Below are 72,089 nucleotides of genomic sequence, written 5' to 3' on the forward strand. Positions count from 1 at the left end.
CTCAGCAGCTCCATAGCAATCAAAAGAGCTGGGTTTTGGGGTGGAACGCACACGTATTAAATGTTTAAAAAAGCTCTGTATAGTTAAGATTCATGCCCATTTGCTGCAACTGTGCGCTTAAAGTCATGTTAGTGTAACCCAGCATTGGTAACCAGGATTGATGAGATGTTTCTTTCTTCTCTTCAGATGATGTCTACAGGAGAAAACGCTCTGAGAGGGATTACCAACAGAAAATTGAGGATGGAATAATTGTACTTCCTGAATCAGAACCAAAATAAACTTTTTTCTCGGGGGGTGTGATATGAGATGTGATAAGACCTTTGCCAAGTGGATTTAAGAGTTTTAAAAGTGACTTTATATTTAAACTGAAGTGTACCTTTTTCCCAAATGAAGGTAACAGATCAAGAAAGGCCAAGGGAATGAAAAGGGTTTTTTTTTCAATGTGTATTTATTAATTACAAAATCTGATTATTAGAACACATCACTTGTCATAATCACTTTTAACATTTTGCCATCTTTGTGATTAATAATTTCACCAAATTCATGAAATGAACATTTTGCCTTGCACTAATTTTTACCTGTGCTATTCTTACAGTTTATTTTTCCATGCACCACATGCTTTTAAAATATTATCTGATACATATGGTATCTATTTTGACATATGACTTAGTGCAGTTGTTCAAGGTTTCAGACATTGCCAATGTCTAAACGCAAAGCAAAGTCTGGACTAGGCCAAGCTTTGAAAGCTTTTTGGAGATACTAAGGGTGCTTGGAATAATAACCGAATGTGGTCATATTAGCCCCAGGTGCCAGTTAGACAACTGCAGAGGGAGTGTGTCCTCTCTCTACAGTCCCTCCACTTGATCTTCAGCTTACTTGTAGAGCCCGATTGGAAGAGCTCTCAGACAGATGAAGCTGTTTGGATGCTGGGCAAGCATCAGCGGATTCCCATCCAGTCGCACCTCCTGCATGTTGTACCTGATGTAGTATGTGTCGTTCCCCTTGCAGAACGTTTCATCCGTCAAGGTGGTTATGTTATTGTTCTGCATGGAGAAACAAAATACCATTCTTTACCAAAAACTTGGTTGTCTGATGCTGTATATTTTTCCTACCCATTGACATAATGATAGCAAAATACAATTTAATGTTTAACCATAAAGGCATGTTTTTTTCTGAGTTTCTGTAACTATGTGTGTTTCACTGATTACTTAATAACAAATTCTTTGCATCCAAAGTGTAATCTAATTTGAGTTCAATTTATTCTACTTTCATCAGCAGGTTTGTTATGGTATGTTCCATCTTTAATGGAATAGCAAATGCTTTTCACAGCACAGCACTAGTAAAGTCCTTACTTTTTTTTCCAAGTTTTAACTTTCACAGTATAAATTTGCATATGAATACTTTCCTGCACAGTATATGAAACTTTCATAGTAAAGAGTCAGCACTGTTGAATATAGAAAATGATCTACTAATGTCCTCCAACTAGGGCTATTTGTCTCTTAATGTCTTAATGACAAGGCTAGAAGATGGGAAAATCTCAGGACCAAAGGGATGGATTATTGCTGGTTTTATTCCGCTTGACCGATAACTGTCCGGTGTGTGTTTGTGAAAAAGTAAATTATAGGATCTCACAGAAATGCTGTTGATGTTATCCCACTCACTACTGCATGCCATAATCTTTGGCCCTCCTTTTATAATTGTAGTGCAGGGATGTCCAATCTTATCTACAAAGAGCCTGTGTGGGTGCAGGTTTTCATCCCAATCACACAGGAGCTACACCCAATACCACCTGTTTAATCAGTTGATCCTGGCTATCAATAGACTCGGGTGTGGCTTCTGCTTTGTTGGAATGAAAACTCACTCCCACACTAGCCCTTTCTGGATAAGATTAAACACTCCTGTTCTAGTGCATGCCGGAGATTCAGTTATCATTTACAGTGTTTGTATAAGTATTCACCCCCTTGAGCTTTTCTACATTTGTAGTGTTACAATCTGGAATTAAAATGGAGTTAATTTGGATTTTTTTTCCCCATTTGATTTAGACAATGTATAGAATTTCAAAGTGCAAAATATTTTGTTGTCTTACAAAGGTCGATTAAAAAAAAACAAATTTGTCAGTTGGGTCAGTACTGGTAGCAACCAGCTTCGGATGCAGCTGCAAGTCCTCAGGGATATGTCTGTCATCTTGGCACATCTGGACCCTGATATTTTTGCCAGTTTGTCTTGGCAAAATTGCTCAACCTTTCTTGGGTTGGGTGGAGACTATTGTCAACAACAATTTTCAAGTCTTGCCACAGATTCTCACTGGGAGTGAGGGGTCTGAGCTTTGACTGGACCATTCTAACACAGTGTAGTTACAGTGTAGCTTTGTGGTATGCTTAGAGTTGTTGTCCTGTTGGATGGTGAACTTCTGCCCCAGTCCTGCAGTTTCTTGTAGACTTGTAGACTGTTTTAGGATTGCCCATTATTTGACTCCATCCACTTTGCTCTCAAGCCAGACCAATTTCATAGTCCCTGCAGATAAAAAACATTCCCACCACATGATACTACCACCACCATATTTCACTGAGGGGATGGTGATGAACAGTGTTGGTGCAGGGTTTCTGCCAAATGTAGTACTTTGTGCCAAGGCCAAAAATACCAGCTTTGGATTCATCATCTTGGACTCAAAAGGAAAAAGAACCTTTTCCCACATGGTTGCTGAGTCTTCAGCATGCCTTTTGGCAAACTCCAAATGGCTTGCCATTCTTTCATAAAGCCCAGTTGTGTGGAGTGTCCAGGTTACACTTCTATCTACTGTAACTTGTGTCAACTTGTATTGAAGATTCTCTCCAGATTCTTCATTGTTGCACTTGGCCTATTGGTTCTCTGACTAATGCCCTCCTTAAGAGGTATATTTATATTGAGATCTCATAAGTTTTATTTCACACAGGAATTAATTGAAAATTGAACCAACCATTGTGTTTCACAGCAATGGGAATTATTATTATTATTTTTTTAATTTTTCAAACTGTGTTGATTTTTGTGTTATTGTATATAGTGTGTTGATTCATGGCATATAATCCCAATTAAGACCATTTCAGTTCTGAGTTGTGGCATTACAAAATATGGAAACATTCAAGGGAGTGCATACTTGTGCAAGACACTGTATGTCAAGTACTTCAAAAGAATGAACATTATCAGTGTGCTGTTTCAGTTTGCTCAAGGTCAATGTAATGTTCGTAGCGAGTTTTTTTCCTTGCCACTGTCACCTTGGGATTGGTCATGAGGTATTTACACCCTCGAAGCATTGTGACAATTTACATATATTAGAAATAAATCCAAATGGAATATTATTTAAATCCAAACAAGTAATCTTGTTTAGATGACATTACTGCTGAATACAGATTATGCATATTTATGTATGCTTATGTGATGAATAATGAACAGACATGCAGATGCACAACATGCAGACTCTCAGGAAGGGGTGGAATGGCCTCCAATTCATTGTCACCAAGGTAGAGGTATGCCAGTTTTCTGAGTTTCTGTAATTGCAAATGCATACATTAGATTATTTGTAAAATACATCATATAGATGATCTTTTCTTGTAGAATACTGGCACACATCAGACATGCATTACCTTTAAAACAGTTGATCTGATGCCTTTTGTTCTGAGTTGATTGTGATTGGCATTGAGTAAGATAAGCTTTGGGGGCAGCATTGGTAGTTTGATTAGTTTATTCTCAGCCAGTGTTAGTTCTTCTAGTTGGTCCAGTTTGGAGAAGGCTCCATCCTCAATTTCCGAAATTAGATTGCCTGTCAGATCGATCCTTTTCAATGTACCTACAATAAATGCACATATAAACGTGATAGTTTTAGAAAGCTATAGATTGTAAAATGTAATTCTAAAAATATGCTTAGCTTTCCAAGTTTCTGTCAGAATGGTGTAGTGACTTATTGCAGCACATAAGGAGTGAATTAGACATCTGGCTAAAGACTGCACACTTTAGGCTGTAAGCTTTCATAGCTCTACAAACTGTCTCCCTATCAAGAGCTGTGTGCTGACTTGAAATATCACCTTTTGGAAAAATTTCATTTATTATTCTGACTACACTGATTCAGGGCCAGATATTATACATTGCATTTACTTCAGCCACTCACAATAATTCTCCTTACCAACATCAGCAAAGTCCTTGTTGGTGATTCTGGTGATTTTGTTGAAGCGAGCATAAAGATATGTGGTTTCCTTTGGGAAAGGTGGTACTGTTGTCATCTCTGGGCTGACCTCTTCACAATACACAGATCCAGACAAACATACACACAGCAAGCAAGTGGGAAGATCTAGGGGGAAATCATTGACTTAATCTTAAATACTTTTCTAACTCGAATATTAACGTGTTTATATGTATGTATTTATATATAAATTAAACCACCTGCTTCTTTTTTCTCTACTGCTGAACCTTCATCATTTGCATTATCAACACTTTCATAGTCTGGGGCTGGAATGACCTTTTCCTTGGATGAGGTCCAACCAAGAAGTAAGAAGAGAATAAAGAGAAATTTTGGTATATATCCTTTATTAGGCATCTAAATTCAACCATTTAATTAGCTATTTGCTGAGTTCCAGCATGTTGAATTGCTTGTACAACAGAATGTTTGTTCCAACATGGATGTAGGTTACACTACTGTCTACTGCATACAGTACCATTGCTTAGATGCAGATTTATGATCTCTGGCATGATGCACTTTTTTCTGAAGCAGAGTATTTTTTTTCTAGTGTAGGAATTATTGAGAAAATTTTTAATGATATAAAATATTGCTACAAAGAATGGTTTCTTGTTAAGGTACAATCTGCAAGTAATTTTTCCTAAACATACCACCACAGAGTCAAATGCACCAATTAAAAAAAAAAACCTCTCCAAAATTCAGTTAGACTTTTTTTTTTTTAAGGATTTTTCCTTACCTTTTTCTTCTTCACCTCCATAAAAAAGCTATCATCTGACTGCCATTCATCCAAATCCACTCTCAGAAACCCACCGTTTTGAAGTTCCATTTGATCATTTTGTGCTGTTGCATATAACATCCATGGTACAAGCAGAAAGGAGAAAAACAACATCCTCAGGTCCATTTTCTACAGTTCAGAAGTGGTACTGAGAGAGACCATGAGTGTGCAGCTCTGTCTGAAATGAGAGCCTTTAAAGTCATTGTGTGGAGGCCCTGCCTTTGAGCTTCTGAGACAGACCTTAACTCAATGTGTGCTGTTGTATAACATGTCAGGTAGAAGCCTCCCCAAACATGTCCTTCTTTCACCCCTGTATTACTGTTTAATGTGATTAGTTGCACTGTTACAGAAGAATATGCTAGTTTTAAAATGTATTATTATGCCTTGGTATGAATGAAGCAAATGCCAGATCCTCTCAGGAAATTACAATAGACTGATTTATTTGTGAATGTGCTCAGGATTTAGCCACAGATTATCCAGCAATGCAACTGAAATGAAAGCCCATTGTTTATGCCATTATGAGAGGGAAATGTGAGGAAAAGGGAGAAAATTTCATAGACAGCAGATAAATATTTCCACAGTAAATAAATCAGGCTTTTTGTTTGTTTGTTTTGTAACGGGACGAGATTTGTTGAAAAGAAAGAAGAAAGCAGAAGAAACAGAAAAGGCAGTGGAAATAAAAGACTTGAGTCCATCAGGAAATTACTTTTAAATCAGGAATCTTGGCCTGGGCTCATTTAAATGCAGTGGATGTTGAAGCCCAGAAATCATTGCACTTGAAAATAGTGACTCTCTAGATTTTGTGCAGTGGCAATAATAAACTAATGGCTGTACAGTATGTGACTAAAAACACCTGGTTCCATTACCCAATAGTGCTTAATTTGTTTAGTAAATGTCACTGAATAGAGTAAGAAAAAAGTAATGGTTTTGCTTAAGGAAGAAAAGAAAACTTGATACAATATCCTATTGGATCAATAATATCTAATACCTAATATCCCTATAAACAGTTAATAAGCCACAAAATTTCTCACAACACAATGCTGATGGAGAAAGTCTACACTCAGAAAATTATTTTTCTGAGACGCATTCCCTTTCCCTCCTATGCTAGTCTGCCAAGGCTGCAGAATCCAAGGATCTGATAGATTTAACAGATCAAGCAGTCCTTTTGCTAAAAATCTATTTAGTTATGAAAGATTACTTGGTAAGAGAAAAATAAATTCAAGGACAACATCTAGTCAAATAGGCTTTGAAATGGCTCTTCCTTTTCTGCCCCTGGGTCCTTTTACATATTTTACATGGGAGGATCCAAGAAATCTCTTAGAGACCGAGAGAGAGAGCGAGAGAGAGAGAGAGACAGACAGAGAGAGAGAGACAGAGAGAGAGAGAGAGAGAAAATAAATGATACAAGCTGTGCCGGACCCAGAAAACTGCAAAGGAATAACAAAACTTTTGGTCCAGATATTTTTTCCCTTGCACTACCTGCATCATGGGAACTGTGAAATCATGAACAGATGTGAAAGTTATAAAAGAAAGCCTGGCTGACTAGCCTGCATCCTATTGCACCTATCAATCAACACATCATTGTAGGTTAAGTGGCTAGGTAGTTAAAAATCAAAATAATAAAAAGCAGATGATTTGTTTTGTAATTTTTTTAACTTCTTTGGGCAGTTAATCTTAAACCATTGCCCACTCTGCCAATATGATCACACATTTTCCTCACACTATGCGGTGTTGAGTAATCTCAAATACGCTCACATATGTGCAGAAAATGTCAGTGGCAGGAAATTTGAACTTTGAATCGTTTGATTTAAACACATACTAAACTCATTCTGCTGTTTTATTTACATTAATTTAATGACATTTTGACTCAGTTTTTGACACAGATTTTGACAAAAGTAGTCCATACACATTGTATATACAGTGGGGGAAATAAGTATTGAACACATCAACATTTTTTTTCTGTAAATATATTTCTAATGAGGTTATTTGCATGAAATTTTCACCACACATCAGTATTAACTCAAGAAATCTGGAAATATAAAGAATTCACAACATTAAAGTCCATAAATAAAGTTATGTGTAATAAAGTGGAATGAGACAGGAAAAAAGTATTGAACACGCTAAGAAAAAGCAGTTCTCCAAGGCAAAGTAAGGCACCAGCTGAAATCCATAAGTAATTATACCTCCTATCTGTGCAAATTAATATCAGCTGGGTTAGTAAATTGATGGTCTATAAAACAGCTTTTCGTTACTAAGGTGTCACACAAAAAACATCTCATGATGGGTAAAAGCAAGACCTTCGGAACCTTATTGCTGCGAAACCTATTGATGGAATCGGATACAAAACTTCTGAATCCCCCAGTAAGCACCGTTGGTGCCATTATCTGCAAGTGGAAGCAACATCACTCCGTCATCAACCGGTCACGCACAGGAGCTCCTCGCAGGATTTCTGACCAGGGAGTCAGAAGAATAGTCAGAATAGTAGCCCAAGAGCCAAGGACCACTCAGAAAGAGCTCCAAAAATACTTGGAGGCAGCAGGTACCATCGTCACAGAGAAAACAATAGGCACTGCACTCCACTGCTCACACTCACCCAGCAAGTCTCCATTACTGAAGAAAAGGCATGTCTAAGCTCGTTTAAAGTTTGCTACAACTCATTTGGACAAGTATATGCTAGTGGGGTGTGGCCATCCCACAGATGCTCAATTAGATTGACATCTGGGGAATTTAGGGGCCGATTCAGCACCTTGAACTCTTTGTCATGTTCCTCAAACCATTCCTGAACAATTTTTGCAGTTTGGCAGGGCATATTATCCTGCTGAAAGAGGCCACTGCCACTGGGCAACGCCGTTGCCATGAAGGGGTGTACTTGGTCTGCAGCAATGTTTAGGTAGGTGGTAACATCCACTTGAAGATCAGGACCCAAGGTTTCCCAGCAGAACATTGCCCAGAGCAACACACTGCCTCTGCCAACTTGGCTTCTTACCATAGTGTATCCTGGTACCATCTCTTCCCCGTATAAGCAAAGCACACATCATCCACATGATGTAAAATAAAATGTGATTCATTAGACCAGGCCACCTTCTTCTGTTGCTCCATGGTCCAGTTCTGATGCTCACGTGCCCATTGTAGGCAATGCACACCATCAGATGCATTGCCTAAGCTTTGCTTAGTCTTATGTGCAGTAATTATTATTTTTATTAAATAAACACAGTTATTATTATCCTCAATCAAGTCAAAGAGGTTTTAGTAGTTTTGACAATTAATACATTTATTATATTTCCATTTAAGTTCAAATTAAAAATCAGACGTGCTTCTTCTTTCTCCCCTTCTTATTCTTGTTCTTGGGTGGCAAACACTGAAAGAGGAAAAGTAGGCAGGCACTGATTAGTATATTGATATATATCATGATATTTGCCAACATTTTTTATCACAGTTTATGGTATTATTACAATAATGTACTATTTTATTGCACTAGTCAAAATAATTATTATGGCATTCAAAAAATATCGTCATTCCTCATGTGTTCTATTGAGCAGCGAGACACGTTCTGTCGAACAGGAAGACCTCGTAAGTTCTTAATTCTGGACATGTGTGATGGAGTGTAACCTAACACCATCTGACAGAGTGTGTAATATTCTGAATGGCCAGATAACGTCTTCTAAACAGATACGAATAGAGATAAGAATAGGACGTGAACTATTCTGAGTGGAGACTAGAGGTATGCATCAGGACATAGATGGCTCAGGATGCAACAAAAAGTCTTGTGAGTTGAAGGTTTTTACTTTCATGCAATAGCGAGAGAGTGGTTAGATATAAAGTTAACAGGAAACCAAGCCATTAATATAACGTGCAGCGCTCAGAATGCATCTACAATGTTCATTCATTCATCCTTGGATAAAATTCAGCTACTCATTTGTTTACATTTTTAAAAAATAGAACCAAATAAATTTGTTAAAAAATGAATTGAAAAGTGTTTATAATCAGTGCAGACTATATCTGTGTAACACCTGTGTAAGTATTATGCTATATCATGTACTCACCTCGTGCTGACCAGCTTCCCTTGCCCGAAGCAAAGCAACAATCTGCTCCACCTAAACAAACATTTACAGTATGTATATGATGGTAAATTAGTGTGTTTCATTTATGTGATATGCACATGATTATTGAACAAGCAAGTGATATATATTAATGCAAATATCTGTGTGTGTGTGTGTGTGTGTGTTTGTGTGTGTGTTTGTGTGTGGACCTGGGCGTGCAGAAGCTTGGAGTCCTATCATATTTAGCAGGTCATAGTTGTTCTTGCCTTGCATTATCATACAGGTGATGTCCTTAGGTCACGTCATGTGGATTTCCTCCACCAGTGGTAACGTGCTCATCTACAGAGAGACAGACAGAGACAGAGAGCGAGAGTAACTATACTAATGAGCTAGCAAGAATCTTTTGTGGTACTTTTAGCTAGCTGGAGTAGCTTAAGAGAAGAATAATGGGTCTGTGGTTAGAAGCTGATGATACTGAAACTAAAGGCTTTATAATAATTTTAGTTTGTACCTGAAGAATAGCATCCATGACTTTGCCAGGAGGTGGTGCAGGTTGGTGATGGATCAGCACAATCTTTTGGGCAGCCTATGCCCCCTGACTGGAGAGGGAAGCCTCTCTAGAGCAGCCATTGTCCCTCATCACCTGTAGAAGACAGTGGGGAGACTTATTAGGATAAACTACTAATGTGGCTAATCATGAGGAAAATCTGTGGACACAGGTTATTAGGAAATTAAATCATTTTAGGGATTATTTAATTGTCAGTGACCTTTGCGTTGATGATGGTTTCAAAAGGTAAGAGCGATTTATGCAGACACTCGACATCCACAGAGACATCCAGAACATTTACTCTATGTCTGTGTGTATGTGTATGTGTATGTGTGTGTGTGTGCGTCCGTGTGTGCGTGCGTACGTGCATGTGTGTGTGTGCGTGCGTGCATGTGTGTACCTGCTCTTGGCTCTCATGCACCTGCTTGCTGTTGACCTCCTTTGCAGTTTTCTTGTTTTCAGCCTTGTGCTCCTGGCGGGACTTGAAGTGTGTGATAAACCTGTAACACAATCGAGACACTGCTGTTAGAGCCTTTATCAGAACACGAATGTTAGAGACTTTATGCCTAATTTAGTTACCTTTGAGCCTGTCAGTCCCAATAAAGGAGGTGTAGAAGTGCTGAATCACACTACATCACACTGTCTCTTTTTAAAACAGCACTATATTATTATTATTATTATTATTATTATTATTATTATTATTATTATTAACATTTTAATGAGAGTTAAAATTGTTGGCTTTAATGTACATTTGGCACATTTAAGAATTTTCCTGTATTAAGATGTGTGATGTATGAGCAAATTATAACCTCATGTTAACAGAAATACCCTCAAATAACCAAACCAAACCTCTGCATCAACCATATAATGATTTCAACAACCATTAAATATGTTTAGTTAAACACATATCAAAAACTAATTCAAAAGAAATGTAATTAGGTGTGTTCATTTTAGTGATTTCCACATGACTTACACTTTGCAGTCATTAAACAGCATGCCATTCAGCCTCTTGATGGCAGCCTCGGCAGCATGTGCACTCTCAATGTACACATATCCATGTCCCCTGGAGCCATTTTCATTACACACCACCTTCAGGAGAACACAGAACTTATGTCAAAAAGACCTAATTGAAGACTTTAGTTTTAGGAAGTTATTCAGAGCCATGTAGCACAGAGCTCAAACCTTGCAGGAGAGGATGTTGCTAAAGGTGGAGAAGGTGTCATAAAGGGCCATGCTGTCGATGGACTTCTCCAGGCCCTTGATGAAGATATGTCCTTCGTTGCTGTGTCTGAGGGCTGAGTCCCTCTGGGACCACATGATGCGCATGGGCTGACCCAAAATGATGTCAAAATTGAGCAGCTCTAAAGCGTGCTCAGCTGAGGGAACAAAGTGAATTACAGCTTATTAACATCAAAGTTACAGAGGTCTATTACAAGAGTGCAGTATACACCATACACTTCAGTATTCTGTACAGTTGACCTTATTATTTTATTAATAAATCTAAAAAAAAAAAAATTAAATATTGAAGTACACTTGCTGGTTGTATATCAGTTATAATCTTGTATTATTGTTCTTTATTCACTTTTCCATCAAAAGTGTTCATGAGACTGCGCATGCTGTGATTTTGCTTTCAAATCCTTTTTTTTTTTAAAGTAGCAGCTTACAGTTTCACTTCTCTTATCATTTTAGTGTGGAAACTATAAAGGGACCACTTTTTAACTAGAGGAAACAACATAGTATTATATTAAATATCAACAAAACCTTGAAATCTACTTAATTGCAAATTATTTTCACTTAACACTGACCCAGTTTGGAAAAGAAATGTAGAAATTGTGAATTCAGGTAAATTGGGACAATTCAGAAAAATGACAAATGCTTCAGCTATTTTAATGTTTGAAAATTCCCATGAGTAATATATTCCACATATTTATGATGCATATAAAAATGAGCTTTTCTTTTACTTCAAATCAGGTACATATGTTTATATTTAAATTATTTTTTAGGATATTGATAAAATACTGAAGATTTTCTAAACCATGTTATTGCTGGTATAGCAGTAAGAAATTTAGAATTTTACTAGGCCAACGTCTTTACATGTAGTTATTCTTTTATGTGTTTTTATTAAACTACATGAAGTTTTCAAAACTCTTTTTGTGTGCATGTGAGTATGTGTGGGCGTGTCTAATTTACATACGCACAGATTTTTTTTATCTATACCTGCAGGCTCACTTCGCCTCCCAAAGGAGGGTTTTTCTATATTTTCTATTTTAATCTAATATAATTTTCCAATACTTTCACCCCTGTAAGTCTGGAAAGTAAGAAAAGCATAGACCTATAGTGCTTAAGCCTAGCAGTATGATAATAAACTTATCGTTTAACAACAAGCAATCTCATGATTAGTTTGTGTAGTGGGTGATTGTGGGTGATTACCATGCCATGTCTGTGCACTGTAATGCAAGTAATGTAACATTGTACCCTAATGTGGCCTTGTGTAAGGTTTCCAACATGAACTACAGTTCACTGGTGTTTGAGAAGCTGTCCTTCCATCCTCTTCTCTTTGATTCGTAGAATCCCAGAAGACTGCATTTGTGCTGCCCTGTGAATGTTTTACGCATGTACAGCACTGTGCAAAAGACTGACACCAGACTTTTGTTTCAATCAAATGACCATTCAGTGTTTATTGTTAATTATCTGGTGGCAAACAACAATGATGGGAAAATCCTATTTTCAGTCAAACAGTCTTGCAGTACTTATTTCTCCAGGTCAATATTAAACTTCCATTTTAGAAATACTTTTTTTTTTTTTTTTTTTACGGATATTTTACTGGTTTTACTGTTTTTTTTCTCAATAGTTCCCATGCTTATTGTTCTTCTTCATAAATCACACAAAGGTCTTATTGCATCTATTGCTTACCATTTTATATATACAGTACTGTATGCATCCAAATGCTGTAGAGCAAAGATGCCTTCAAACATAATGAAATTAAATGTTTCTACATTTAAAAAACTACAAAGAGCAGTAAACAGCAGTAATGAAACAAAGTCCATATTTGCTGTGATGACCCTTTGCTTAAAAAAAATTATTATAAAAATTAATAGTCTGAGGTACAATTTGTAAACTTTGTTTTTTGTTTGTTTTCTGAGCATCTTGCAAAACCAGCCGCAGTTTTTCTGGAGACTGTTGCACTTTCTTCTTAGTTTTGCAGCAAAAACCCAGCAGCCTTCATTATGTTTTTTGTCTAAAACGCGGTGTCTTATGTAATATGCTGCTTTCTTTACTGACATACAAAAATATTTCTGCAACATTTAATTTTGTACTGGAAAACTAATATTTGGAAATCTAAATTTTTTTGTACTGACTCGATAATGTAGACATCATAAAATAAAAATCTTGTGCTAAAAAATGTGCTCTCTGACACACACATGATAATACAATGAATGAACACTATAAAACTGCATTAAAAGTGCATTAAAATATTGTTATTTTATGAGATGGCTGCAGAGACACAATTTATCAAATGTTTTTGCTGCACCCTGAGTATTCCATGTATTAAAAAAGTTTTAAAATGCTTAAACTAACACACATTATGATTGTTTTGTATTAATAAATATTACTAGAGATATTGTCAGCAAGCACTTATCAACTAAACCTTTTAAAAATGTCATGTTCACACTGTCAAAAATACATTTTAAGGAATCAGACTGAAAAATGCAGCGGAAGCCCTAAAAAACTGCCTGCATCTTAAAGGTGATTTCTTTAACATACATTTCCTTATGAGAATGAATCCAGGGAAATGTTGCTCAGCATCTGGCAATGAACTCAGTCTTTCTTATAAGAAATGTCCTTGTATGACGTGTTGCAGCTGAAATGTTATTCATTGTAAAAAGGATTGTTATTCATAGAAGAACAAAAAAAATTGCAAAAGAGAGTTTATTAAGCTAAAGACCAGCTCAAAGGTGCTTTGACCTCAATACAAACAAGCATACTGTAAATTAACATCTACTAAAGACATAATGGAAGTCCAATGGGATCTTTACAGTATGAACTTGACCACCTCAGGGCCCTGACTTGAACATAACTAAATCTGGGTTGGATGGAGAAAGCTGTGTTGTCCATTACAAAGCTTCTAAGACTTTAGTATCATGCTATTTCAGTTGTACACTCTTAGGATGACCACATAAATACCTAAAAAGGCAAAAGAAAAGGTTTAAGGTATGATTTACAGGAAATAAACCATTGCTATCAGGAAAAATTGCTTTAAACATATTTTATTTGGCACAATTAGGTAGGGCTGCACAATTAATGGAATATCGATCGCGATTACGATTTTGACTGCCCACGATTACATGAACATGATCGACTGCGATATTGACGCATTGATATTGATATATTGATATTTAAAGTTCGTCCTCCGCTCATAGAAATCTCCGCTGCAGATCAAATCAAGCCCTTCCTAGACTTACAGCCAATCACCAGAGAGCGGCGCAGGGATGACGTCATTTTGTAGTGCTAAAACCCTGAAACAGTGTTAGCATTTTAGCCCTCAAGCTGCCAGCTTCGCTTCGAGCTCCAGCGCTTTGCGCAAGGGGAAATCATGACATTATCATGATGCTAAATGGCACTTCAGAGGTTGTCGGGGACATTAAACGTCATCACGCCAAACGGGAAAACACTTTGCAGATAAACTCAGGGCTCTACAGTGCGACCATTTCACTCGCATTTGTGACTGAAAAGTATTTTGTGAATACTGTGAATAAATATTTATTCCCACCAGTGCGAGCGACCTGTTCAGAGTTGTATAATACAATCGGGATAAAAACTACAACTCCAAAATGCATCTACACCGCGCACCAGTTATTTCCACACAGCTTTTCATCTCCTCAGTCAACCAAACAAGTGTGTAAATACTGAAGAAAAGCCATTATGATGACAAGTAACTCTGTACATCATCTGCTTCTCTCAATTTCCCAATCTCACAAACCGCCATCTTTTATTGATCACGCAAAATGCTCATGTAAACACAGTGGCTTCGCGCGGAGTAAATTAATAATAATGCTAATGCTACAAGGTGAGTTTAATTCAAACTTCTTTATTAAAAAATTCCCCACCAATCATAAACAAGAGTAAGACCTGTTCAGTCTGTAAACATACAGTACACCACGGCTCTCCTTCTACACCAACTCACAGCGCATTTACTTCATTTAAACTCACGGTTGCCAGATATCACTAGAACAGTAAACTCCAGTTTCCATGTTTTTATTTAATCCCCCAAGAGCGCTTTGCGCTCACCCAATCACATCCTATGTGAGATTATTCAGATATATACACAATATACGCAGAGCAGTTCGAGAATTGGCTCCAGCCCAGAACCATGACAGTGGAAATAATAGTGTAGCTTTAAATATGTTTAAGAGGACCAGACTTCAAAGACTGAACATTGAGGTTTATTATATTTGTTTACAAGGTGGAACAGGTTAACGGTTATTTTTGCATACAGCCTGTAAAATGAACTGAAAATATTACATTTAGTTTATCAGAAGCTTAAACTAATGTCTCATGGCTCACACTATGTTCCTAAATTATGTCATAATTGACCAGCTCAAGTTTTCTCATGCCCTTTTTGAAATAATTCAAAAGTCTATGTGAAAATCCTATTGTGTTTTTGTCAAGGGAACTTCCGGGTTTCGGTACAAAATGACATCATCCCTGCACCACTCTATTGGGTTATTTGGTTGCATCTCTCCTCCTGTAAACATTGTTATTGCCTTTTCTGCATGGGCCTGCATTGTTTTCATTTGGTTGCATATTGTTATATTTGATGCATATTTTCATTTGGTTGATGGCATTTTTATTTTTACTTATCTTATAATTTGGGTACTATTTTATTTATAATTTGCTTCTACTAGATGATGCACTTTAAGGATCAGTCTAATTTGATGCAAAGATTTGTACATTAGCAGGAATGTAGCAAAACATGGAGGTGAAAGCAGCAGTCTGTTTATTTAAATGTGAAAGTGCAATAAAAATATGTTGTCCCTAAAATCAATGAATAATCGTGATAAATAATCGGGATCTCAATATTGCTCAAAATAATCTGGATTATCATTTTGGCCATAATCGTGCAGCCCTACAATTTAGTACACAGACTGACTTAACCCTTACCCGTAGAAATGTTTTTTAGTGGAATAAAAAAAAATAAAATAAAAGCAGGTACAAACCATGATTAATTAAATGTTTCAGTGTTAGATTACAAGGTGCTGATAAACATAGAATCTAGCCACGCACACAAACCATTATATTTTACCATCATTTCCCCTGCAAAGTACTGCATAATAAAACATTATCAAGGTGTAAATAAGTCCTAATCTATATGCTAGAGAAGTCGATAGGATGCGTATAGGGAATATCAACTTGATTACAGTAAAGGACAGTCAGACTGTCCAAGAGAATACTGCCTGTAAGCACACATATATGCCAACACACACAAACACACACATACATCATAGGGCCTCTATTCCCTGTTTAACCTCTAACCTTTAGAAACTCATCATTTAGGATTAAAGGAATTTATTTGCCTGTGGATTAAAATGGCATATTCGTGAAATGTTTCACTTTTCAGGTTGTTGAGTTTTCTGTGGATAAAAAAACGGATGCAAATTCAGGCATTTCGTGGCAGCATTGTGAGCTACATTTGTAGCATGAGTTGAATGTTGAGGACAATTTAAAAAATTGCTACAAATTTGAAAATGTGTGCTCTGGGTCCATCTGTTGGTCATAGCTTACTGGTGTAGACCAACCTACAGTATTTATTTTGCAAACTGATTTTTAAGTATGTATATTTAAGTGTTGGCATGCATACTTAAAATTCTAGTATGCATACTTATTTTGTAAGTATTTATGTAAACTTAAAGAAGGGGAGGAGACAAAAGACACCCATCCCACCACCGACATAGACACACGAATGGCATATAGCGCAAACAGAAATACACTGGAGAACATAACACCCTGAGACTTACAGACGTAGGTCAAATGTTTCGAAATAAATATACAAATAAAGTATATTTATTTTGCAAAATTGTTTTTAAGTATGTATATTTACATTTTGGCATGCATACTTAAAATTCTAGCATGCATACTTATTTTTTAAGTATGGATACTTAAAATTCTAGTATGCATACTTATTTTTCAATTATGCATATAAACTTTGTGTCCAAACTTATTTTTTCTACAACTTTTTAAAAAGTATACATGTTTTGCATACTTATTTTTTACTATTTGTATATATTTTTACCGATTTGTACTTTCATATTCCTTTGCTTAGTAAAATAATCCTTAGGGTAAGCTTGTTAAACTTTAGCTGGCTCCTGTAACTCTAACCAGGATGAATAAATTGGATGAATTAAGTGTTTCAGCATGATTCAGATGCTGAATCATATTAAAGTAATATTAAAAGTAATGTTTGGTAGGAGAGCACATTTGCCTCACACCTCCAGGGTCCGGGGTTCAAGTCCCGCCGGGGCCATGTGTGTGCGGAGTTTGCATGTTCTCCCCGTGCTGCGGGGGTTTCCTCCGGGTACTCCGGTTTCCTCCCCCAGTCCAAAGACATGCATGCTAGGCTGATTGGCGTTTCTAAAGTGTCCGTAGTGAATGAATGGGTGTGTGAATGTGTATGTGATTGTGCCCTGCGATGGACTGGCACCCTGTCCAGGGTGTACCCCGCCTTGTGCCCAATGCTCCCTGGGATAGGCTCCAGGTTCCCCGTGACCCTGAAAAGGAGTAAGCAGTAGAAGATGGATGGATGGATGGATGGATGTTTGGTAGGAGAAAACCGGAGAACCTGTAGGAATCCACACAAGCCCAGAAGGAACTGTGAAACACTACAGAAGGGATCACAGTTCAGCACTGAACCTACAACCTTGGAACATGAAGTATTAACACTAACCATTATGCCAACTCACCACTGCAGTCATTCATCAAGCCTTAGGTGTTTACTATTCTTTATATATCAGTTTGAGCATCAGAATCATGCTGAAACAATTCATTCAATCATCAACATATTTGTCCTGGTCAGAGTCATGGTAGTCTCACAAGTCAGACTTTTAGCTAAACCATTACGTGGCATGTTTTCAAGAGGTGGGAGAAAACGGGAAAACCTGTAGGAAACCCATACAGGCCCAGGAGGAACCGTGAATCTCTGCAAAAGTGACCACAGTTCAGCACTGAACCAGCAACCCTTTTAACATGAACTCATAACACTATCCATTATGCCAACTCACCAGTGCAGCTGGAACAAGCTAAAGTTTAACTAGCTTACCCTATGGATTAAGTAACTATGCAACGTTTACCTAATTTACTGATACATAGAAGCCTTTAAGCAAACAAATGTGAAAGTACAAATAAGTAAAATATGTACAAATACTAAACAATAAATATGCTAAATAAATATGCTTTAAAAAAGGTTGTACACAAACTAAGTATATACACAATGTTTATATGCATACGTAAAAAATAAGTATGTATACTAAATTTTAGAAAGTTAGAGAACCTGTAGGAAATCCACACAAGCCCAGTAGGAACCGTGAAACACTACAGCAAGGACCACAGTTCAGCATTGAACCTATAACCCTTGGAACATGAAATATTAACACTAACCATTATGCCAACTCACCACTGCAGTCATTCATCAAGCCTTAGGTTTTTACTATTCCTTATATATCAGTCTGAGCATCTGAATCATGCTGAAATGCTTAATTCATCCAATGTATTCATCCTGGTTAGAGTAGCAGGAGCCAGCTAAAGTTTAACAAGCTTATCCTATGGATTAATTAAATAAGCAACGTTTACCTAATTTGCTAATACATAGAATTCTTTAAGTAAAGAAACATGAAAGTACAAATCAGTAAAAATATGTACAAATACTGAACAATAAGTATGCAAAATATGTATGCTTTTTTAAAAGTTGTACACAAATTAAGTATGGACACAAAGTTTATATGCATACTAGAATTTTAAGTATGCATGCCAAAAATTAAATATACATACTTAAAAATATGTTTGCAAAATAAATAAAAATATATGTTTGCATAGTAAACCTGCATGTTACCACTGCAATATACTAGCACACATACAAAACCTCTTTAACTTAAATACTATAGTACCTGTACTACGAGACTCAATCACACTCACATTATATTTTACATAATCTTGTAATTAGAAACTTGTTTAAATTAGGTTTATCATAAGTTCTGGTGAGAAACATAATATTTTTTATGTGAACCATTCAACCACACATTCCATTTTATTGTACTGGTTATTGTGTGAAGCACAACAAATGAATTTAAATTCTTAGAACCGTGCCTACAGTATACCGCGTGATCACAAGTGACGAATCGCGTGATACCGCGTGAAAAAACGTGCATTCTTAAAGGCCACATCTGTATTTCACTATTGTGCAATATACATTTTTAATGTTTATGTACATATATATATATATATATATATATATATATATATATATATATATATATATATATATATATGTATATGTATGTATATATATGAAAGAACTGTTTACTTTTGTTTTGATATGAAAATTGCATAACTGCATAATTGCATCTCACTACCCTATATTTCTTTACATTGCACAGTACTGTATAAATGAGGAATCAATTATTAAAGGGAAAACAACCTCTAAAATCTTCAGAAATTTTTTGGTGGCAATGTCAATGTAAATACAAATGATACAAATGACATTATAAAACATTTGCATAATTATACAAATACTGTATATAAACATATCCATACATATTTTATACAACTTTGAAATGTTTGAAGTTGAATGAAGTTCATTAGCCACTTTTTCTCCATCATCATTGGTTTCTCCTTCGCAGTGGGTCATTAGCAAAGTTTCATGTCTATGTGCATCTTTCATCTATGCAAATATATATATATATATATATATATATATATATATATATATATATATATATATAAATTTCCATTCTTAATATCAAGTTTGCTCAGGTATGCAAAAAAAGTTCCAATTTCTGTTCTGGAGACAGAGTCATAGTGCACAGTTAGGCTTTTTAAAAGCCTAAATTAACATTAAGATACAGGACATGTTTTGCAGTTGTCATACTGGAGCACTGCGTTGTGGCTCATTCTTCCTCTTCCCTCTGTAGTGCTGATGACTGGATGTAAGTAAGCTGCCTGTGGAGACGGAACAAACAGAACATTACCTGTGGTGAATTTTTAGGAATGATGAATGATAGCATGTGATAGCAAATCGATGAATGATAGCAAATGAAGTAATGAGAAATGTACTTTCTAAGCAGTTTGGTCCTATCCAGCCATTCAGACAAGTGCATTGTCCATTCCGTGGATTGCACTGTGCTCCATTTCCACACTTGCAGCTTTCTGAACATTTTGGTCCATAGTGATTCAGTGTACAGGCTTAGCATAAGAAAGAAAACACTTTTAATACCATAACAATGTCTTACAAAAAATTAAACAAAAGACATCAAAATCTTTCAGCCAAAAATAGCAAAATAGCCTTGTTACGCAGAGACTAATAGAAACAATTTTTCAAATACATGTCTACCAGAAATGTACAATGCAATTTCAGATCACAATTTTTTTTGTTTTTTATTCTTGGCCTGGTGTATTTTGCCCAGGAATGTTAATTTCAGTGATTTACTAATTTTATATTTAACTACTGATTGACAAGATCTTAGGCCTACTTGTATCACAGCGGCTCCCCATCTTTCCTGTTCCACACAGGCACTTGCCAGTCACAGGGTCACATGCTGTGTCTCCATCACAGTCACATACATCGGCACAGTCAGGCCCAAAACTGCCTTGTTCACACTCTGAAAGAAGAACAGTATGAAAAACGAGGGATCATGACTTCTACAGAGATTCAACCTATAAACTGTTCCTCACCTTTCTCACAGTGCTCCCCATAATAACCTGGAGGACAGAGACACTGGCCCGTCCTGGCATCACACTCGGCCTTGCCATGGCAGTTGCAAGCAAGCTTGCAGCGGTGGCCATGGAATCCAGGAGGACAAGCTTCAGATTTAAAAAAAAAATGGAGTCATGAAGGACATCCTGGGAAAAGATTATATTGGTGTGAAAATACACAACCATTCTGTACTTTTTAACCCTCACCATGTTGGCAGAGATGGCCATAGAATCCTGGACCACACTGGCACTCTCCTGTCACTCGGTTACAAGTGGCATTGTTCCTACAATCACACCGCTGGTGGCAGTTAGCACCATACCTGCCTCTTGGACACTCTAAGAGACACATACACAGCAGCATAAATGGGGGAGGTATTCATTTAAACTGCAGACATTTTCACTTTTATCCTGCAATATGGGTGCACAGTGGCGTAGTGGTTCGCACATTCGCCTGACACCTTCAGGGTTCAAACGGGAGTTCGTCTCCTGCCGTGGATCTGTGTGTGCGGAGTTTACATGTTCTCTCCGTGTTGTGGGGGAATCCTCTGGGTACTCCGGTCCTCCGCCAGTCCAAAGACATGCATGGTAGGCTGATTGGCATGTCCAAAGTATCCGTATTGTGTGAATGTGTGTGATTGTGGCCTGCAATGGATTGACACCCTGTCCAGGGTATACCCCGCCTTGTGCCCCATGCTCCCTGGGATAGGCTCCAGGTTCCCTGCGACCCAGTAGGATAAGCGGTATAGAAAATGGATCTCTGGACGGACCTGCAATACACTCACTAGCTGCATGCACAATTTATCTGCTATTCGTCCTCATTATTTGGGATCTCAGTAAATCATGACCATGGTTGGCAGAGCTGTGAAGAGAATTTAATGAGTTTTTGATCAGAAGAATGCACAATTAAACTGGGATTCACTTGAATGACCGTTAATTACATAATTCTTTTATTCTGTTATAATTTTGGTTCATTTTGTTTTAAAAGGGGAAAAGGCAGTAGCCACATGGAAGTTTTGCTTAGTACTTAATACTTAGTCTAAACACTAGATGTCACACACAAAGATGGTGATTTTTTAAAATTTTGTTTATACTGAATTTTGTTTAGTTTGCAGATAATAAAAAATACAATTAAATAAAATGAATTACATGAAACTAAATAAACTTAAGCAATTAATACTTTTAAGCGACCTTGTAAACAGCAGACACTATACACTCTCAGCAACTATTTATAACCTCTTTTGTGTAATTTACCTGCATCACAGTTATCCCCAGTCCAGCCTAGGCCGCAGGTGCAGTTTCCTGTTACAGGATCACACAGTGCACCATTACTGCAGTTACAGCGCTGAGTGCAGTCTTCTCCAAACCAGCCCTGTGCACAACCTGAAACACACACACACACACACACACACACACACACACACACACACACACACACACACACACAAATCAATAAATTTTTTAAATAAAGCTTTAAATAGATAGACGTGATAGTTGCACCACAAACTCTTATTTTTATCATTATCATTAAGAACACACTGTTGTAATAGCTCAGACCTTGTCCACAGTCTTCTCCTTGATGGCTGATCTTGCACACACACCGGCCTGTGACAGAATCACTAATGGCTCCTTCCCCACACAGAGCTACCTGCTCACAATCTTGTCCATACCAGCCAGCTGGACATGCTGATGAGAAGGAAATAAAAATATTAATCAATATTCTACCCCCTCTAATTTAACATCAAATATATTTTTCACTAGAACCCTTTTTGGATAGGATTAATTATACACGAGGGGCTGGTATTTCCATATTTTACTTGGGCTCCAGACTGTTTATTTTCCATCCATATTGGCAATAATTTTTTTCTCTCATCTTCCTTAAGAAAATTTATAGCCCAGATAAACTACTGTTACCGAGAAACTTGTTGGTGGTCCGCTTATTTTATTCTGCAGGCACACATCACCTCTTGCGTTAGATAATACTTCATTTAGTGGTTTTTGCTCACAGAGTAGGGAAAAGTAACTCTGTCAATCACAAAAAAGATAGATGCTTGAGAAAAGTTTCTAATAATGTACTTGCTATGGGTTGGACTATTTTGTTGACATACAGCAGAGCTGGTGATCACCAGAATACTGCCATACCAATAGTTCTACAGTGCTGTGAAAAAGTAATTACCCCATCCTGATTTCTTCTGTTTCTGTGTATATCTCCTGCCAAATTGTTTCAGAAATTGAAAGTAAATCTCAGATAAAACAAGGGCAACTTGTGTAAACAAAAAATAGTTTTTAAATGATAATGTTATTTATTGAAGCAAAAAAGTTATCCAATACTGGGCTTATGTGAAAATGTATTTTCCCCCATAGTTACTAATCTATGAACCCCAAATCTATGAAACTGCATTCATAATGAGGTTCAGATGGACTAGACACAACCAGGCCTGATTACTGCAAACCCTGTTCAATCAAATCAACACTTAAATAAAACTTTTTAAACAGTATGAAGTTGGTTATAATGTCTTACCCTGTAACACACTATGCCAAAGTTGAAAGAAATTCCATAAATGATGAAGAAGGTGATTGAAATACATCAGTCTGGGAAGGGTTACAAAGTTCTGGAACGCCAAAGGACCACAGTAATAGCCATTATCTCCAAATGGAAAAACTCAGCATTGTAGTGAACCTTCCCAGAAGTGTCAGACCTTCCAAAATTTCTCCAAGAGCACAGCAGCTACTCATAAATAAAGGGCACTGTGCATGACTCCACTATCAGAAAGACAGTGGTCAAAAATGTTATCCATGGAAGAGTGGCAAGGCAAAAACTACTGCTAACCCAGAAGAACATTAAGGCTCATCTGAATTTGGCCAAAACACACCTTGATGATCCTCAAACCTGTTCGGAGAATGTTCTGTGGATTGATAAGTCAAAAGTGGAATTGTTTGGAAGACAGGGATCCCTTTACATCTGGCATAAACCAAACACAGAATTCTATAAAAGGATCATCATACCTACGGTCAAGCATGGTGGTGGAAGTGTGATGGTGTGGGGATGCTTTTCTGCTTCAGGGCCTGGGCAACTTGCAATACTTGAGGAAAACCTGAATTCTGCTGTCTACCAGAAAATCCTAAAGGAGAATTTCCAGTCTTCAGTCCGTAAATTGAAACTAAAGCACAACTGGATTATGCAGCAAGACAATGATCCAAAGCAAAAGAGTAAATCCTAGTCCTAGAAGTAAGTGAAAGACTGATCTCCAGTTATTAGAAACGTATGGTTGCAGTTTTTGCTGCTAAAGGTGGCACAACCAGATTTTAAGTTTAAGGGGGCAATTAGTTTTTTACATTGGTGAAAATAAGTTGGGTAAGACATTGGATAACTTTTTTTGCTTCAATAAAAAAATAAAAAATTAAAACTGTATTGTGTGTGTACTCAGGTTGCCTTTGTTTTATGTTGTATTTCATTTGAAGATCTAAAACTATTTAGTGTGAGATATACACAAAAAGAGAAGAAATCAGGATATATAGGCAAATACTTTTTCACAGCACTGTACATTTCCTGTCAATTCCCTGATTTTAGCATTACATTACCCCAGCACATAATATGGAACAATGCAAAGTTTTGCCATTCCCTGTGTTTGTATGAGTTCTCAGCCTTGTATTCTGACTGCCATTTACATGGACATTTCCCTTTGGATCACCTTTACAGTCGGTTATATTGTCATACTGTGTTTGTGTTGTCTGCCTGAATTTTGTAAATAGACACCTCCTGCAAATGGACCATTAACCTTATCAGCAAAATAAAGAGTGTGATGCTGCAAACTGACTAGGCTGTCGATTACAAAAACAGCTACAGTGATATAAAGCTGTGTTATATAACCACAATACTGAGTCATCTGTACTTTTTATGTTCTAAGAAAAAAATGTGAACATATTACTATATACTGTATGAAGTGAAGATCCAGGTTCATAAGAAAAGAAGCTACTGGAATCTCATTCATTCAGGTATGAAATAGGGAGTAAGACTGAAAATGCTCATCTGTAATCTAATACATGAGTCATGTTAATCAATATCTTCAGTAGCATTTGAGTATTAGAAACAGGTGTGATGGAGCTACCTTCAGCTAATCAGATCCTTGATATATATTAAAGTCACTGAAACAGGTGTGTTAGAGGAGTTGTGTTTTTATGTAAAAAAAAAAAAAAAAAAAAAAAAAGATAACTTTGTCTCTGTCTCTTTGTCACTCACTGATATTGCAGTTAGCTCCGATGTATCCTGGAGGGCAGTCACAAGTGCCCGTGGTAGGTTGGCACACACCGTCATTCAGACACTGGCATTCACGCTCACAATTTGGACCATAATGACCATCGTCACATTCTGTGACAAATAGCCAAGCACAGACACTTGCAAAACTTACATATTGTACTACATATTTCTGATTTTCTAGAAGAAAATGTAAAGAATAACAGAATCTTGCCTATATTACACTTGTCACCATGGTAGCCCGGTGCACAGTAACAGACTCCAGTGACAGGATGACACAGGTGATTAGCCTCAGAACACTGGCACATATGCTTGCAGTTTAGTCCGTATGTACCAGGCTGACATTCTGCCAAAATAAAAAATAAAAATATGATTCTTTGAAAAAAGTAGGGTGAATTTTTTGAATTTCCACATTGTATAAGCTTTCTTGTGTTGACTATTTACATGTAAAGGAAAAACTTACATAAAAAGAAGCACAGCTCACCCTTTTCTCAAAACTGAACACCATTTTACTGATATTTTAACACGTTTTAATGCAGATACATTAATTTAACCATAGTTCTGAGTTTTTCATGCACCCATCATATCTTCACTCAACTTACTGTAAATGGTCTGCACTTATATAGCATTTTATTTTTAAACTTTAGGGGTTCTACAAAACGCTGTACACTCTCATTCACCCACACACAAATGGAAGCAGAGCATGCCATGGGGTTCAGTGTCTTGCCCAATGACACTTCAGCATGTGGAGGCATGTGGGCCAGGAACCACCAGTCCTCCGATTAGTGGCCACCAGTCCTGCGAACTCACTCTGCCACTCTCTGTCCCAGAACCATGCTGAACCATCTTGAAAATGATTAAGTTGTAACGATTACAGATGTTTCTTTTTTACAGTAACACATCATATGTGTATATATATACTGTACATCTGCATCATATTTGTAATATATTAGTCATGACAATTTTATAACCTTATTGGGGGGAAAAGCCTTATAACATTCTAGAGCATTTTTCCTACCTCAAACGTTTTGCAGTCAACTTCCTTTTTGATGCTAACCCCATGCCTTTATTTGATCTTGCATGAATTAAGCCATGTTACTTATATCAAGCAGTTTGATTGAAAGCGCTGAGTAACATGTTTTGACTTTCCTTATAGGCCAAAAAATAAACGCTGTTAAGGTAAACTGTCCTAAGTATCCTTATGTTCTAGTATATCCAAATTCACACAGGTCAGGTGTTTCTGTAATGCTTATTTGACCACTTAGCAAGTTGTATGTTCTTACTTTGCTCACAGCTCATTCCAGTGAAACCAGGAGGGCAGCTACACTCCCCTGTCACATGATTACAAGATGTTCCATGGGCACAGAGACATCGTTGAGAACATCTTTGCCCATAAAAGCCAGGTAAGCATGCTGTGAAAACAAAATGTTACCAGTGGAGGCCAAGAGAGCGCAACAATAAATTCGACAAAGTGCAACATAAATTCTAAGGAAGTAGGTGTCACCATGGATCGTGTTACAGAGAGCGGTGAAGGATAAATGAACTGACTTTTCTCACAGTGGAGCCCTCTCCAGCCTGGTGGGCACAGACAGACCCCGGTTATGTGCTCACATGGGGCTCCATGTTCACATCGGCACAGTTTCTGACAGCCAGGACCAAAATGCCCTGCTTCACAAGCTACACACACGGTCAAGATGAACAGCACAAAGCACAACATTGGTTTTCCATTGACTTTTCATTCAGGCAGTCATTAAGATGATCTCTTTGGCCATTTCTTACCCGCCTCACACTTCTGGCCCACCCAGCCTGATGGACATGTGCACTTTCCATCTTGGCGGTCACACACACCATCATTCTCACATTCACATGTATGCTGGCAGTCAGCACCAAAGAAACCTGGAGCACATTCTGTTAATGAAGCAAAAAGAAAAAAGGAAGAGGTACTTGATCACAATAATGTTAATAGCACATAAAATAAATTGGTAAGTACTATAACAGATCTTCTTACCTAGTTCACACTCTATCCCTGTCCATCCACTAGCACACAAGCAGTGCCCACTGGCCTTGTCACATGACCCACCATTCTGGCAAAGGCATACCTGGCGACAGTCCACTCCATAAAATCCAGCCATGCATTCTGGGAAAAATCAAACATCCATTAAACTCTAAACCACAATGGTGCCATGATTTATAATGTCAGCAAGAACCGTCTCTTTCACCAGGTCAGCATGTTCATTAACAGAGAATAGAACTTTGTGATGTGAATATATGTTCCCTGGAAATTGCAAAACACTCTTTATATCACTTGTTTGCATACATGAGCACATGCACAGGTGTAAGAATTATTACACTGTGCTTAATTTCTGCCACATGACTAAAACAGAAGCTCATACAATATATTTAGTGCAAAATTGTCGCTATTCAGCCAATTCTAAAGTGGCCTGGGATTGTTATTCATAGTTATACTATGTTTTCAGTGTGTGGATACCACCATACATACACTATTATCACTACACATATTGGCACCATTCATTAAATTTAAATGAATTTCACATGCAGGCCAATCAAAAGTGTATTCTCATCTTGTGCCCAGTTTTCCTAGGATAATCTTCAGTTGCAGACCCTGACCAGGATAAAGCTGTTAATGAGAATGAATGAATGAGTGTTTGCAAAGATATTTTTATAGTGCAAATACAGCTTTCAAACTATGTTACATTCATAGTCTTACTTAAGTGGACTGTCAGACTGCAGGTTCAGATATGGAAACAGATGTTTGTTGCAAAACATTTTTTTTTTGTCTTACAATCATTTCTGTGGTGGTTTTCACATATGTTTGGGGTCATTATCTTTGGGGTCATTATCAAAACATCTGCAGCCGAGTCTTAATCTCCTGGCAGAGGTAAAATATCCATATATTTGAATATCAGAATATGTGACACCATTATCCCCTGAACCATTAGCTCCAAAATCAGCCCAAATGCTCATATAGCAAACACTGATACAAGCATGTTGAAACATTTTATAGTATAGAATTTTAATATTGTTTTCCCATGCTTATGTGCTTTTTCATCTATTGACTGAGTTGTGCAGGTCAACAACCATCTCTAGGTTTTGTGTTAAAAGCTCCATTTTTTTCTGATTGTAATATATGTCATATCAATACTTTTGTAATGTTTTTCAGAGAAAATCAAATTATTAGAAGACTAGTATCTTTGACTCAGTTATTTTTGTAAATGAAAGGTACATTTCAATTTCTCCATTGGAGAATGCTCTACCTTCTTCACAGGTTGGCCCAGCCCAGCCCGGTTCGCAATGGCATTGCCCATTAACATGATCACAGCTGGCATTATTGTAGCAGTTACAGCTCAGATTACAGCCAGGGCCAAAGGTGCCATCCTGGCATTCTGTAACATAGCAAACAGTAATCAACAAAGTGCTACAAAAAGTCCTTGCACACGACAACCAACTTTCCACATCACAGCATAGTTGGAGTGAAGCCGTATGGCATGACTTACTTAACATGTTCAAATAATGAATGTCCTGAACATAGACCACTGGTTCCCACACAAACACTGAACATCTGGATTACCACTTTACTACAGAGAACAGATTGCTAAGAGAAATATTTTGTATATGCATCTTGTGTATTAGACTCACTGGAGGTGCAGTGGGGGCCAAGCCAGCCAGCTGGACACAAACACACTCCCGTCACATGGTGACACTGACCACCATTCAGGCATTCACACTTCTGTTGACACTCCAGACCGTGGAATCCCTGAGGACAGGCTGCAGAGACACACCCACACTTGCATCTGTTTGGTTCTGTTCATTACAGAGCTGTGACATTAATGATATCTTTTCCTCATACTTCCACAAGTCTATCCTCTCTTACATTTTTCACAATATGTTCCGATCCAGCCTGGCAGGCAGGTGCAGGCTCCACCCACATTCTCACACTCTGCACCATTCTCACATTGGCATTGGTGGCGACAGCCTGGCCCAAAATAACCTGTGGGACACTCTTCAAAAAAAAAAAAAAAGCACAGTTTGTGTGACACACACATGTTATTATGTGGTACATTATATTATATGGTACTAGAATAAGCTACATACTTTGCTCACAGTGGGTCCCGGTGTAACCTGCCTCACAGTGGCACTGCCCTGTCGCTGGGTCACAGTTCACTGAACTGCTTGTACAGTTACACACATTCAGACAGTTGGCTCCCCAGTCTCCAGGCTCACACACTGCCACAAAATATTAGCTAGTTATTCCCTATCCTAACCACATCTCCTCCACTCTGCTTGGAATTGATGTCTGAAGGAACATCTAAAGGCAGCAGCAAAGGGTCTTTACCCTTTTCACAGTTGGCTCCAGTCCAGCCGTCATTACATACACAGACGCCTGAGATGGGATCACAGCGGTTGCTGTTCTCACAAGGGCACTGAAACTGGCAGCCAAGACCAAACCAGCCATTTGGACAGACTGCATGGGATGAAGAGAAAAACTGTCATAAAAATTAATCACTGATGTGCAAATATACAGCTGTTGATGTGTCATAAAAAGGTGACCAGCAGGGTCAGATAAACTACAGCTGTGCCCTACCAGCCTGACAGAGGTTTCCAGCATAGCCTGGTGGACACACACAGGTTCCGTTCTGCTTGTCACACACCCCTCCATTCTCACAGTTGGGACATGATTCAGCACAAGCCAGGCCCCAGTGGCCCTTCTCACACTCTGGAATACAACACATTTGACATACAACAAGGTAGTTCATGACCTGAAACTAATTCTCCATTTAACCTAGTGAGATTACTATATTGAGGGAGGAATTCTGTTAAAGTACATTTTTCATGGCTGACAAACTGCTTTCCATTGCTTTGTGTTTTGGTTAAATCTTTATTAACTGATCGCAGAGCAGGTCTTAATGCTGTATGCTACTATATAAGTAAAGGTCTGTGAGACTGCCAGACATCTGAGCCAAGCTAAACAGCTCCTGCAGTTTAAACCTGGCATTTCTAAAACACCATTATTCTCTCAAACTACATCACACCGCACTCCCACATTTACTACTCTCCACAAAGAGTCCTGATTGTCTTAATGTCTGATCCTACACATACTGTAGTGTTGCTGCTACATTTCAGTGGGGAGCTACAACTCAGAAACACATATTTAAACTGTCTCATTAAGAATGATGAGCTGTGTGTTTGCCTGGTATTTGACAAAGAGCTCAGAAAGTAAAGAGGCCTTTGGGAAGACATACGTTTTATGATCTTTGGCCAGAGTTTAATAGCTGAAAACAGACATGTAGGCCCAAACATATTCTCTCTCTCTATGCTTATGTCTTTTAGACTTTTTCCTCAAATGTGTCTAGAGCTTAGACAACAAACAGGTCAAAGTGTGAAATGGGATTATTATAAGTGGTTGTTTCTGGAAATGTGCAATTCAATTTATCAAGCTATAAAGATTCAATATGACTGATCTGCTATACAAAGATCTTAACTGGTTATCCAGAGAGAACACTATGGTCTGCACATGTTCATCCAGTGTACCCCATTGCTGTTTACCTTCACCACAGTGTTTTCCCATCATGCCAGCTGGACAGTGGCAGCGTCCCGTAACAGAATCACACACTGCTCCATTACAGTCACAGTGCTCAGAGCAGCCTGCACCAAACCACCCTTCTGGACATTCTGGTAAAGAGACATAAACACACATTGTATTTGACACAGTGTCTTTGGACTAGAAACACAGGTGCAGACTTAATTCTGAGTAAACTGAAATCTCAGAAGTGCTAATACACTTTGATGTGGTCTTTCTTCTTTCCTGTAGTCTCGGTTGTTATGCTCGTGGCTAATTTTAAACAGGAACTATGCTTTCTTTCTACTGTCACCATCATAGTTTAAATAAATGCAATCCTTGAAATAGGGCATCATTTATAATAATGCAGCAGTTACAAACACAGGTGTGTTGAGGTGCTGCAGACCTCAGATACAGTTATTAATAGTGAGGTTACAACTTCAGGACCATATATCAGGGCAGCCATAAAGAGTCAGGGCCAGAAGTGATGGTGAAGGATAACGTTTGATTGAGTCTTTGTGCTAATTTTTAGTTAAGAGCTGCATGGTTATGGTTTCAGTCCATTCAGTAGAGGATCCAGGTTAACCCTTGTAGGACTGATGTTCTTTGTTGACAGAAGTGGGACTGAGGCTACGGATCAGGCATGCAAAGTTAAGAGAATTCACCCAGGACACATACACACATTCAAACACCCACTCACAGCTACTGAATAGGCAATTTAGTGCAGCTAAGCTGCCTACCCACATGTTTTTGGACAATATGAGGAAACCAGAGAACTAGGAGGAAACCCATACTAACATAGGAAGAACATGCAAAACTGTGCACAGACAGTAACTCGAGCTCGGGATCAAACCAGGGATCCTGGAGCTGTGAGGCAGCCATGCTATCCACTGCATCAACATGCCACTTAGTAGGACTAACTGTCTAGGTAAATTGCCTTTGAAATGTGGACCTGTCTAAATAAGTTAAGGAGTATGACTCTAGGCAAGGATTGGCAAGCGCAAAGCATGGGAAACTGTAAATATAGATTAACTGCAACACTTTGGGTTCACTTCAGTAGGACTGAGGCTCTGTGTTAAAGAAAGTAGAATAAGCCTCACATTAACTTCACTAGGACAGAGGGTCTGGATTAACTCCAGTAGGACAGAGGCTCTGGGTGATTTGCAGTACAGTAGGCAATCTTATATTCAGGCTTTTAAAACAGTAGTCAGTAAGGAAAGGAACACAGTGGAGATAACACAGATTAATCAACGAGCCAGTGGTTTGAGTCAGACTTCCATGCCCCTGTCCTTCTTTTGGCAGTAAGCAGACCACATGGTATCTAAAGCAACCTAACAAATCTTAGAAGCCAGAGAAAGTATCAGAAGCCAAATAACATATTAGAATAAGAAATAGTGAGAAGAGCTAATACTCCATATGCTGTCTTTCTGGGGGCTGTGGGTGAACTGGGAAGACAGCCTGGAGTGCCTCCTCTTACCGCCTGTTGTTCCTAATTAATAGCAGATGCAACACTCTGATTGTTTAACAACTTCCAGATCAAGGATATTTCCGTGACTACGTTGGCAGATCGTAGAGCTGAAACTGTTGTAGTTTGGAGATTTTCTTGATAGACTGAAGCCCACAGCATTAGAAGTTCGCATTTTCCACTTTTACAGACAACTTCTACAATGAAGAAAAATAGCCTCTACGCATATTGCCATATCCAGCTGCTTTGGTCTCTGCTTTGGCAGCTGTTATTTTGCAGTTGTGGTATTTTGGAGTTTTATAGTTCTTGTGAGAGCATGTGAGAGGATGAACAGTGATACATTTGAGCTGAGCAACAATCAAAACATAAGGCCGTATTTACAATTGATGTCTTAAGTCCAAAGGTTACATCAATACAGTGTTTATGTGGGGAAAGTTATGCATATTCAGAGATGGGTTATGCACAAGGTTGGCAGAATTTCCTTGAGTAGAAACTGAGACAGGGTTTTTTGTAGCATATAGGCCACCACCTTCAAACAGACACTCTTGTTTTTATCCCCCACCCCCCAAACCCCAAAATGGGGATAGAAAATGGAGAGAAGAAATAGGATTTTTTTTCTTCATTGTCAGTTGTAATATGGCTGAAAAGAGTATATGTTCTCTTCTGTGACAGGTTCTTTAACTCTGACACAAGGAAGCAGTATGAGATATATAATTAATTCACACTCTGTCAAAATACATTATTTCACTGCTGTGTTTAGGCATGTGATATATAGTGTCAGTAGTATAAGACTTAAGTATAAACGTTCACACCTTGGTCACAGTTCTTTCCATGCCACCCAGCTAGACACTGTTGCTGACACTCTCCAGTTATATGATGGCAGTTAGCTCCTGGTGGACACCCGCATTTTGTCTTGCATCCTGAGCCATAGTACCCACTATCGCACTCTGAGAACCAAAGATGAGAAAACAAAAAACAGTCTTTTCACCTTTATATTTTGGATTTGCGTTTGGATTTTATGCTGCCAGCAGCAACAAATCAGCTAACCGTCACTGCATGTCTTGCCCTGGTATCCAGGTTTACATGCACAGGTTCCATGGCGTCTGTGGCATTCGAGAGTGGTTTGTTGAACACACTGACACTCAGCTGAACAGCCAGGTCCATATGACCATCTAGGACATCCTAAACATGAAATAATATGACAAATACAAGAAGCATTAATCTTGCAAAAGGACACTTAAGCAAACTTTGCAAAGTTATTTAGGGACATTCAGAGTTCAAACTGTTGTGACATACTGAGATGGCAGAACCTCCCATACAGGCCTGGTTCACACAGACAGGCACCATAGATTTGATGGCATCGTCCATTATTTGCACAGTTGCACTTTTTATTGCAGTACTTGCCATAAAAACCTTTAGGACATCCTGAAAGACACAGACCACAGAGTTATAATCAGACTTTGCTTATTCTAATATCCATAGCTACTGCTAAGCCATGGGGTTGACGGAAAAGTAAGAATTACAGTGAATGATACAAATAAAGGCATTAACTTAGAAAATGTCCAGAGATGAAAAATTAACAAATATTCTATTTTCCATGAAACAGGGATGCATCAAACATCCGGAATGCTATATGACACGACACTCACCATTCTGACACATGTCTCCACTGACCCCTGGGGGGCAATGGCAAAATCCCTTCACAGGATCACATGTGGCTCCGTTCCTACATTTGCATATAAAGGAGCAGTTTCTCCCAAAAGTGCCCTCAGGACAGGCTGGTGGCCAAAAACATGAGACAGGTCATACATTGACAGTTTGTGCTTATAAAACAAGGATTTTTTTCACTATAGACTCACTCTGGTTGCAGATAATGCCGGCCCAGCCATCAGGGCAGATACAGCCATTGCTCTCAACATTACACACACCACCATTAGAACAGTCCTCACATGTCAGACTGCAGTCATGGCCAAATGTGTTGTTCAGACACACTGTGTAATTTTAGAATATGAAAAGTAATTTAAAAATAACAACACTGGGCTAAGAATCAATAAACCAACATTCATAGAATCATAATGGTCTGTGTTTGGTAAATATCTCATTGAGCATGCATAATGGCTTAAATTCTCAGAACAGATTGACTTATACTCCTAACTTTCGTAATTACATACATTTTCCTTTTCTTTTTTTTTTGTTTCGCTAGAGTTCCTGAATAACCCATGGTTACCCAGACTACTGAATATGATTTAAGATGAATATGGCTGTTAAATATATTACCATGAAAAGGATCATAGGCAAAAAGACAAGAGGCCTCTTTGAAACCTTCAGTGACTGACCAAATTTCTCAATGATGGTGCTCTCCGCCCGCAGTTCTCCAAAGGTGTACTCTTCGTAATCAGCATAACGCTCTAGAGGCTGAGGGTAGTCCTGCAGCAGAGTAAACTCTGAAAATGGGTTCTCCACAACTATATGGCGAGACAGTGCTTCAATAGACAGTGGTTCTAGTCCCTTCTTTAGAGCTGGACAAACATGGAAAGGAGGAGACATAGGCATGTTATATGTGTCATATGTGATTGTTTAAATATATATAGTATATAGTAGTATATTGTAACAGAGCTTTCTCAGATGCATTTCAGACCATTAACCTACGGATGCAGGAGTGCGTGTCGTCAGCCAGATGGTGTCCCAGATGACAGAAACACTGATAAGACCCGGCTGTGTTCTGACAGGTATGCTCACAGCCTCCATTATCAGACACACACTCATCTACATCTGTCAACATGTATTAAAACATACATACATGCATACATACACACAAAAACATTCATCTGTTCAACTCAACACAAAACAAGGCATGAAGATTCATGTATTTTGTATAGAAATGTCTGAGGTTTAGCAAAGAACAAAGCAGTTGTGTACCATCACATCCACATCCATCTGAGTTGAGTCTGTATCCTGCCCTGCAGTAGCATTCATAGCCACCAGGATAGTTGGTGCAGTCCTGTTCACAGCATGAGCTCTCCTCTAGACATTCATCCAAGTCTGGAAAACACAAAGAGCCCTGGTGAATCTGCTCGACACACCACATGAAGCAATACTATGTATCACTACTGCAGGTTTACCCTTCAGGGTGGGAAATTTTACTAAAGCATATTTCCAGTCAGAGAAAAGAGCAGCTTTTCTTTCTGACTGGAGAGAAAATCCTACACAACACTCACAGAGAAACTACCAATCGAAATAAATCATATTAGACTGTGGAATATAGTAATATAGACCACCATAGTCCAGCTGGCTGAGTAGACAGAGTCACTGTGTAAAAAATATGTATTTTCTAATGTATCACAATACAGTGGTGGCTGGTGTTTTTTTTTTTTGTTTTTTTAATAGGGGAAGCATAGGTGTCTTTTATTGAAGTATATTGACAGTATGTACAGTATATATCTGTGTGTGTTCTGTTCGTCTGGCCGCTAACTAAAGTTCACTGAAGACGGTGGTGAAAGCTAGCTAAATATTTTTTAAAAATTAGAAATTAACTCAAATAATCAAACATAACCTTATACTTACAAGTTTTACCATATTTACCAATTACAAAGATAAAATAGTGAGCTATACATCCATCCACTATATTCTTTTCAGGGTCACACTCACACTACAGACACACCAATCAACCTACCATGCATGTCTTTGGACTGGGGAGGAACCCCCATAGCACAGGGAGAATATGCAAACTCTGCACACACAGGGTTATGGTGGGAATCAAACCCCCGCCCTTGGAGGTGTGAAGCAAACATGCTAACCACTAAGCCACCATGCACCCTAGTGAGCAATACAAGTTGAGTAAAACTGTTATTTGGTAAGCCTACTAACCACTATTGCAGCTCTGAGCCCTCAGTCTGACTAGTGCCAGTATGTTTTGTTTTGAGATGCCAATCATGTTCATTAACATTTCAGTGACTGGCAGTTGGTTTCGAAGTTCCACCCCTTTGAGAGATCTCCCAATCATCACATGGAGAAGCTGTGCTTCCAGGCTGGACAAGCATAATTTTGGGGTTTTCTATATAAAACCCTCACTCCCATTCACCCCAAGAGATGCACAGAGCCTGGACGGGACCCAAAAAGCCCATAGATGCCAGGTCTCTATCAGCACTGTGTCAGGAGCTTCAAAGGAGTTTTTCATGTAGGCTGTGATGTCCACTGAAAACAGTTTGTGTTAAAAGAACAAACAATGTGGTACTGTAGGGGGACATTTTATCATCTGGTGTGCTAAAATATTGAATTTCACCAACAGTGATGACTAACATAGACACATTTCTACATTTAATATAAAAAGATTTCATTGCCACATTAAGTTTAGTGGACGCTGGGCTTCCCATGTAGTCTTAAAGCAATTGCCTGGGATTAAATATAAGCAAATATATCAGTATATTTCTGCTACAATGTCTGCTAAGATGTCCTTGTGACTGTGTTTTCAAACATGAAAATTTCACTTAAACTTAAACTTTACACTCAGGTTTATGCCCTTACAGGAAATTCACACAGAATTCCCATGAAGATTTCTCATGGGTATTTAATTGGAGTTCTTATTGAAATTGAACCAAATTATAAGAAAATAGCACAAGCATTGAAAATGCCCACTTCCACCATTGGGGCAATAATTAAGTATTTCCAGTCAACCGGAATTACTATGAATCACCCTAGAATTGTACGTGTGTCTATATCGTCTCAACACACTGTGAAGAGGATGGTTCGAGTGGCCAAAAAATCTCCAAGGATCACAGCTGGAGAATTGCAGAAGTTACTTGTGTCTTGGAGTCAGAAAGTCTCCAAAACTACAATACGAAGTCACCTACATCACCACAAGTTGGTTGGAAGGGTTTTAAGAAAAAAGCGTCTACTCTCATCCAAAAACAAACTCAAGCGTCTTCAGTTTGCCAGACACTACCGGAACGTCAAATGGGATCGGGTTCTATGGTCAGATGAAACCAAAAGAAACGCTTTTTGGCAGTAAACACCAGAGGTGGTTTTGGCACACACAGAGAGGTAGCCATATGGAAAAGTACCTCATGTCCACAGTTAAACATGGTGGTGGCTCTTTAATGTTTTGGGCTGTTTTTCTGCCAGAAGACCTGGACATTTTGTTAGGATGCATGACATCATGGACAGATATTAAATGAAAACCTGACTGCCTCTGCCAGAAAGCTTAAAATGGGCCATGGTTGAATCTTCCAGCAAGACAATGATCCAAAACATACATCAAAATCAACACAAAAATGGTGAACTGAAGAGGAAATTTGAAAGATCTGGAGAGATTCTGTTTGGAGGAATGGTCTCAGATCCCTTGCCATGTATTCTCCAACATCATCAGGTATTATAGGAGAAGACTCAGAGCTGTTATCTTGGCAAAGGGAGGTAGCACAACGTATTAACTAAAAGGGTGCCGGAAATTGTCACACACCTATATTAAACAAAGAGTGTTGAGTTTGCAATTGTTTGATATCCATGAGAGCAGAGCATTTTTGTGATTTTTTTAAACAAAAGATCAAAAGGTTAAACAATAAAGACAATTTTTCATAGCCTTCTTTGCTCATATTTACCAAGGGTGCCAATATTAGTGGAGGACACTGTACCCGACTGTTATAGTAAACCTGGTCTTACTATGGCATTATACATTAATGTAGGCAAAACAATTCTGTATTTAAAACATCTGTTCACCTGAACAAGTCCTGAGGTCCTCATCAAGTTTGTAACCATGGTTACAGCTACATACAGGTCCTAATGTTCCGTGTTGACAGTGATGAGAGCAGCCTCCATTCCCAGACTCACAACTGTTCACTATCTCCATTTCAATGCCTGTCAGACAGTGTACAAGAACCAAAAAGAATGTGAGAGCAGATAGCTCAAATCACCATACCTTATCTTCAAACATTCTAGGTTACTTACGATAGCACTTCCTGCCATCAGAGCCTAGTTCATATCCAGGGTTACATATGCAGGAGAAGGAACCTGGATTGTTTCTGCAATCATGAGCACATGCAGCCTGTCCAGTTTCACATTCATCAATGTCTGAAACACATAACATACAACTAATCTGAACTTTTTTCAAATTATGAGAATTGAGGGAATGGTGTAAATAGAGAAGATTTGAAATCCTGCATAGAATTATTTCAAATCTATTTCAAGTGTGGTTTCTTAATACCCTATGAATCACCCTCACTTTAAACAGCAATATCTTCTCCAATGTTTTACTGTATAAATAGGGTCCAGGGTCAGATCTCAGAGTATGGCCTTTTAACACCTGACTGGAGGGCTCAACATACCTTTAGGCCAAAAGTAATTCTGACACAGGATTTAAACCTCTAGCTGGTTTTGTTAATCCCTGGTGAGAAGATGAACCCATCTCACATTCATTCAATCTTGTTTTCCTTTCCCAAATAAAATGCTTTAAAACACTATTCCAGCTTTCCAAATGTTCCAAAACCACTGGAATTAAATTTTCCCAAAAGGATCCATTAAGGGGAGGATGTTCCTTATTAAAGAGCTTTCCACAGCAGAGTAAGTGAAGTGAGCTACAGGGCAGAAAAAGTTTTCAGCTTTCATGCCAGTGCCATTTACCTTTACAGCTCTTGTGATCCCGAGCCAGGCTGTAGCCTGTGTGGCAGGCACACTGGACACGAAGTCCTACATTATGACATGTGTGCATACAGCCACCATTCCTCTCAGCGCATGGGTTTCTCACTATAAGAGAAGCAGGCCACAATTAGAGCACATACTGTAACTTATAAGACATGGAAATACACTAATACTGTGATCTTAGCATATTTACACTGTAAACCTTTTTGACCTTTTTGAAGATATCCATACTCCATTCCAAACAACTGGTTAATTGGATACAGTAATAATTCAGGGCTAAATTAGAGAGTAGTTGCAATTCTTATGGCATAAATAGGATAATTACTAACAGTTCTGCACTGTGTGCCGGCTGCCTTTCATCCTCTTAAGGAATTTTACATGACTAATATCTGGAAGTAAAAAGAAGTTACTAAATGAAGAAGCTGGTGTTTATGATTACAGACAGGGTACACACAGAGACATCGTAAAAGTTCTTGATACAGTGAATCTCACTATTTTAACTCACAGGACCCATGTAAGCACAGTACATACTGTAGTTTCTGAGAAAAATATCTGAATAATAAACAGTATATTATATATAAAGAATGTCACTGAGAACTATTGATTGAGTTGTATTGTGTTGAGTCACAACTCAGCTGCTATAAAAAGTTCTAAAGTTTAAGGTTAGAGATAGGGTTAGCATTCATGCTTTTTCTATGCACAACTTCACATGTATTCTTATGATTGTATGAATTGTATAATATTTTTAAATGATTAAATCAGGTCATATAGTATGAATGCTTGTAATCTAATGAGAGCACACTGAACTGGACTGTTAAAAAATAATACACACTTTGTAGTTACAACATGCACTGCATTTTCTGTATACCTTTAAGATTTGAATATTAACAAACACAATGTTTCTGCTTAATAAAGACATTACAAGTACATCCGCAATGAAGATTTTACACTTTAGAGATCCCAGCTATTTAAATTTCCATTACCCTTCAAATACCAAATCAACAGTAGCATAATATTTATTTGTATCCTGCTGTATGTGTGCAATATCTATCAGGGTGCAATCCATTTCATTTCTGCAGCAATCTATCATTTATCTTCTAGATCATTTATAGATCATTTGTCCCTCTGGAGATCAATCATTATCAACTGTGTGTCTCCAACTGTTTCAAAATGGTAGTGTGTACTGGGGAACAAAGGAATCTAAAGTGGAAGCACAATTTGGCAGCCACATAGATGCAGACCCTTTGTTTGCCAAGAAGATAAAGCTGAGTAATGTGAGTGATTCTTGGAGGAAATTGCAACAATTTCAAAGCATGCCAAATCACACAGCAATTTAACACATTTAATATTTATGCACTTCATGCACATGCTAAGCTCTGTTTTCCATCCCAATAAATTACTTCAGCTGGAGTCTTAGCTTTGTTATTTGTTATTGCTGTGTCATTATCATCAGTAACTTTGATCCAAACAGCTAGTATGAATCAATTAAAGACAATACAGCAATATCAAGTCATGTGGTAAGAGCCTATAGGCAGACATCCAAATGGGCTTCCAGATATTAAGCCTTTAGCCTAGCGAGAAGCTCAGAGACTCCACATCTGAGTGCTTCAGCAGATATTTTAGCTGTCTTTCTCAAAAGACAGAAAGCCTTTCATCTATCCATACAACTAAATAGAAAGAGGCCATATTCACTGTTTTATTAGTCTGGATATATTTAAGCTTTTCTAATCCTTTTCTTTCTCTGGTTTTCCACACAGTAACTAAAGGTGTGCAACTTGTGCTGGCAGGAATTTTGAAAAACCTATCAAAGACTATGTGGTTCAATTACCATGGGATGCAGGAATCCTAGTCCATAGATTCTCCAATTTCCTCCAAGCTTCCAAAAACATGGCAGTGGGTGAACTGGCTAAGATCAATTGCCCCTAGGTATTGCATGAGTACGGGAATTTGTGGTGTGTGTGCTCATGGTGCCTTGTGATTGACTGGTGTCCCATTCCAGGTGTATTCCTGCCTCATGCCCAGTGTTCCCTGAATAGACTTGACACTGACCAGAATAAAGCGGTTACTAAAAGTGAATGAGTGAATGATATTTAATTTGTAAATTTTAACATGTATGTAATTATTTTTATATTTAATTATTCATTTTACTATTTATTTATCTCATGCCAAGCACTTTGCACATGCCACACTGGCACACACAGCCCTCCACACAGTGACATGATTTTTATTTGATATTTTATTCTACATTAAAAATCTGTTATTGTCTTGTCTGTTGCCTGTGTATTGCACAGCTGAGAATGACCTTTCCATGTATGCAGTAGGCAGTTCCCAAAAATTAGCTGTATGGGGAAAAAAACAAGCAAAGGTCACTTACATTTACAGTGTTTGCCGTCAGCAGTAAGCTGGTAGTTATGTCTGCAGCGACACTGGAAGTGGGCAGGAGAGAACTGTACACACTCCTGTTCACAGCCTCCATTACTAATAGCACAGGAGAGCACAGCTGAGAAGCAAAGAGAGTTGTGAGAGTTTCACACAGGAACCACAGAGTTAGAGATTATACACTAATGCAAAACTGTTTGCATAAGAATGATGTAAAATAGACACTGACAGGACTGTACTAATACAGTATGTGTCCTACAAATCTTGATGTTAATAATAAAAGGTTGTATTTGGCATTTTATCTTCACCCCAATTGGACAATAGTAAGGCTATGAAATATGTACTGTAGAAGCTGCTAAAAAGACATTGCATAGAAACTATTTCAGATGTAAATCTATTATTCAGATCATTGTTTGGACAGCTACAACTGTTACTGGATTTCTGTGGGACTATACAAATGCCATTCTGTTCACTTCTTTAAAGCCTAGTAAAAACAAATTGACTGGATTATTGTTTCCTTAGTAAAATACTAATAATGGTGTCATGGTGAACAAATTCAACATGTTTCTCATCTCCACTCAGCACTAAATGTGATATCTAATGACCCAGCTATTCAGTACTCTCAAAAAAGTTTGTCAACAGTACCACTGGGGTGGGACACTCTAATATAAGCTTGAAATCCATTAACTTTCCTACTGTAGGTAAAAGATAAATACATAAGGTAGAAGAGTTGTGCCCTTGACGTTCCCAACCCACATTCCCAGACAAAAACCAGTACTAAACTATATCTTTCCTTGTTGCTGGGATGGTACCCTCAAACATGCATCTTTTGTACCTTTAGTACTTATCTTTAACGTAGAAAGCTGCATATTATATATATATATATATATATATATATATATATATATATATATATATATATATATATATATACAGTACCTTTAAAGCCTTACTCTAGAAAGTAATTATGGTCCAAATATGTACCTTACATCTTTTTAAAGGTACATTATTTATAGGTGAAAGAAACATAATAAAGGTACAAAAGATAAAGGTACATCTACAGCACCAAAGATAGGTCGAGTTTAATACCTTTTTTGCTTGACAGTGCAGTGACATACAATGGTACACTTTAGTATGTTTTGCATGAGACTGAACTGAAACGTATAATAATAGGGTAAAACAATGCAGTAAATTGTCCTGCACTGCACCATTAAAACCCATTAAACAGAGGGCTGAACAGGGTTAAGTCAATGTGAGTAAAGAGCACTGTGTTTATACAGAGTGTGAACATTACTAGCTTGCCTCTTTGTCCACCCACGTGTCACCCACCCCTGTAATCACGACAGTTTGATGCTCAAATAGTGTGATTGCAAGGTTTTTACACACTGTCATTAGCGTTTTGTTAATGATGCTCTTCAGTTGGAGCTTATTCCTTTGGAGCTTATTTTAATTGCAGTATCCTGTTAGTCTTCTTGAGTCAGAAATCAGGAAAAAGATTTTCTAGAATCACTTGACCAGAAGCCATTACACAGGGCCAAAGAAGGGTTACAGCTTAAAGGTTGGTAAACAGACAAGACGTTAAGCACATATTTGAAAGCAATGGAAAGTGCTGAAAATGCAGAAAGTGTGACCTTAAAAGCAATACAACAGACTGTTCACATTTGTTGTGCACACAAGGTATGTGTGAGCTTTATATCTGTCATCATGCATCCAAATTTTATCCAAATGAGAAAGAGAAAATAATGACAGTGTTTTGAAGCTGGATGGAGATATACATTGTGGTATTCTAAATTAGAAACAGAAGCCTGGATAAGAAAATGCTTCCAAAGGTAAAAAGTGGTACCCCATTCAGCAGAAGAAAATATTTGGCTTGTAGCAGAGTTATTATGCACCTACCTGTTGGCTTTTAAAGCTTTATGGATATCTGATACAAGACATCAGGCTGATTGCCAGCTTTCTGAGGGAACATTAGGCACATCAAATGATCCAAATGTCTGTGATTAATTAACATATCCTTATGTGGTTTAACTGAACCCAGCTGGTTCCCTCACTCACTCAGCACCACTGACTTATGGAATGATTCTGGGCTTGCAGCCCTGGACTCCTCACATTTACTGAAATAGCTTAGGACCTCATCCCAGCGGAGGAGTCTGGAGCATCTACAGTGGATACGTTCAGTGCAGCTACTGCTTCAAACCCACAGCAGAGCAGCAGATGGATGAATTGCTATTATTTTAAAGTGCTTAAACACAAAGGCTTGTTTCCAGGACACAAAATTCATGAATGGCAAATGGAAACCAGTGGAACTGGATATATGAAGGCCACCTCTCAACTCTTCTGAATGCCCTCTTATTTCACTTAAACAAATGACAGCTGCTTTACAGTAATAGCAAACAACTTGGTGGGTCTTGAGAGAATGTCATGATTAAACCTATGAACCACATCCTCATTTTAAGGATGACATCAGAAAGTCATAAAAATCCTCCATAAGTTAATATGTCAAAGAAGGAAAGAGTTTTTACTGTGTGTAATTAAAAACACATGGATAAGAAATCCTCTTGGGTTCCGAAGAATGGCCTTTAAGCCACGTCGAGGAACATCTAAAGTGGAGTCATAATTCCCTGTGTGGCTCAATCTGGCCAAAATGGTGGCTGTCTAAATGTAAAGAGAAGGAAGATTAATCAGTTTTGGTCAATATGTTAACACGGAATGAGGTGTTGATCTGACACCTTCTTTATCAAAGGCAGAGCAGTAGTTGGCTGAAAAACAAATAAGATATATGAAATTAAACACTGCTCAACCTCAATGCTCACTGCCTCAAACAGACTATAACAAGGGTTGTACAGTACAGAACAGTAGGAAACATTCAGCTGGTATGAAAACAAATAGTGCTTTCATTTCTTCTCATACACATAGCTGAAAGTGGAGTCCTATATTGGCTTTGAAAGTAATCAGCCTTAGGATTGTGGATAGTGGTGGATAGTGGTGACAGAATCCAGAAGTTCAAGCCAAGGCCAGTTGCCAGTCTGTGAACTGTGAAACCTATGCCTCACTCACCAATACAAGTTCGGCCATCGATGTGTAGACGGAAGCCTGGGTTGCACTGACAATAGTAGGAACCTCTGGTGTTCACACATCTGTGCTGGCAACCTCCATTATGAACCTGGCACTCATTGACATCTGTAGATAAACAATTAGGAAAGCAATCAAAGACTACACTGCAAAAAATGCCTTTCGTGAAACAAGCAATACACACTTAAATCTAGCTAAAGTGTACTAAAATCAAACAAAAAAAAAAATCTGCCAATGGGGTAGGCAAAACTGACTTGGTAAGAATTCTTGAAAATAGCATAAATATGTAGTCACTATCTTAAAGCAAAAATGCCTTAATGTAAGCATGTTGTGCTTATTACAAGCAATGACTGAATTTAAGAATTTATCCCTTAATAATTAATAATTAGTAAAAAGAAAAGAAAAAAAAAACAATTTCTTCAAACAGCATAATAAAAATAAGTGACTTTGTCTTAAATTAAGGCACCAGAAGCATTGTTATTTTTAGCAGCTGTAGGACACATGATAACACATGAGCACAACAACAACAAAAGCTTGACAGTTAGGTGCTGAAAAGCTAGAATTTCTGTAGGGGTGCTTATGAAAATTGTGCGATGTGCATACAGTACGTGCGTACTCTGCTGATGATGAAATTTGCGTCATGCATACTCTACGCAAAAGTGAAGCATACTTTCTGCTTAAGGGGTAACAACGAACAGGTGTGAATGATCAGTGGGACATGTGACATGGTCATGTGATGTGCTGGGGCTGATGGGTAATGTAGTTCAGCGTGGCTTTCAGCATAATCATGACACATAGCAGCTTCATTGAAATATTTAAGTGTGCAAGTGGTCTTACTCTTAAAATAAGGAAAAGAATCTTGTTCCTCTGCTGGTATATTATGCAAACCATTGTTGTAGCTTGTTACTAGTTAAATCTTGCTTAATATTAGCTGGAATATCTTATTAAGACAAAGTTAGATATATTTTCAAAAATGAGATTACTTCTCCAATGCAAAACATGCTTGACAAGATTATTTTTCTTTTTACACAAAAAAATAAGACTAATTTCCCAGAAACAAGGCTTTTTTTACTTACTTGAAAGTACTTTTTTGCAGTGTAAATCATGTCTCTAAATATGTTTTGATGAGCTCAAACCATGTTATCTGAATAAATGTTGGTTATTTTCTATTTCAAATTCTACAAAAACAAAATAATAAATCTTTCAGAATTCTGACAGACAATTTGTATGACTCAAATTAATAAGTTCCAGGGCTGAAACACATGCATAACCATTCACAGCTAAATAGCTGCAGTCTATAACAGGCTCCAAAACTAACACTGCTCTAAGCCCCTGCTGAAATACTAAACTGTAAGCAAACATGTTAGTAGATTCCTTAATGCACCATTGGAAAACACTAAAAACTAGTGATTGAGCCCTAAGGCATATTTGCCTGGTTAGAGCATCACTAAAGCAAAATCTATAATTAGCTCATACTGTAATTCTATTTCTCCTCAATAGTTCTCTATATAATGCCAACACTACAGTCTATCCTGGCCCTTCCAGTTTACCACCAAATCTAAAACACCATCAGACTGTTGTTATTTAAGATCAGTGTTTTCACCACAACAGCACCATTACAACATACAACAATGATCAAAATGTTTTTTTCCCCCTGCATATAACTTACACCTCTGTCTGATGGAGAAAAAAAACTTGGATTACTTTGAGCTGCTTCTAGGCCAGTAGTACAAAAACCACAGAAGAGAATGACTTAAAGTAATGCTTGGGTAGCTGTTATAAACACATCATATTCCCTCTGAAGCTACTGCTGTAGTTTGTGTGTGTGCATGCGCTAGGTTCTGGATGTTGTTCAAAGAGGCCTGGTGAGCTCAACTCAAAAAGAAGCAGCAATGAAGCACACTCATAGAAAAAATACAGCTGGATAACCGTCAGAATTAGTCCTAGGAGCTAACTTTGTCCGACTGAGAGTTTTGTGCACCATACCAGAGCTAACATATCTACTGAAAAAAGATCATTAAATATACATAACATTCATTAAATCCTGAAGATTTCTTTGATTTGTTCCTCTAGGGGGAAACAAAGAAATGTAAAAGTAATATGTAGAACCATACAACAGTGTGTTTCCCTTCAGGAAGATAAGATCCCATCCTGTAACTAGAAAGAACTCTTTAGGGAACATTTTTGAAAATTGGAAAAGAGTGTAACAGATTTTTATAAAGGTTTACTTATAATGTATATGTAAATATTTAACATAATTGCACAACTTAGACAATTTAATGAGATCTTAATTGTAATAACTTGTACACAATAAATAAAATATTAAACTTGGTAAAATCTTCTGTATTTGCTCTCCCATGTAAGGAAGATGCAGTTTATTATAGTTAATGTATAAAGCCATAGTTTATATTTTGAATGATGCTGTTCTGAGACTGCAACCACCAAAAAGTGACTTGTAATACATTTGTAATACATACAGTACTCTCTGTTAACTAACTCCAGAGTAATCCTTGGAAGGCTCACATGAAAGTTTTTCAGGGAACAGTTTTTGATCATTATAAGTGTCCGTGCTTGGTATCTATTTTGCATTTTCCTCCTAGTGGAGGTCTGGACTGAACATTGCAGCACAGCTTACAAATATGTGTCAGTTAGAGGTTAAATGGTGTGACGGAAGGAAGGATAATTAAAAAAAAATATGTACTGGCAATCATTATCACATTAAACTGACATCAAATTATTTATTACAGTACACCACTTAGACCTGTTCTGTTTTTTCCAATGGAATAAGAAGTGATGTGCATTATATCCTGTGGGAGACTAATATGTAGACACAATTGCAGGACAGTTACAGGAAGTCTAAGAATTTTGTTCATCACAATGAGATAAAATGTGTCTATCAGTTCATCTACCATGTTCAATATCTGGTTTCCTATTCATGTTCCAGGCCTCCCTTCTAACATACATCTGTTTTAGAGGGAGGATCTCAACAAGATGAACCAAACAAAATGGTCAAGCAATTGTTCACTAGACATCGATGGGTCTCCTGATTTTAAACTGTCACTTTAAAGAGATGCACTCACTAGGCAAATTACTAGGCTTTCATTAGACAGCCTGCTGGCATTCAGAGTAAATTAAAAAGCTTTTAATGTCCAATTTATAGATCATTTAATAAAAAGAGATTACAGTAGTGTTTAAGCAGGATCACTAATGTGCTGTGCCATTCCATTGCATGCTAGGCCAATAAAAAGACATCAGGTAGAAAATAACATTAAAATAATTAACAAATCTAGTTGTCCTCGGTCACATTTAAATATTTGGCATACATCTTTGATCAAGTTTAATATATGTAGTTATTCATCTTCACCAGTGACTTTTTCTTAGTCAAACTTACAGTGAGTCTAGAGCCTATCCCAAGAACAACCAGCATGAGGAATTAATACACCCTGGATGAGACACAAGGCATCATACACACATGCATTTGCACACATATTCACACCTAGGTGAAATGTAAAGTAGCCAATCCACCCACCAGCATGTTTTTCGGAGGTGGGAAGAAACCGGGGAACCCAGAGAAAACCCAGACATACATGGGTAGAAAATGTGAATCTCCACACACACAGTAACCAGAGCTCTGGATCAAGCTGAAGAGCTGTGAGGTGGCAACGCATCATGCTGCCCTGTTTATTACATTGTGATGTCATTATTCATTTTAATTAAGAAATGTTTAGCCAAACTGAGGCTAATTGGAGCACATATCCCAAGGACTGCCTCAGATGATTAATTATACAAGGTATTACACTGTAGAATAACTTTAAACTGTATACAACATTTCTTTTCATGCAGCCAAGATTTACTTATTCATGCCAACAGAGCCAGAAAACAAAGTCATTCTGTTAAAAATGACAAATAGCAAAGTCTTTAAAATAAATCACATATACAAATTAATAATGTATTGTTTTTGTTATGAGGATAGCAAATCAAGCATATATTATTGTGCCATTTCAGGAAAATTGTTAAACAACCGTTGTGCCACTGTAAAGTACAGCTCACAATAGTAAATTAAAGATTTAAAATGTATTCTAACAGACTGATATTTGCAATGTGCTTTGTATGAGTTAAAGGATCTGGAGTCTCCACAGCACACTGTGATTCACACAAGCCCTGAGAAGACTATAATTGCTAAAGAGTAATGGAGACCACCTGTCCAGGAGATCCAAGAGGAATCTTAATTACAGTGGCTTAAAGCCAGAAGTCGACATGAGTCTGAAAAAGTCCACAGCAGTGTAGTGCATGCCGAGAGGAAAGACCCCAGTCCATTCACAACCCAGGAAGAAGTAAATAAATGCTGGTGTTTCTCCTGAGACTTGAAATGAATTAAGTGGCTGTGAGAAATAGGTTAGAGACTATATGTGGACTGGAAGTGTTTACTCCTGTATACTTGATTTGCAATTCATATGACACTAAGTAGGAACATGTCCATGGATGGGGAATTAACTGTGGCTAAAGTGTCATTTCTCAGAGAAAGGGTAAAGCATTATTGATGTTTTGTTGTTGCCTCCCATGACCATATTCAACAGATTGCATAATAGAGGAGGCTATTCATCATAAAATAATACTTATATTAGGTGAGGTGTAATAAATATTTAACTTAATCAAGCCCACACCCCTCCATCTAATAAAATGTTTCATCTTTATCTGGAATCAGGAGAGGCTCTGGAGGTTTAAAACTCACTCTTCTCAAAAGTACACTGCTTTTCACAAGCTAATATTATAGCATACTATCATTCTAGCTCAGAAAAAACATCAATGGCTACAGTCAGCACCAAGTCTCTAAGGTCTGGTGTATGGGAACACTTCGGCATCCTGGTAAGTTATGACACTGACAGTCAGTAAGTGGTAGACTGAAACATTACAGTGTGCCAAATCTGACAAATACGCTATGTGTACAATACACCTGCACTGATACTACAGATACATCCACCCAATATTACAACACATTGCACTTTCCATGATTATTTAACCCAAAACTACCCTTGAATTACCCATATGTATACAAAGTTTGATAAACAGCAAATAAGCGGGTGCATATCGAGCCAAAAACTATGAAAGCGCCCCAATCAAATCTAATATTTCTGTAATGGCTTCTGTTTGTCGTGCTTATTTGTCCTGGAAGTATGCGCAGCTGGAAAGAGGCTGGATTTTCTTTTGATTCTGGTTCCTCTCAGTGTTCCTCATGGATTGAAGGGAGTTCTCTTTGCCACTTTTACTCATGGTTTGCTTGTTAGGGATCAGTAACTAGACTCATATGCCTATAATTTGTTTTGTGATATTTTTTGTTCAAAGTTTAAGTGGATTTCATTTATTTCATGGTCCATTCTGAAAGAGGCAGGTGTTATCAAAAAAGTTTCTGTAGAGAAATAAGGATTAGAAAAATGTGATATTACAGACTGCCAAAATCATAGTCTGTCTAGCACATTTGTGGAGTAAAAATAAGGGCACATAACAAATCAAATACTGAGGATGCAGTTCAACTGCTGACAGATGAAAGGAAACTGCAACTGCTGCAAACTGTTCATGCCAGGCAGTCTTCTTTTAATCAAATACACATTTTCTTCAGTTTCTATCTCTGAGACATTTATCCCTTAAGGCCAAACACCTACACTGCCAAATCCCCTGTGTTAAATTGACACTTATCTAAAGTAATCAGTGGTAATCTGATGGATTTGTGGTAATTCAGCACCTGTTGTTACACCAATAGAGATGCCCGTTCTCACAGCTAAAATTCTGGCTTACAGTGCAATCTACAACCCAGAAACATCACAAAACTAAGGATTAAAAATAATTCTATTAAATAAGTTAATTTCTTTTTCATCAAGAAATCTAATTGAATACTTGGCTCACAGAAGTGAGCTCAGTTTGCAGTGCAGGCATATGCTTGTTTAACTGGCTTTGAATCAGAGCATCTGAGAGTTGGCTTAGGACATTTAAGCACTCAGGCAAACCATGCCATGTCTTTCTCCATATCTCAGGGTTCATCCATTATTCCAACATTACTTTTAAACCCTTAGGCATGATTAGAAATGCTAATCACATCTGTCACATTCTTCATGATTCTTTGATGTTATACAAGGCTACGTAATTAAAAGCATATTATCTAATTGGTTTAGTGCCTTCTTTTGTTACTGTCACAGATCAAAGAATTGTTTAGCATAATTTATGCATTTTTGCAATGTGGTCCAGGGAAACTTTTTTTACCCAAAAGTGGACTCCCATCCTGGGTATTTTAGGATCCTGGGTATTTTTAGAACCCTACTTACTTAATAAATAATACTTCTTTGTAAGTGTACTTTGTTTACTTCATCATCTTTCTAGCACTTATTTTCTAATGACAAAATGTAACATCCTATTATTGATCTAGGTCTTTTTGTAATTGTATAGGTTTTGGAATGCCATGAAATAAACAAAAAGAAAGTTGGTGTTACACTCTAAATCCATAAAATTTCCTTTGGTAATGTAACTTTCATAGCTACTGTATAACGGGTATGACCAGGAACAAATTAGCTATTGGATATATATATAGCTTCATAAATAACTTTCTAAAAGTCCACAATATTAAGACTAGAAATTGTGCAAAATTATTTAATTTATCTCAAACTAATTTATCCTTATTCACAACAACCCAGTGATTCCAATGCTATTATTTCTTACTTATAAAAGTATACTTTAAGTAAATGAAGTTACATTAAGTAACCATAGTTAGACTTTAAGTTTAAATACAAAATTTGTGTACAGCATGCAATGGGGCAGATACTGCCAAAGGTCTACAGTAAGTATATGGAGTCTGAATTACATTTTGTTACAATTTTGGTCATTTATAACTAAACAGTATACCTGAATAGTGTTTTGTTTAGTATTCCTAAAACATCTCTCATCTGTACTCAAACAAGACTTTTCTAGCCCTCCATGGATAATTAAGTGATAAGTGACAGATGTTTTCACTACCACAGCCAAGACATTACCAAATCATACAGGCAGTTTGGCAATTTCATGTATTATTATTCACCCAACAAGGCAACAATTAACAAAAAAAAAAGATTATTATGATACACTTATTCATATGTAATACTATAGATAACACTCACCTGTCCCCACATAGTCTGTGTGGTATCCACTGAAGCAGGTGTAGCAGTTCCTATGAAAGTAGCGATAATGTGTATTCCCAGCACCCAAATTGAGAGCTACCTGAGCCCAAAGAGTCACAAAAAGTAAGTACCACCAAGGTGACATAATGATGAGCATGGACTGCACCACTGACACTGAACTCAGACACAAACAAATGCAGGCAGACTAGTAAAAGAAACCCTGAGCACAGACAGAGAGAGCATTATGCAATAGATGAAGACAACACAACTGCTGCTGTGCAAGCTGAACACCGTCTGTGTTGTACTGAGTATCATGTAACACTTTTCTCCGATCTTAAACGTTGTGTCTCTCTGCCTCTTGCTCTGTCTGCTGGTCTCCTCTGCCACTGCCAAAGTCTTCTCATACTCTCTGACTCTCTCTGGTTCTTCTCTCTAAGCTCTGAGAGATATGCATGCCTGGATTGTTGTGACCCTGTGGCTCCTCCTCCACTGCTACGTCTATATCACTTCTGTTCAGCCTCATCTCCCGATCAGGAATTACTGAATTCCTCAAATCAACAGACCTCCAGTTTGCTGAATTCACTTACAACAGTTATCACAAGCCCTTTTCTCAGAGATCTACATTCCTACATTGCTTTTGTCCAGTCTTAAATTGATTAAGATCTTCTGGGTGGGAGACGACAGGATCATTTGAACAAAACACAATGGTCACAAGAGAAATGAGAAGAATACTTTGTAAATCAACAACAAGATAATTCTTTAGCTATAGTTGAGTGCAAACTTTTGCATCCCCCATGGTTTCTGGGTGGGGGGAAATGCACAATTATTGTACAACATAAACTTCCAGGATTTTAAAAATTTAATTAATGAATCCTAGAACAAGACAACAATTCAACCAGAAGTTAAACAAGGAAGCAAAAATAGGTGGAAAAGAAAAAAAAGAAAATTTTGAAAGTTAAAAAAATAGAAAGTTTTGTCCTGACCCTATTGAGATCCAGACCTCATTTGAAGAAGGCAGTGTATGACTTCTGGCAGACAAACATGGTAAGACAAATTGAAGAAAAAAAAAGATTGGTCAAAAATTAGAACATGTCAGCAAGAATGGGTAGACATGAAGGCAGTTACAAAGACAACTATGGGCATACATGTTATTAGAGACTATCTATCACACGCACACACATGTGCGCACGCACACACACACACACACACACACACACACACACATGCACACAGAAAAAGTTATCCAACCCCTATCACCAATGTGAAAAACTAATTGCCGCCTTAAACTTAAAATCTGGTTGTGCGACCTTTAGTAGTAATAACTGCAACCAAATGGTTCCGATAACTGGAGATCAGTCTTTCACGTACTTCTAGGACTACGATTTACTATTATGCCTTTTTTTTTTTTTTTGATTTTCTGGTGGAGAGCAGAATTCATGTTTCCCTCAATTATTGAAAGTTGCCCAGGCCCTGAAGCAGCAAAGCATCCCCACACCATCACACTTCCACCACCATGCTTTACCGTAGGTATGATGTTCTTTTTGTGGAATTCTGTGTTTTTATGCCAGTGTAAAGGGACTCCTGTCTTCTAAACAGTTCCACTTTTGGCTCATCAGTCCACAGAACATTCTCCCAAAAGGATTGAGGATCATCAAGGTGTGTTTACGTAAAATTCAGATGAGCCTTAATGTTCTTCTGGATTAGCAGTGGTTTTCGCCTCTCCACTCATCCATGGATGGCATTTTTGCCCAGTGTCTTTCTGATAGTGGAGTCATGAACAATGACTTTTATTGATGCAAGAGAGGCCTGTAGGTCCTTCGATGTTGTCCTTGGCTCTTTTGTGACTTCCTGGATGAGTCGTTGCTGTGCTCTTGTAGGAATTTTGAAAGGTCGGCCACTTCTGGGAAGGTTCATTACTGTGCCAAGTTTTTCCATTCCAGATGGGGAAAATTAAGTACACCCTATAATTCAGTAACATGTAGAACCCCCTTTAGCAACAATAACCTGAAGTAAATGTGTAAATGTAAATCAGTCTCTCACATCATTTTGGAGAAATTTCGGCCAACTCTTCTTTACAACATTGCTTTAGTTCATTGAAATTTGAGGTCATTCTTTCAAGCACAGCTCTCTTAAGATCCTGCGGTTGAGGTCTGGACTTTGACTTGGCCACTCCAACACCTTGATTTTTAGCCATTCAGATGTTGATTTGCTCGTGTGCTTGGAATCATTGTCCTGTTGCATGACCCAATTTTGGCCCAGTTTAAGCTGCTGGACAGATGGCCTCACATATGTCTCAAGAATATTCAGGAATAAAGTGGAGTTCATTGCTGTCTAAATGAATGCAAGTTTCCTAGGTGTGGCTGCAAAACAAGCACAAATCATCACCCCTCCACCACCAAGTTTCACAGTTGGTATGATATGTTTGTGGGGACATGCCATTTGTTTTTTGCCAAACATGGTGCTGTGCATTATGACTAAACATCTCCACCTTGGTCTCATCAGTCCAAAGGATATTGTTCCAGAATTTTTGTGGTTTGTTCAGATGAAATTTTGCAAACCTAAGTCATGCTCCATACTGTTTTTGGCAAGAATGGTTCTTTTTTCTAAACGCCCTTCCATGAAGTCTGTACTTTTTCAGTCTTTTTCTGATTGTGCTCTCATGAATATTAACATTTAATGTGCTTACAGGGGCCTGTAGGTCATATGATGTAGCGCTTGGGTTTTTCTTTATATCTTTGAGACATAAATGGTCTGACCTTGGACTGAATTTGCTGGGATGCCCAGTCCTGTGAAGATTGGCAACTGCATTCAGGGCTTCCTATTTGTACACAATCCTTCTCACTGTAGAATGGTGAGTTTCAAATTGTTTTTAGATAGCCTTATATATATCACCCTCAGAAATGGAAATGCAAATTTTGTAATTATTATTTCATTTGAAAAAAAAAAAAAAAAAAGCCCCCCGAAAAAACAACCTTTAACAGAACCTGTGCCCATTGTAGCCTCAAATTCTTGTTTTTGGCTGACAGGTGTGAAACCCGACATAGTCTTCTGCTGTTGTAGCCCATCCGCCTCAAGGAGCAATATGTTATGCTTTCTCAAATGCTTTTCTGCTCACCACAGTTGTAAAGAGTGATCATTTGAGTTACTTTACACTGAGAAAAATGTAATATGTGGTCAGATTAATATATATATATATATATACACACACACACACACACACACACACACACACACACACACACACAGCGCCCTCCACTAATATTGGCACCCTTGGTAAATATGAGCAAAGAAGGCTGTGAAAAATTGTCTTTATTGTTTAACCTCTTCATCTTTTGTTCAAAAAATTCACAAAAACACTCTGCTCTTATGGATATCAAACACAAAACATGTTTATCCCCCAAAAATATATTTGTTAAATATAGGTGTGCAACAATTATTGGCACACCTATGAATTCATATGAGAAAGATATGATTGAAGTATATTCCCACTGATATTATACATTTTTATAATAAATAATAATAATAACACCTGGGTGACTAGGAACAGGAAATTGTTCAACTATGACTTCCTGTTTCACAGGGGCATAAATATGAGGTAACACACAGGCCAAATTCCCTTAGTCATTCATAACAATGGGTAAGACAAAGCAATACAGCTGCGATGTGCGGCAAAAGGTTGTTGAGCTTCACAAAATGGGAAGTGGCTATAAGAATATTGCAAAAGTGTTGAAAATACCCATTTCCACCATCAGGGCAATAATTAAGAAATTCCATTCAACTGGAAATGTTATTAAACAACCTGGAAGAGCACATGTGTCTATTTTGTCTCAACATACTGTGAAGAGGATGGTTCGAGTGGCCAAAAAATCTCCAAGGATCACAGTTGGAGAATTGCAGAAGTTAGTTGCGCCTTGGGGTCAGAAAATCTCCAAAACTGCAATCCGAAGTCACCTACATCACCACAAGTTCTTTAGAAGGGTTTCAAGAAAAAAGCCTCTAATCTCATCCAAAAACAAACTCAAGCGTCTTCAGTTTGCCAGACACTACTGAAACTTCAAATGAGACCAGGTTCTCTGGTCAGATGAAACCAAAATAGAGCTTTTTGGCAATAAACACCAGAGGTGGTTTTGGCACACACAGAGAGGTAGCCATATGGAAAAGTACCTCATGCCCACAGTCAAATATGGTTCTGGCTCTTTTGGGGCTGTTTTTCTGCCAGAGGACCTGGACATTTTGTTATGATACATGACATCATATATTAAGCAGATATTAAATAAAAACCTGACTGCCTCTGCCAGAAAGCTTAAAAAGGCCATGGTTGGATCTTCCAGCAGGACAATGATCCAAAACATACATCAAATTCAACACAAAAATGGTTTACTGACCACAAAATCAAGCTCCTTCCATGGCCATCCCAGTCCCCTGACTTGAAACCCATAGAAAACCTGTGGGGTGAACTGAAAAGGAGAGAACACCAGCGGGGACCTCGAAATTGGAAGGATCTGGAGAAATTCTGTATGGAGGAATGGTCTCAGATCCCTTGCCATGTATTCTCCAACCTCATCAGGCATTATAGGAGACTCAGAGCTGTTATCTTGGCAAAGGAAGGTAGCACAAAGTATTGAATAAAAGGGTGCCAATAATTGTTGCACACCTATATTTAACAAAGATATTTTTTATAAACCTGTGTTTTGTTTGCAATTGTTTGATATATATGAGAGCAGAGTATTTTTGTGAATTTTTTTTAAATAGAAGATCAAAAGTTTAAACAATAAAGACAAATTTTCACAGCCTTCTTTGCTCATATTTACCAAGGGTGCCAATATTAGTGGAGGGCACTGTATATCCATCCATCCATCCATCCATCTTCAACCGCTTACTCCTTTTCAGGGTCGCGGGGGAGCCTAGAGCCTATCCCAGGGAGCATTGGGCACAAGGCGGGGTACACCCTGGACAGGGTGCCAGTGGCACTGTATATATTACATTTAATTCACATAAAAATGTTGAGTTTCTAATCTAAACGTGATTTCATTCCTTATACTAAACATAATTTAAACAAGTTTCTAATTACTAGATTGAACTATGTAGCGTGAGCGTGATCAATTCACATAGTATTAATGTAAACCAATTACATTATGAAATCTCACAAGGATGTCGGAATTGATGGGAATTATAACTATTGTATTAAATTGAGGCAATTAAAATGTGTGCGGTAATGTGGTTTTATTCTCAGCTCAAGTGTGAGGTCAGTGTTCAGTTTTAATTTCAGCTTTGAAAATACATGATCAAATTATGCTGGCTATATGAAAACAAATTGTGTAAATGTTACTCAATTTAATCACATGTAACATGTATTTCCGGTCAGCTAAAACCAGTCTGGCTATTTTACTCTGACTTCTAATACTACTAATAGATTTAAGAATAGTTTTTTCCCAAAAGCTATTACCATTCTAAACACATACATGTACTGAGTTCACAGCATATGTATATAGTGTCTCAAAACTGTGCATTTCATAGTACCTCCCCCATCCGCCCCAATATCTTGTTTATTCTTCTTGTTTATTTAATGTACATGTTGGCACGGAACAAAAAAAGGAGTGGCTCTTAATTTCATTGTACATGTGTATAGTGACAATAAAAGGCATTCATTCATTCATTCTCTTAACAACAAGGGGTTTCTGCCATGTACTGCTGCCTCCTGATTGGTAGACTGGATATTTGAATGAATGTTCCTAATAAAGTGGCTGGTGAAATGGAAGAAACTTTCACATATTTAACACCTTGCTTTGGTCATTGATTTACACACCAGTACACAGTATATCAACAGTCAAAACAGTTAAACATTCACATATACATGTATAATAAAAAGTGTACATGTTTTGAGGACATTTCTTCAAATGGCTGATGTTCTATTAATAACATTGCTAGAAATACTTTCACAGCTTAGACATGATGTTAGATTTTTAAGCAATAATTAATGGAGGTTCTTTATTAAACAAACAAAGATGCTACACTGTGAAGTTCTCCGCACCCTGCATATTGAGTGTATGGCTGGTGGGTGTATACATTTGCACCTGATTTTGTTCTTCAGCACAGCATAAAGAAGATACTCACAGCTGGACATCAGTAGCCCAGTATAGTATAAATATGGAGCAACACAGTAAAAAAAAAAATATTTTAAAAAAGCAAAGCAGGAGGAACTGTGAAAAATGTGTCAGTGGTCACAGCATCTCAGGGTTAAGTACTAAATTCGAGGAGGAGGGGTCATTCCACTGCTGGGAATGACATCACGTTTTTAAAAAGAAACAGCTATAGCTTTTACTTTTCACATAACCTCTTCTGCCAGAAGTACAGTGACTTCCCTGTTATTAACAACTTTATATATCATTTTAGCTTTTTGTTAAAGCACTGTGAAAAGTTTAGTTGAAATTCAAATGAGCCAGAAATAACAGGAACTGTGACAGTTTGTTGGCCTGGTGGACCATAAGAAAATGCATGTGATTTATCACTTCTGAGAAGGGGGATAGAACAAGTCTGCAGTGTTTGGAAAATGTGCGAAAATATTGTGCATGGTGGATTACTGGCAGAATTCCTCAAAGTGGGCATAGTTGGCATAAAAAAGGTGTAATGTTTATACTGTTAGATAACTGAAATAAAATTATATTACAGGATTTTGGATAATATGGAAGTCTTCCAGCACATATTAGCAACGTCAATACATAACCTAAATCAATAGAAATACAGGGGCGGCTGTGGCTCAGGTGCTAGAGTGGGTTGTCCACTAATTGTAAGGTTGGCGGTCCGATTCCCGGCCCACATGCCGAAGTGTCCTTGGGCAAGACACTGAACCCCAAGTTGCTCCCGATGGCAAGTAAGTGCTTTGCATGACAGCTCTGCTACCATTGGTGTGTGCGTGTGTGTGAATGGGTGAATGAGACACAGTGTAAAGCGCTTTGGATAAAAGCAAAGCTCTATATAAGTGTGCCATTTACCATTTAGATATGAATAGGTGCACTGATTTTGTGTGTCTTGCTTATAATTAGGCTACTAGTTTGTTTATATTTTTGGAAATAGAACCAACAAAATTAGATCATGCTGACAGTGCTGGAATTTTTACCTCTGTTTTTTTCCAAGCGTTTCCCTCATAAATCTCTTCTGTTTTAGGCCAAACCCACTTTGGGGTGTGTTGGCATGGCAAAAGAATTGGAAAGGCTTTGGTAATTGGTGCAACTCGAGGCTCGGTAAAGTGTCTCTATTCATGTGACTATGGATGAAGAAAGAATTAGTATGACTTATATTCTTTGTGCAGGTGCATTGCAATTACTGGAGTCCAGCTGCAAACAAAATGAGGTGTGAGTCACATCTAAATCCCAAACCATTATAAGCACTGTGATATGACATAATAGAGGTTCTGCACTATCTCACTCAGTAGAAAGTTGTCAGTTCTCATTCTCTTAGAGTTTATCACATTAGACAATGCTATTCAGAGATGCACGCAATACAGCATTCATAAACCGCATTAGTTATTGAGCAAGTAGTTGTGAGAAACTCTTTTCACGATGCCAAACTAACGGAATGAATTAATTTGAGAAACCGTTTATATCAGTGTTTTAGTGAATGCACCTGCATTTTCTTGTAATAAAACAAGAAACTCCTGGTGTTCAAAAACTTTTGATTGGCAGTATATATTCATACTGATCTTTGTTTATCTCTGTTCTGCCATAAAATCAAATGTGTGGAACGGTCTTGGCTTTTGGAAATGGACTTTATTGTCATTAAAAGAATATAACAATTGATCATTTTATTAAATTATTCTATTTATTTCAGATTGCAGCTCTGTCCAACACAGGAACAATATCATTGCAGAAATCTTTTTTTTTTTTTTTAAAGAAGTGGTCCGTGAGCTGACACCAAGACCTTGACTCTGGCCCCTTCTTTAAGAAAATAACTCATATGAAGGCTAGATTACTTGACCTGGCCTCAGTAGATTACACTAAGATTTTTTTTAACCCTGCTTAATTAATGTAATTTATGTCAATCAAAGTATAAAGCGCCTAAGCTGTAACCTTATTGTCAGATATTCCACAGAAAAGCACTAATAAAAAATTAGAATTGAGCCCAGAGGTCTGCTGAAATTCCAACTGCCTCCTGAGTCTTCCTCCGAACCCATATAAACTTGGTTTTTAAATTGGATATCCAGAATTCTGTGGGTTATTTTTTATGATTTTTCATAGATGTTCTTATGATTACGAGTATTGTGGAAATGAAATTCTATAAAGCAAAGATCTATTAACAATAATAGACTAAAATGTCTACATATAAAGAACTGACCATTAAGAGCAATAAACAACATCAGTTCCCTTTATTATTTTTTTAATAATATTTGTAAACAAAAATGAGATTTTTTGTTTTGACACAGTAATATAAAAAAATTATACAAAAAATCTTTTTTAAAAATCTAAAAAATTTGCACAGTACTCTACTGATTGATTTTACCTCTACATCTAGCTGCTGTTATGGTTTATTGGGTTCCAAAGGGCCTATAAAATCACAAGATGTGATCGAGAATCAGTAAAAAGTATTAATATAGCAGAAAATGATACAGGAGAATGCATCATTAAAGCTCATTCAGAAAGATGGGAATGATGGCTTTTTCTTCTTGAATACGCTTCATGCTGTTTCAGTCTAATGGCTGACAAATACAGGTGTTGGCTAAATACTGGCTGAATTACCATAGACAATACATTATATGTCTGCGATGGACTGGCACCCTGTCAAGGGTGTACCCCGCCTTGTGCCCGATGCTCCCTGGGATAGGCTCCAGGTTCCCCCGCGACCATGAAGAAGGAGTAAGCGGTAGAAGATGGATGGATGGATGGATGGATGGAATACAGTACATGTCAACTAAGACTAAGTGTCATATATCAAGGAGGTAACTCTGGACTTCAGTTCCCATCAGCCACTGCACTGTACTACAACATGTCACATGACCACCTGCACCTGAATCACGTTTCTGTTAACGAGCGCACTTATATATAGCCATTGTTTGCACTGCTTCTCTGTCTTACGTTTGTCTTAGACCACCTTGTTCCATGTTAACATGTTTTGATCTTGTTATTTTATGTTCAGTTTTTGCCACAGTATTACGCCAAGTTGTCTTTGTGTCTTTGTCTTGTTTTTTGTTTGTTTAATAAACTGAAAATCTGCGATCGCTTTCAAACCATCTTTGAAATGTGACAATAAGAAAAGATATAATTAAATAATATTATTAAAAAAAAAGAACTGGTATACTATTACACATTCAAATTCCAATCACAAGACTTTATATTGGACAAGCTTTGAATCACATTTAAGTTTGACTTATAAGATTTATAAGTCATTAGTGATTAGCATGTGAAGCACTACAGTGGAAGTAGTTAAATGCTTAACCTAGTAAAATTTTTCCTTAGTGGTGTGTCAGGTCACTTAAGGGTAATACACACGAATTAGACAGCCAATAAATTAAATAAGAGTTCTTTATTACAGTAACAGTGTAATTACACCAAAAGCTACACTCCAGCATGCCATGTATGTACAAGTAGTCATAGTTATTGGCACAAATATGCATCATTTTAAAGTGTTCTATGATATTCGAATGTTTCATAAGCTAAGAAATTATGCATTGACAGGTTGTTCTTAACACACATATTGCCTCCAAGTTATATATTTAAATGCTGATATATTTTATTATAGTAAATTGACTTCTTTAATCTAAAATGAGGCAGAATCCCAATGAAACAGATTTCTCCTTCTCATCTGAAAAACAATGAGAACTTTTCAGCCTTTACTCGAAACACATACTCACTGTCTTACAAAAATCCCATGTCATTTTATGAATTTTAGCTTAGTGGAAAAAAACATTGCCACCAACAGGCATATTCAAAGTGCCCTGCCAAGTGTCCTGCCATAGTAATGTGGAGGTTCACTGTGGATGGCCAGCGCTTTTTGCAGCACATTTTGCCTCAGTGGGTTAGTGCTCTTTTATTTTATTTTATATATATATATATATATATATATATATATATATATATATATATATATATATATATATATATATATATATATATATATATATATATATAATCATTATTATTATTATTATTATTATTATTATTTAATGGGGACAATGAACAATGACAATGACTTCCCCAGAATTAGCTACAAAGCTAAATGTCATCTGTAGTCGCTGGTTATCTGGATATCTTTCTCCAGGATTCTCCATTCACATGCTTTGAGAAGCTTTAGCCAGTGATCAGGTTATATCCAGATTTAAACCTGCAGACCTCACAGGGTTTTTGTGCTGGAAGAAGCCCATGATCCTATCTGTCTTTTCCATGGATGTGTAACCCTCAGGGTGATCACAGAGGAAGAAATGTTCCTCACATTTATTAGTCCATGCTCCAGCCAGCTAAAGAAGACTATCCTCACAAATACAATAAAATCCATTTCTGGCAGTGGGGTTTTGGGATCTTCTTTATGATCTGCATTTATGAAGTGCTTCCAAAAACATATCCTTTGGTTATCAGGGGAATAAGTGCTTCAAATGTAATCATTTAGAGGAAGAGTTGATGTCGTAAATGTCATCAAGGGTATTTTTGGATCAGAGATGGGAAGGCATGTTTTGCAGAGTTTATTCATCTCCAAACAGTAGAGCCATGTTGAAAGAGACACAAAAATGCATGCTGTTGTGTTCCTTTGTGCTGCCATATCAATGAAGGAAAAGAAACATTGCTAATATGTAGATGCCAGCAGGAGCATTATTTACACTATAATATATATTATTATTATGTACAATGTATTATAATGTACTTTATAAGGTCTAATACAGCTTTTTAAACCTACGAGTTGATGTAAGGCTTCGAAATATTGGATTTAATGGAATGTCTGTATTAAAAATGTATGTATTATTATCAGCTGTGATTATTGACAGATTTGTTGTTAATCTGTCCAATGCAGATATGCTTGAACATGTCCTGTACTGCAACAAATCAGATCAAACACACCCATAAGCAGATGCATAAGAATGTATTCAATACTGTGTAAATATGCTTTTTTGAAGCATTAGCCTGTGGCTTGAATTAATGAAGCAGTTATACAACCTGATAAGTTTTAGCATGTTTTAGCAAAGTGGGGCTGAACCAAGTGCAAAGCTAGTGTTTCACTTCCTTCATCTTCCATGAGATCAGTTTCAATTTACAGAGGTGTATGAAGACCTGAGTGTCTCCCCAACCTAGCCCTTTCAGAGGATGTCCACTTTAACCATGTAAATCTAAACAGACCTTAAGGTCAGAGAACCTTTGATGTCCAGTACGTTCCGGGAGCATCAGTAAGAAAAACTCCCATCTAATGAGAGAGCACAGGTCCATATCAGATTCATGACATTAGTCAGAGTCAGCTAACCACACCCAAGCACTCAGAGCAGGTCTTATGGGGCAGGGAAGATCTCTCTAAAGTTCAACATAGTCATCAGAGATGAGAGGACACTCAGAGCAGGTTTAATGGGGCAGGGAAGATAAAGTCCAACATGGTCATTAGAGATGAGGGGGCAAATATAAGAGACACCTGCCTGTGCTGTATTTTTCACAGACTTTTCAAAAACAGTACACACTTGTTGTAACCAATTACAGTATTGCATGTTTCCAAAGTAAAGGTTAGATAAAGGATATTTTATATGGCAATGTTGTGTCCTAACTTGGCAGAGCTTACTAAGGAAATTGCAGATGAAGCTGCCAGTAGTGTTGCTGCCTTGCACAGCCACTGTCTCACACTCAGCTGAACAGAATTGAGTGGCTGAGAGAAAGAGAGACAGACAAAGAGAGAGAGTCCAAGTATATCCTGAACATGTTCATGAGCCATGTCTGGAAAATCTGTAACTTCTGTAAAAGAATGCAAAATGGAAAGTTGAATTAAGTCCAATGTCAAAGACTTCAAGATGTTGTTTATCCATTCGATTTGTGCTGAATCTACTAAAAATGATCAGCACAACCACGTTACAATGCTGTCCCTTAATTAATAATTAATTAAGGACTTACTAACTTAGCAGTAAATAAGCAAGGGTCACCATAGTAGTTCTTCAATAACCACAATAATAAACTACTATGTTGACTAAAGTGTAATGATTTTAGTAACTAATATTTAATTACTAATTAACTATTTAATAATTACTTGTTACTAAATCATTACACTTTTGTTAAGAGAGTATGTATTTATTATTGGCTGGTTTATATCATTGCTGGTTTTATTTCATACTTCCGAATCAGATTGCTTTTGGCCACTACATTTAGCTAGCTTTAGTGCTGCAGAATGCTTGCAGAGTCAAATGGAGAGCACATCAGTGTTATCTGCTTGCATAGTCAAATGGAGAGCACATTAGTGTTATAGTGGCTTTGCTACACAATGTTAGCTAGCTATATTAAGTAACATTAGCTAGCTATTTACCTTAAACAGTGGCTCTTATGCTGGAAAAAAAAAGCATCTACAGTTTGACTAGATTCACTATGTAAGACATTAGATTAGACTATTTCCCCCAGTGACTGATTAGGAGATTCACTATGGATTGGTCTATCAAAACCAATGATAATAGTTTCTCCCACATACTGAGGTTGATTGACAGGTGACCTTTCCATGAAATCAGCAAGAAATTATATTTGGGCATTGGCCAATAATCAGAGCTCTCATCATGTTAAAATATGGGATTGGTGCATCCCTGGTTATAGTACTAAATACCCCCAAAGTCCTAACTCTTAAAGAAGCTAAGCAACACAGGATATAGTAAATGTTTTCACAGATGAAATGTTGAATGCAACATATTTCTTTTGCACCACACTCCAACCCACTTGGTGCAGTTATGTACAGAAAAAACATCTATCCTCAGAATTAATAACAAAAAACTTGAGTAAAAAAACAGTCGTGATGTCTCAGAAGACACACATGGTTAGTTTCGTTACATGTGCTTCCCGTTTCTCACTAAGATATTTATACTCTGGGATTCTGTTAGGCCTCTCACACGCTGTAAACACAGCAAGCACACACGTGGACGATGACACGCGCAAGCAACTTGTTGTTGTACTTGGCCATGTTGCCACAGGCTGGAAAACAACATTTTACTTCACTCTCTTTTGTAGAATGACTAAAGTGCACTAAAATGTATGGACAATACTCCTAGGACCTCAGAGTAACACTATACAATAATGCTCTTAGGTCTCTTCTATAAACTGGAACACAGCGAGCACTAAATGAGATACAGCCGAAGTAAAGGATTCACACAACATCTCAGCAGGTTTTAGAACAGAATGTGTCACATTTGCCAAGAAATTCTGGGACTTACTTACATCAATCCTACATCCTTTTTTTTTTTTTTGCTTTTAAGAAAAATAAAGTTAAATAAAGTAATAAAAATAAAGTAATTTCAATGAATGAATCATTATAATTCATAATTCATTCATTAATTCACTTTGTATCACTTCCCTTTCAAAAATACATGTAGTTCATTTCCATGACCAATTAGCATACTTGCATTATGGATATGGGTTTTTGGTTGTTTTTTTAAAGCTGATTTTGTGTTGTTTCTTAAATAAGTAAGCAAAGGTTAATGGGCAGAACAAGTCAAAAAATCAAGTAAAACATCAAGCAAGGTTTCATTTTTGTTTTCAGAAAATTCAACCCTGTGCTGTATGTGGATTTTGGATTTCTATTGGTCACCAAAACTGCCACAGAGAAGCAGAGCAAATCAGGACATTGGGAGGACACTGTAAGTTACATGGCTGAGGTAAACAATTACACTGTTTAAAGGGCATCACATACTTTATAAGACCCAGTGTTCTGCACAAAATAACACATGGGAAGTTAACCAATTCCTCTAATCCCTCGTTGTACCAGTCATTATACTTGTTATATACTTGTACTATTATCCACAGCTCTGTATAATGGCATTCATTATGTAAAGCGCTTGGAGCACTCTTGCATCTATATGTTCTGGGAGCTTTTCCCTCCCTGGCTGCCTGCTGGATCACCTCTCCCTCTGTGTTTTCATGTACGTCAAGCACCTCAAACACAGACCTGGGTTTCTAACTATATTAGATATTTTAAAAAATAAGATACTGGCATTTGAGAATTCAGTTAAACAATGTGCAAACTGCATTGGCCTACAACACTGTGTGACACAACTTGAGGAGCAAGTAAAAAAAGCTGAAAGAGTAGGAGAGGTATATGTACAACATTTTGTTGATGGGACTTTTAAACAATAGTAGTAGCAAAAAGCATCATTCCTTATTCTCCCCAGCTAACCATTAGGAGCAGTGAAGATAATCTGGATACCTTCTTGTGTGTAAACAAGTAGGGACTCTAGTGGTGCCACAGAAAAGTTTTTGCGCTATCATTGCAAGATCACGAGTTTGAATCCCAACATGCCACAGCCATCTAGGGCCATTAGTCAAGAGAGCCATGTTACTGCCTCTACTCTGTCAATAGAGCTACACTAAGCAATTGCAGCATCATTAAGCTCATGTATGCAGAACAGATAGCGCTTGTATTAAGCCGCCCTGTGACGCAGCATGAGCAGCAGTTTGAAAAGTTGCAGAGAATCTGTCTTGGCGGATGCATTTGACTATGTCTCTCACTTGGCTGATAATATACCCTTAATATACCCATATGCCCTATGCTCCCTCTATGTCTCTGCTCAATCTTCCCCACAAGTTTTATGCAAACACATCAAGATGACCATTGCTGTGGATATTTTCTGTTAACAATGTCTTATCCTTGACTTTGCATTGTTGAACCTCTTAAATAATAATAATAAATGTAATATAGGTTGATAAGAACTATTGTGTCACAGTGAAGCAGATGTGCAGGTCAGGTTCTATAAAAGGGTTAAGAAGACTGCAAGATTTTTGTCGCACAATTATGAAGTAAAACATTAGTCAGTAACAGCAGGCCAGAGTCTTAAAGTCTCTTGAGGTGTCCTCTTTCAGGGCAGGATATGAAATTCAGCATTGCAGTCCACCCTGATATTTAATTACCATGCACACCTGCAGGAGAAACCTGTGTCATCAGCTTATATAAAGCAATCACATGGAGATGACATACTGACCTTTTGTAGAATCCATCTTGAATGTACTTTTCCTGATACATGGTAGATAGGTTAAACAGCAACTCAGAAGTTTTAAAAGGCCAGTTGATGCCAAAATACTTTGCTTTCTTGAGACCATAAAAAATCTAAATAATAATAATTTTTTTTTTTACATACATATTTACTTGGGGTCCATTCTCTGCCATAAATATACATAAGGCCCAGTGGGTGGGTATTAAGTTACCTTTAACTTTCTATCCAGTTAACATTACAAGAATTACATTTAATCAACTGTCTATGCCATTCCCAGTTAGGGTGGTACACCAAGAATTCATGAATTGCTTCATATAATTGATTATAACAATACTTAAATTAACAAGGAACACATAACGTGAAATTTGAGGACAAAGACATGCATTTTTTTCAGTAAAGGCAGAAACTACAACCTCTTCATGACCTCAAGTGAAATTATGTTAGTGATTACATTCTATGACATCAATTGCATTCTATGAAACATCAATGACCACTCCTTTTTTTTAGTTTCACAGTTGTTATCAGTCTTGGATACTAAACCTCGCATGCTATTTTTATTTTATTATTAAAAATATTTTCTTTATTGATTTGTTTTTTTCACTCTCCTTTAATCTCTTACAGTTAGATTGGCAGCAAACTTGCCTTGTTGGTATGTTTTTGGCTGTGCATCTTCCAGCACAGTGTTCACTTAACTTTCACGGTTTGTAACTCAGTCAAGCAGTTCATTGTGATGTCATTCTGACTTCCTGTTTCAGAAGAAAATATGTCAAGATGCAGAATGAAATCATAGCTAAGCATTTCTAATTATATATAAAATCCCAAATTTCAACATAACTGCAAAATAGAAAATTAATTACATCATTGCATGTGACATGACATATTCCAGCTTGATAAAAAAAAAAAGGCATATGTAAATACTAACATTGTTTTTAACGAGTATCCATTGATTCCTTTGCATATGTTTCTCCACAAGCCACTAGAAAGGAGTACATCTAATATACAACCAACATACATAAAGATATTCAACATACAGAACATTGCCATAACATAATTCTCACTTAATGCATAATAATAATAATAATAATAACAAAATATAATAATAATAATAATAATAATAATAATAATAATAATAATAATAAACGTAATGCGGAAATGCAACTTGAATTCCATTTTTAACAAGTATCCCTTACTTTCCTAGCATATGTTTCTCCCTATGATATTACAAAGGAGTGAACACTTGAACAGTAAGCACATAGTTACCTTTAGTGAAGTGGCTTTCACCAAAGGATGTTTTTATGTATTTATGTATGCCATATCATTGAGTAATATTGATTATAGATCTAATCAGTCAGTTTAATTGATCATATACTGTATATGCACTGTAGTTGTTTGTGCCATATAAGAAGATGAATCATGTTAACTTAATAGGTGTATATATAAACAGGTGACCAAAGCAGGCATTCACCAACACATCCCATTGAAATTAGAGATATGGCAAACTGCTTAATTATTTCCTAAATTGTCTTCCTCACTTCCTCACTTAGTTCTCAAGAAGCCTGTAGACAGGAAGAGAGCTTAGAAATAGCTAATACCTCAAGAGCAAACCACATCACGCTGTTTTTAATCCGGCTGCTGACTTGGCCATAACTGGGAATATATCTGATCAAAGAGTAACATTCAGACCTTTGAATTGGCATGAACATTTTTGAGACAATAAAGAAGGAATCATCTTTAGAAAAAAAAAGAAAGAAAGAAAGCTCTCTGTTCAATAAGAAAGATCAGATTGTATTCAATAAATGACCAATACAACTATTATGCTAACTCTCTGAAGCATATCGCTACATATTGATAATATACTACAGATGTCCTGTTTAGACCTATCACTGGAATCCTGCCTGGAAGATGATATGAGAGCTTCTGTCATGCAGCACAAACTTTAAACCCAGCAGCCTTGAATTCTCATCATGCTCCCATTTCCACGTTGTTTAAAGTAAACACTAACCCATTCTTTTTGACAAGGCCTTGCTGCCTGTTTCCACTAACTGACTTAATACATGGCTGAGACTGAAACAGTTTCACAAATCACTAAACCTGTCACACATGTACAGTGTCATCCTTTTATCTAATGGCTGTAGGTTTGAAGGAATGGAAGAAGACAAAGTTAGCATTCACAACTTCAAACCTTTCCTTGCTTGGCCCTATCCTAATAAGCATGTCACTATATATAGTTATATCATCATTTTTCCTCTTATTACCCCTCTGTCAGCACCTCATCCTGCTCTTTAGTGATCTAAATCTTTGATGGGAGCTGTTGAGAGAGAGACATGGGTCAGATGGAAGTTGTTCAGGAAGCTTGGTCATCATGTTCAGGCGTAAAGCGGTGTTAGCCTTGTTCCTGACATCACAATCAATATTACTACAACACATGCTTTCAGAGCTATACAACACAAATCCATTTAAACTGTTTAAAGTGTTAAACTCCCATTGGCAGACCCAGAATTATAGCCCTCAGGGAATTTAATCCCTTTCCAATTAGTTTTACTGTAGCTACTTAATAATATGCTTGAAGATGAATAAAAACAAACGGCAAAGCATTTGAGAGGTTACAATTCAAGGTTTACTTATTATTAGGTTAACGTCTGTTTGCAGACCACAGGGTGGTGGGTGTGTTTTTGAGTGTTACTTTTATCAATATATGGCTTCAAAAGTTTTAAGATTGCACTCAAGTTTTTCTAAAATATCCTATGAACATAGCAATCACAACTACCCCATCTTGCAACTGCCAGAATCTTCATCCCATAGCCACAGACAGTTTTATCCAGTCACCCTGTTCAAGCTCTCTTGCCTAATCTGTCTGGGTTCCTCATTTAGTTCTGTACAAAATCATCGTAGTCTGTCAACATCTTTGACCATCAGTTGAATTTTCTGTTTTTGGATTACCCTATTCATTTTTTTTCAAGGTTTCAGTTTTAACCATGCAATCTTCTCCACTAAGTTTGCCAAAGTCTTATCTTAACCGTCTAACTAGATGTATATACACTTACCATCCACGTTAATAGGAACACCTGTACACTAACACATTTATACAGTTATCCAATCAGCCAGTCATGTGGCAGCAGGACAATGCATAAAACCATGCAGATAGAAGTCAAGTGCTTCAGTTAATGTTCACATCAAACATCAGCAAGGGGAAAAATCTCTGTGACTTTATCTGTGACTTTAACAATGGCATTGTTGTTGGTTCCAGATGACACTCAAACAATTTTAGGTCATGTTCATAAATGTTATAATTTTCTCTTGTGTAATGCTAGTCAGCAGTGAGAGCACCACTGTACTATACCTGTATTATATTTGTCATAGTATGAATATATAAATTGTACACCAATCATGACAATATGAACGAACCATAAAAATACACTGATGTTATGGCTGATTAGTGTATATATATATGTGTGTGTGTGACATGTGTGTGACATGTGTGTGTGTGTGTGTGTGTGTGTGTGTGTGTGTGTGTGTGTGTGCACTCAATGATGCAATAGCTGATATAATTTTCATATATGTACTCAGTGACTTGCCTTCTGGCTTTCTTACTGCCTTTGAGCGCTCTCACCACTCCAAGAGGACTGAAATCACTTACAGATGTGCCATCTTTGAAGAGTAAACACTGCTAATTAAATGGATGATCTGCTGCTCCTCACTATTCAACTGCAGAGCAGTTTATCAAACAGCCTGGGGGGAATACAATATTCCCAACCCACAAAATAAACCTCTTAAGGAATGTGAGAATCAGGAATGCACATAAACCAACACATCATTCTAAATGGCACTAAACATTAAAATAATCTCTATAAGTTATACATCAAAGCATACATATGGCTCAGAATAACATTTGATCTCAATCATTGTCTCTCAACAATGATAGCCAGTATATAAATTACTGTTACTATTGTAAATTTGCTAACAACATGAACCTTACAAGCTGCTACATGCAGTATATCACTGGACTACAGTGAAGCGCACACAGCCCAGACCTCATTATGGATGTTTGTTACTAGTATAATAAATAATACTCATGAAAGTAAACTCTTTATGAAGAAGTGCATGTTTTGTCTGTATCAGACCTCTGCACTTGTCTCTACAGATCAAGAGGCAAAAGGAAAGGAATTTACAAACTACTGCTATGCATTTTTTCCACTCATGCTCATCAAAAACAGTTATTTGTCTTTCGTTGTGTTTACATGGCGAAGGAACATCAGACTAGTTCAAAGTCATGGAGTTGATGGTCTATCATTAAGCAGTTTTGGAAATAATGACAGTTCGTTTGTTTGCTATAAATATTGTGCATGTATTTAAATAGTGCTTAACTGAACTTTTTTTTAGGAAGACTTACATAAGCGACTAAAAATAAAATGCGGGATCTTAAATATATATCTTAAATGCAATGAAAACCTAAATAAACACACATATATACAGTAGTGTGCAAAAGTCTTAGGCACCTGATTTTGTTTAACTATGTAATAGTTTTTTATTTTATGACTTCTACATTATTGAGTCAGTACAAAAACATTTTATATTTCCTAACACTAGTTTTCCAGCAGAAAATTAAATGTTACAGAAAAATGCTTGTATGACATTAAAGAAAGTAGCATATTATATAAGACACACTTTTCAGACAAAAAAAAAAAAAAAACACACAATGAAGGCTGCTGGATTTTGCTGCAAAAATAAGAAACAAGTGCGACAGTCAAAGTCTCCAGAAGAACCGTGGCTGGTTCTGCAAGATGTTCAGTAAAATTTACAGCTCATTTCCTTATAAAACTACACAAATTAGTAGTCCCTGAGACTACTATTTTTTTTAAGCAAAGGGTCATCATTCCAAATGCTGACTTTGTTTCATTTATTACTGTTTATTGCTCTTTATAGAATTTTTTTTTAATATAGAAACATTTTATTTAATTATTTTTGAAAGCATCTTTGCCCTACAGCATTTCTTTATATGTGCCTAAAACTTTTGCACAGTACTATATATATAGAGGCAGTGGTGGCTTGGCGGGGAGGCAGTGGTGGCTTGGCGGTTAAGGCTCTGGGTTACTGATCGGAAGGTCAGGGGTTCAACCCCAGCGCTGGCCTTGAGGCTGTTGGGCCCTTGAGCAAGGCCCTTAACCCTCTCTGCTCCAGGGGTGCTCTGACCCCAGCTACCTGACATGCTGGGGTATGCAAAGAAAAGAATTTCACTGTGCTGTATCTATATGTGACAAATAAAGACTCATTATCATTATCATTATATAGATACATATATACATATAGAGGAGGTGAGGGGTTTTGACAGCTATAATGGAGGTGCGTGGGCAAAAATGTAAAAAAAAAAAAAAATGATTTAAAGGAGAATGGTAGAAGGGCTTATTGTGCTTCTTCTCTGAGTTGGATGATAATTAAGTGTGGATTTTCTATATGGATGTAGAAAATCCTATACATTTTATGATATTAATAGCCTATGTGACCTAAAGTTAACAGGCCTAAAGTGAAAATAACTTTAAAGAATTTCCAGAGAAAATGACAGTTTTTGGTCTTTTGGTAAGAGTAAAGGGTCAAATATATTGGGAAATGATTACCCTACAATTTCTGTTAATTTTAATTTTCTTTAACAAAAATAAATGTATTTAAGTTTAACTTTAGAGGCTATTATTCAAGTATGTTGCAGCAGAAGAGAAGGTGTTAAAAAGTATCAATTCTGAAAGAACACATATCCAAAAATAGTTTATTTCTGGCAGATTGAGTGCAAGTAAAACTTGTGTAAATAATTAGTGCATAAAAGTAGATACAAAGCTATTAAAAATAAATATTAATCTTAAAACTGACATGAGAAACAAACATTTGTCCTCTGTTGCTCATTTATTACAC

General features: G+C 37.3%; 3 protein-coding genes across 3 annotated transcripts in view; 1 reads left to right on the plus strand and 2 right to left on the minus strand.

Moving 5' to 3' along the window:
• Positions 1 to 628, plus strand: part of LOC128619771 (small integral membrane protein 4) — a 1,083-nt gene extending 455 nt beyond the window's left edge. Inside the window, exon 2 of the mRNA XM_053644197.1 lies at positions 187 to 628. Coding sequence (XP_053500172.1) covers positions 187 to 278 — 92 coding nt within the window. The 3' untranslated portion in view covers positions 279 to 628. The remainder of the gene's footprint in view (positions 1 to 186) is intronic.
• Positions 629 to 651: 23 nt separating this feature from the next.
• Positions 652 to 5,185, minus strand: ognb (osteoglycin, paralog b). Its single transcript, XM_053644196.1, has 6 exons — positions 4,944 to 5,185; positions 4,414 to 4,495; positions 4,157 to 4,321; positions 3,621 to 3,823; positions 3,432 to 3,524; positions 652 to 1,043 (listed from the first exon to the last, which is right to left on the minus strand). The coding sequence occupies exons 1-6, from the start codon at positions 5,106 to 5,108 to the stop codon at positions 873 to 875; spliced, it is 879 nt and encodes a 292-aa protein (XP_053500171.1). The 5' UTR covers positions 5,109 to 5,185; the 3' UTR covers positions 652 to 872.
• A 14,370-nt stretch (positions 5,186 to 19,555) lies between these two features.
• megf6a (multiple EGF-like-domains 6a) lies at positions 19,556 to 51,551 on the minus strand. Its single transcript, XM_053643363.1, has 34 exons — positions 51,050 to 51,551; positions 43,893 to 44,015; positions 40,831 to 40,956; positions 38,439 to 38,561; positions 37,767 to 37,889; positions 37,539 to 37,676; positions 34,746 to 34,868; positions 34,476 to 34,598; positions 34,163 to 34,345; positions 33,686 to 33,817; positions 33,476 to 33,604; positions 33,123 to 33,251; positions 32,874 to 33,008; positions 32,639 to 32,773; positions 30,349 to 30,474; positions 29,387 to 29,518; positions 29,138 to 29,266; positions 28,897 to 29,028; positions 28,676 to 28,804; positions 28,441 to 28,569; positions 28,059 to 28,187; positions 26,792 to 26,920; positions 26,563 to 26,691; positions 26,332 to 26,460; positions 26,067 to 26,195; positions 24,998 to 25,129; positions 24,769 to 24,897; positions 22,086 to 22,214; positions 21,783 to 21,911; positions 20,739 to 20,867; positions 20,511 to 20,639; positions 20,309 to 20,437; positions 19,893 to 20,021; positions 19,556 to 19,778 (listed from the first exon to the last, which is right to left on the minus strand). Exons 1-34 carry the CDS (start codon positions 51,204 to 51,206, stop codon positions 19,702 to 19,704), a joined length of 4,413 nt encoding a protein of 1,470 aa, XP_053499338.1. The 5' UTR covers positions 51,207 to 51,551; the 3' UTR covers positions 19,556 to 19,701.
• Positions 51,552 to 72,089: the final 20,538 nt, after the last annotated feature.

Source organism: Ictalurus furcatus, chromosome 15 (assembly GCF_023375685.1).
Source record: "Ictalurus furcatus strain D&B chromosome 15, Billie_1.0, whole genome shotgun sequence".
Taxonomy (NCBI): Eukaryota; Metazoa; Chordata; class Actinopteri; order Siluriformes; family Ictaluridae; genus Ictalurus; species Ictalurus furcatus.

Excerpts from the sequence above, each read along its gene's own strand:
- megf6a (XM_053643363.1), bottom strand. The coding sequence starts at position 51,206 with ATGCTCATCATTATGTCACCTTGGTGGTACTTACTTTTTGTGACTCTT. Across the intron at positions 30,475-32,638 it reads TGGAAAGAACTGTGACCAAG|AATGTCCAGAAGGGTGGTTT; the intron begins GTGTGAACGTTT and ends TCTCTTTACCAG. Across the intron at positions 26,196-26,331 it reads AGGGCTCCACTGTGAGAAAA|CATGCTTACCTGGCTTTTAT; the intron begins GTCAGTTCATTT and ends TTGTTTTCACAG.
- ognb (XM_053644196.1), bottom strand. The coding sequence starts at position 5,108 with ATGGACCTGAGGATGTTGTTTTTCTCCTTTCTGCTTGTACCATGGATG. Across the intron at positions 4,496-4,943 it reads TGGAGGTGAAGAAGAAAAAG|GAAAAGGTCATTCCAGCCCC; the intron begins GTAAGGAAAAAT and ends ACCTCATCCAAG. Across the intron at positions 1,044-3,431 it reads TGCATGTTGTGCATCTGCAT|AACAATAACATAACCACCTT; the intron begins GTCTGTTCATTA and ends TTCTCCATGCAG.